Source organism: Nelumbo lutea, chromosome 3 (assembly GCF_056320005.1).
Source record: "Nelumbo lutea isolate HS-2025 chromosome 3, American lotus-T2T, whole genome shotgun sequence".
In the NCBI taxonomy this organism is placed as follows: Eukaryota; Viridiplantae; Streptophyta; class Magnoliopsida; order Proteales; family Nelumbonaceae; genus Nelumbo; species Nelumbo lutea.
In genome coordinates this window covers 24,978,485-25,050,037 of record NC_142686.1, presented here as the reverse complement: position 1 = coordinate 25,050,037, position 71,553 = coordinate 24,978,485, and the positions used below count along the sequence as shown (strand labels likewise).

Genomic DNA, 71,553 nt, shown 5'->3' with positions numbered 1-71,553 from the left:
TTTGTTTTCTATGATTTCACCCTATAATTAATATATATGGATTTAGAGAGAGAGAGAGAGAGAGAGAGAGAGAGAGAACTATTTGGCAATTTTCTCCATAGAAGTTGCATCTCTTTCTGTCTACTGAAGCCCCTCCCCATTTCGCGCTTCAGTTCTAAATTCCGAATAAAACAAACAAACAAACAAGAAAGAAAGGTTCTACTTTTATGTTCTTAAGACCGTAGAACTCTATTCCAAGCATAGTTTCTTTTTAGTCGTGAAACGATACTTGTTTTTTTACTCGTTTAAAGCAACAAATCCTACATGAAAAGAAAGAAAAATTAAGAATGACTTGCCAAATATCCGAGGGCCGCCCTGGACTTCACGATTCCTGAGCAGCAATAAGACAAGAATTTACAGAACGAACGACGCTTTGAAATCCAAGCAAAACCTAAGATATATATAACCAACTCGGAGTAGAAGAATTTGACGAAACTATAGCTTCTAAGAAAGAGGAACGTTACGAAAGAGAGAGCTTCAATTTCTAGGGTTTTTTATCAAAGCAAAGCTGTTAGGAACAAAATAAGGAAGAGAAAGATGGTGACCGCATCCCATCGTTTTGAATTAATTCGTCAGGTCCCAACGGCTACTTAATTCATTTTACAGTTTACATTTCAAATGTCTCGGTAAAATGAAGTCGTCAATTGAACGGCCCAGGGAGCGTGGGCCCTGCGGGACCCGTGATAGTAATAATGTAGGAGATGAACTCGTGGACAGGACTGTAATTTGGGCGGGCCAAACCCAAACTTGACCAGAATCAACCTCAGCTTTTGAACAAATTGGCTATTGGGTATAAATTCTCGGGCGTGAGAAGTTCAGATCTCGGAAATGAGGGGTGCAAAGGAAATCGTACTTGGAAGTGAAGGTAATGCCCGTGAATGCATGCATATCTTTAAGAGCAAGTCACGGTTTATCACCCACGCAGGAATTCTAACCCTATAGTCCCCCGGAATGTAGTAAATCCTAATCAATGTGCTAACTTGCACCTTGCCTAGAGTATTGTTTAAGTCAGAATAAGGTAATGCCCCCAACATCATGCCTTAGCACTCAACCTCGGTCGTGGGTTCTTCGACTTCTTCTACATCCACCACATCAAGGGGGCCCAATAACATTCCCTGGGGCGTCGGCCTTCGGTCACGTGGAACAGTTCTCTCATTAGTAAAGCCCACACTTTGTTGATTGCGCTAAGTCTCACAAGACGTGACTCTCTCCCTTAGCACTTGGGTGTTAAATGTCTGAGAGGAGCTCTTGGAATCACTACTATCACTCTCATCACTAATAGGAGTGTTGCTAGGAGTACTCCAGTCAAGAAGGTTATATTCCTCACAACCCGAATCTGAGGCCGACATGTTGAGGACATGAATCCTTTACCTAAAGATGTCTGTTAAAGAAAGTTTAAGGGAATTGGTTGTTGATAATTTAGTTGTCCTCAGTAGCTCCCAGGCAGAAAGTTTCAAGCAAATGGTTGGGAGTCGCTCAACCAACCTCCCTATTTAAAGAAAAATGTACAGCTCAGATCCAATTGATCCAACGATCGCGGACTTGCTAACCTGACAGGTCAAACCGATGGGCTCCACGTGACATCGATCTCGGGAGACGAAACAACACCAAGGGACAGGGCTGGTTCGCCCATCGACCCCAACTCATGGATACGTCAAACCACCCCCCCTCTACACTGTTTCGTTCACAGCCTCATTCAGTCGACCTCGATGTCCATCCTATGTACGGACACACAATGCCTGTCCTGCATATGGACATGCGATGCTCGTCCTGCGTACAGACACACGATGCTCGTCCTGCGTACAGACGTGCGATGCCCATCCTACGTACGGACATATGACGGGAGACATCAGCACTCGTGCAAGGCACAAATAGTGAACATGAATAGCCTATGCCCACATGGGCCACAATCTCGACCCCTCGGCCCAAGATGGTCCTTTACTGACACCTCCACGCAAGTACATTATACTCTTTTTGGTCGAAGTCAAGGCCTCAACTCAACGCACCAAACAACCTCGATCGCTACAACCTCGAAGGTGGGGGGCAAGTGATATAGGGGTATTTGGCTAACCCGCAGATCTTGACATATGGTGTTGGCTAGACGCTTCCCAACCACCCCATGGACCCTGACACATGGCATTGGCTAAACATATCCTAACCACCCATCACCGACCACTACCAATTGTTGCCACCTACTCCCAATTACTCCTCTCAGGCAACTCCGATTATAAAAATGGACTCTCACATTGAGGTAAATATACACTAGAACTTAATCTCTAAGTAAGACTGCAACTTGGGCCGAGTTGGCCCGAACCCAACCCGAAAAGTTTGGGTTGGGTTGGGTTGGGTAAGGTTGATGTTCGGGTTCGGGTTAGGGTTGAAATTCATGAACCTGACTTTACTTCGGGTTGGGTTAGGATTGATCCCTTAGCCAATACGAACCTAACTCTATAGTACATGTCATATATAAATATATGTTATATGTAATATATAACATACATTGATTTGCTTAGATGCATAATATTTGTATAGCCCCCACCACATAGTATCATGTATTTCTTTTAAGATAATCACTTCACTTAATCCTAATCAGAAAGACTAAAACCTTAATAACAGTATTTTATGTTTTTTGAAAATTTTATTCTTCATCTCCTCTATGTTGTTTGCCGCCCAAGAAAGATATATTGTAAGTCATAACTCATAATAAACTATAGTAATTTCTAACACTTGTTTTTCTGAATTTTGTACTAAAAGAACAAACAAAAAATTAACATCAACGAACAAATAATAATGAAACATAGGATTAATAGATGTAGTGAAAGTTGAGTTAAGATCTAAAATTGAGAATTTCTATGAGGTTTTAAAGGATGGGAAGAAGGTTGGGTTGGGCCCAATCCAAAATTGACTTCGGATTGGATTGGGTTGAAGGAATTTAGATAGGCTTAGGGTTAGGGTTGGATTTTAGAACTTAGGGTTGGACTAGGGTTTGCCTCAGCCCGACCTAACCCGGCCCGACTTGCAGCCCTATCTCTAAGTCTCTTCTCTTGCTTGATCCAACCCCTCACATCTCTTAACCAATTTGATTGTGGGAGTATCTGCCCCTGAGATACTGCCTTTGACATATTTCTTCTCTCAACAACTTGGACTCATCAGCCTCAGACGTTGAAAATTATGCTATTGCCCATGACTCCATCTTTGACATTAAATAGGTTTTTGGTTTGTGAAACGCAGCTTGTGGGCTGTGCTCAAGCACCTCTTTATCTTTAACACTCGTTTAACAAGTTAAAAGTTATGATAATTCACACCAGTTGATTGGTTACAAGCTATTTGGATATCAGTCAAACCCTTTAATATAAAATTAAAAAAAAAAAAAAAAAGCTTGAGTGGTTCAAACCATGGCCGATTAGCGGCTTCAACAATTCACTCATTTAACAAGCATGGGTCTTTTTTTTTTATCAAATCAACAGATTGTTCAAACTACGGGTTTGGCATAAAATCAACCCTTTTTTATCTCCGGACGATGGTTAGAACCAATCCAACAGCATTTGAATAAACTTTCACTTGATTTAGCCATAATTAACTTATAAAAAAAGCCGAATTAATGGTAAAATACCATAGACGACGAGGAAGGGTTGGATCAACATTCACAATTCATGCCAACCATTCACAATCAAACAGATAGAGTGATAGACATGCAAAAAGGACACGCTTCAATCTACCACAGGAGGTACTGTACGCTACAAATAATAAATAATGCTGGCATTCTGAAGCCATGTAGATGTAGTACAGGGGAGGCCCGTTCGGACACCGTTGGAAAAGCCTTTACAGCCTTCCATCGGGAACATTTTCGTACTTTTGTAACATTTTGAAACAGGTTCTGCACTGCCTGAATCCGATTTCAGAACGCTTCAAAATCCATTGTGGCCCTAAATTTTCTAGCATGAGGGAGGGAGTTTAGTGGACCATCCATTGGATTAGAGCCCTACCACTACCAGTACCAGTAAAGCAACACACTTCCTGAAAACGCAGAAGACCGTAATGAATGAGACATTTCATTTTATCGTGCATTATTTATTAGAGGAAATTTTTTAAACTATACTTATAGCTAATTGATTAAATTTCTACCCTTACTATTTTCATATTATCTTAGATTATTCTCAAATTTTTTTACAATTGTCTAAAGCCTCTTTATTATTAACATTCATTAACGGAAAGACAAAAATGGTCATTTTACTTTTTATTTTCTTTTAAATTTTCAAAATAAAAGAAGAACAAGGGGGAGAGAGATGGCAGCAGCGCCTATATACCCCCAGTGTTGAAGCAGCTTTCAATTTACTCCTCTTTGAACAGATCCGGGCTAGCACTATGAACTCCATCGTCCCCAAGACCGAATGCGCTGCCTGATGTTTCCATTTATGCAGGATTACATGTGGAGATATTCCAAGCCCTGGAGGCTTTGTTTCGACCATTTCTTCAAGATCAATTGAAAGTGGCAAAACTCCCAAATCCCCATATCAATCTCTGGAAAATGGAACCAAACCAAGTAATCCAATTTGGCATCAATGGGCAATTCATACTCCAATGCTCCACCACCCATAACCGTATGCATAGAAAAGTAATTAAGCCGTTGGTTCGTTCCAAGCACTTTTTCCTCGTTTGAATAACATTAACTGAATTCAAGTTTCCTGTGCAGAATTCTGCATCAAATTGCAAAGCACGCCCGAACAAATTTGTGTCATTGGTAAACCCCGCACCCAACAGATCAGAACCACAAGTTAACTGCCCATAGTTGATCAGAATAAAATTATTGCTGGTGGTCGAAGAATCGTAGGACAAGGGATCAATCTAAACAACCTCAAGCGATCCAATCACTGGAGGATTAGTGGCAATGCTGTAAAAACAGATATCCACTTCGCCGTCCTTGACGAAGGTGAACAGATCAGAGTAAGCCCTGGTCTTGCTCATATCGTCCCCCAACAGCGACCGCTACCTGAACATGGCAGTCGGGTGTGGAATGGCAGGGAATACGAGTTAAAGGGAAATGGAGAAGAGAGGAGAGAAGAGGGAGAGAAAGGAAGAATAAGGACATGGCAGTTGGGTGTGGAAGAGCGGGTGTTTCTTCGGATTTCAGACATGTGAAGAAGAGCAGGAGCAAATAAACATGACGGGAAGCAATGGACTAAAAAATATATAAAAAATAAAACAAAAATAAGTCATTCTTAGGCAGATACCTTGAAGGTGAGGGAGATGGAGTGGATTTATATGAAAAGATATTTTAAAAATTTTTGAAAAATATATCAATCACATGATGTTACCTGTGACAGAACGGGACGAAAAATACAATTGTTAGAAAAGTTAAAAAAGTACTCTACGATAATATGTAATCAGTAAGAATAGAGTCAATCATAGGAATAGTTTAAGAATTTTGAGTTCAAACCACCCACTCGCACGGACACGATAAATGATCAGAGCAAATGGACCCACAGATTGGATATTCTAGGTTAAGCCAATGGCATATTCTGAAGATGTGGATTGAACCGCAGACCACGGTACCCCACGCAATGGCAAGCTCAGATGGATGGATCATTTCATGGATGAAACGAAGGTGACTGTTCAACAACCGGGAAACCGAAATGAACACGAGAGAATAAAATCACAACATATGTAAAAGTATAACAATAACAACATAGGCACGGTTCTAAACATCAATGTTCATTGATATAACTACGCCTCTTAACATCACTTCATCTACATTTTTTTTTTCATTTTTGCACAGAACCGTCAAAAGTCAAAACATGTCAGTCAGTCTTCAAAACATACTGACATCAGAAGGGCAACTCAAATTTAGCCCTCTTATACATCATTAATATCAAAACCAAAATTAGATCTGGACAACACAAGAAATACTACTTATGAGGGGAAAAAAACCTAAGAATGCCTGTGTTTCTATTAATTTAAATATATAGATATAAATATGTAATAATATAAATATTTAAGCCTTCAAGCAGAAGAAACTTACCCACATCACCAAGACAGAGCTAAATTATCTATTTCCCCAGCTTAGCTTAGCTTAGCTTAGCTCAGCTCCTACAACATCATCTTTGTTCTTTTTTTCTTTTTCTTTTCCCCTTAATTTTGTTGGGCCTTATTCTGCTTCTCCTTCCATTCCGTGAAATTTTTCAGTCTTTTCATTTTTGTTTTTGAATTTTAGCCTTTTTTCTAGTTTCATTTTTCTCTCTTCTTGACACAAGGAAACAAACCGATTGCTCCTATCTTTTATACGAGTTGCCATCTTTATTTCCACAACGCACTGCCACTGTAGTTGGCATGCTGCCATTCAACCAGGAAATAAGTTGCACCCTAGTTGCAGAATGGAAGATAAAATAAGCTGATGATCTGGTTCCCCCCCTTAATTTCACCTGCGGCATGCACCATGTGAAGCAAAGAACTGGAAATCTGGGTGATTGACCTGAAGCAATCTTAACCAGTTATCTGCGGCTTGCAAGAGAGAGCTTGCCAATTGACGTTCAGATCCCCCATTTGGAGTCCACATGGATCCTTTGAACTTATATGAAGCTAAACCAAAAACTGGTAGAGAAATCTTTGGTACATCATCCACTCCATTGGGATAGGTCACTATTGGATCCTGTGCACCTCCACCACCTTCAAAGGGGGAAAGAAAAAGAAGAAAAATCCCAGAATAAGAATAAGTAGGCATACCAAGTGAGCACATAAAACCATAAATCAAGAAAAAACATTTTCAGATTTCTCTTTTTCCCCACACGCTGGGAAGGGAAGAAATCTATGAAAAAAGCAATTAAAACCATGGAATTATTGACTTATTACCTCGCATGGGTGTAGAAAGAGAGTGAAATGTCAAAAAGCAAGCATCCAAATCTCTTAGTGTCGGTCCTGTTGGTATCCTGTATATTGGGTACCTATAACAATTCCATAAGAACTGATGAGCCACATGGACAAACATGTGAAGAAACATATGTATCAATAAGAAGATCTTACCATGCCACAGAAACCCAACTGATTGGTAGCAAATCACAACTTCTCAATGTCTTCAGCTCAGGAAAGCGGCTAGCAAGATCTGATATCTGAGACACATAGAGCAACATCAGAAGAAAAAAAGACCAACGGCAGCACAAGTTCTCTATAATACCAAAATAAGAGAGGGGGTGGGGGAACAAAAGACTTTACCTTGTCAGCTAAAGGTTCACGGCTGTAAGGAGGATCCTGTTCAAGAAATTCAAAGAGAAGGCAACCACGTGGATTCCCTGCCTCACCATCATCACTAGAGAAGCCTTCTTGGTGAGAAATCTGTTTCTCTCTCAAAGACAATCTATCCATCCTCAGAGAAGCCTCACTTGTTATATGGTAGCGATTCAACTGTTCTCTTGAGTATTTCAAGCCCCTTTCCAGTTCACAATCACTGCTCCCATCACTACTAGAATCTCTGTAGTAATCACCATCACTGTCCTCACCAGGTCGCCTATCAAATAAGATAATGGTCATACTCATAGAAGAAAATAAATCTGCAATAATTCAACTCTAAAATAAGAATGTCTTCAGAATTCAAAACATAAATAAGCAATAAACAACCAAAGCAGGGAATGTACAGAAATCAATGGCTTTTTCAGAAGAGACTAAGATGAACGATTCACTCATTCATGGGAAGAAGAGAATTAACACCTGAACTTCTCTTGCCCAATTCAACCTGGACAAGCCAGTTGGACCAACACAAGCAAAATTGCACTGCTCAACCAAGTCAAATCATTTACCAGGCACTGTGATTGTAATTCTCCAACAGAAACAAAAAAGAACAAGATCAACAATATAGCATGCTATAGGTTGTGCCAAGGCCCCAAATTCCCATGGTTTGCTGAGGTATCAACTATCAAAACAGGACCACTGCCTGAAGCAAGATAAAGGAGCAGCAACATGCCCATGGTGTACATACCTAATAAGCATTCTGAAATACACCTCAGTGTCCGCCATCCTTAGAATGTATCAAGCAGTATACATTTAACAAAGTGCTCATATGACAACCATAGCACATTAAGGTGCCAATTGGTTGGGCTTTTAAAAAAGACTTTTCAAAGCTCAAAAACATAAAAGATATTTCAGGCTTCAAAATATGAAAATAAAGCTTGGAAATCCTGTTTGGTAACACTCCTCCTCAAACCCTCACTTTTGGTTACAGCAAGAATTTAAAGCTCTCTTAGGTTCAGCAAGAATTTAAAGCTTGCTTAGGTTCAGCATTAATCATTGACCAAGCCAAAAACTTGCCTCTAAAGCTTCCTAAAGAATAGGGAAAGCACAGACTAAGAAATTTTTAGGGATTTCTAAAAAATTGCAATATATAAGATTGTAAGACCAAGGAACCTCTTCCACCCAAAAGAAAAGGGACATATTTAGGGACGACTGGTCAACACAGTTCCTCTTGAATTCCAAGGAAGAAATTATATGAAATGAAGTTCACACTATGCTCCATCATGAATTCAACTACAACATCAAACTTATTCAAACAAAATAAATCCCCTCAAGACTAGTCTCAACCTCCTGATTGATTGTAGCTTATTCAACAGGTTAATTTCCTGGGACTTAGATTGACACCACTGCATCAACTTTTTTCCTCTCAGGCAACGTAACTTTTAGTTACAAGGTAGGTCTCAATCAAAACCATTCTTGCAACTAAAACAAACAGTTCATTCCATAAATATCGTTTTTTTTTTTTTCATTTTAAGTCTTTTTCTTGCTACTTCTCTGATACCCATCCACTTTCTATTTCCACTCCTTATGTTGCTTTTACTCTACTTATCTCCTGCTTTACGTAGATCTTTACACATTCTCCATCCCAGTATCCCTAGAAAGCCGAACATATCATTCAAATTTCTAGAATATCTTAAATTTAAAAACCAACCCAAGAAAGGATCATATCACATCCTACAAACTTGAACAAAACCACAGATTCACAGTCAAAATGAGATAAATGGATGAGGTTACAAATAAGGAGGTGATAATCGTAAGACAATTCAAAACAACTAATGTTCTTAAACGCTGCATAAACAGAAAGTGTTTCAAGATCAAGGAACCCTAATCATTACTTAGCTACAGACAGATAAAAGCACTAACAGTGAAGCAACCAACATTATGTCAATACTTAAGTTAGTTCAATCCAATGCATAATCTGTTCGGCAAATCTAGAATCAAATCAATAGTTTTGCACAGATTAGGTCAGTAGCAACACACTGCCTGGAAAAAATAGACACTGAGGAGATACTCTAAGAGCATCATCCAATTGCATTAAGAAGTTTCTACCTCGACTTAGAGGAGGACCTCGCGGATTCACCATATATTTGGATACCCGACAAATAAGGGACATAATACTGAACAACACAGTCACTGTCATTCAGTATTAAAGGCACTCCTGCACCATATGCACTCCACTCCTTGAAGGATTCCCATAGATCGCCAAGATTGAAGTAAGGCTGAAATTCCACATCACAAGTCCTCCAACCCCTCATCCTAGTCTGCAACATTATTAAATTTAGAAAGAAAAACAAAAGAAAAGAATATAGAAATTAAAAATTAAACAAAGGAAATTTATAGCACAATACTATGAAATGAACCTTAGATAGATACTGCGCAGGAACAGAAGGTGTTGTTGATTCCAAGAATCGATCGAGGTTGCTCGGAGGAGCTATCGATGGTTCAGAAGCCGGCACAGCTACGGGCTTCGACGTTTCCTCAGATCCCACTCGGTTCTCCGGTTCCCTATTGTCTGAAACTACGGCCTTTCCCTTGGTCGTCGGGGAGGGGCTTAGAGCTCCATTATTCCTAGTTCTTTGAAGCTGTTGTTGATGTTGCTGCTGCTGTGGTTGCTGTTGCTGATTATGATGATTCCTCCTCGCTTTAACCGGATTATAAAATCGATCCTCTCCATGGCTCCGCCCGAACTGCAATCCCGCACCCAACATCTCCACAACAAAGATAAGTCGAGGAAATAAAGCTAACTTCCCCTCTTAAAATCACCAGTCGAAATCACAGAAGCTCTAAGTAGGATGCGAGAACTAGAAACCACTTGTGAAAAACAGAAATTCGGTCTAAAGGGAAGAGAGACGAATCACGAATCCACACCAGACCAAAAGGGCTGGGCGATCGGAATAGATTAATCGTCTCGACGATTTACTTATCTCGAATCTTCAAGAAAACCCTAACAAAGAGCAATCGGATCAAACCCTTTAATAAGGGTTGGAAAAGAAAAGCAGGCGATTAGTTGAACGCAATTGATCCGAAAACCACCAAGAAGGACTCCGTTAGATCTGACGGAAATGGAGAATTAAAGGAAACGGAAAAGACATGCTCGATCTGAGACACACAGGAGATTGAAGAAAATGCGAAGCGGAAGAGAAGAGAAGAGAAGAGAGACGTCAAGAAGCAGGGTCGAATAAATGCAAGAGCCACCCGAGGAAGAAGACAATTATTTTCCTTAAAATTAATTTTTTTTTTTAATTCTATAACATATTTTCGGTAATCTTATCACCAATTAATTGGGTTGAAAGTTATAATTTTTATTTTTTAATTTTTCAAATTTCTAAAAACATTGGTGTTCTACTAAAGGCATACTGTGATTGGTGGAATTTGGAGTATTCGGATCACCAGAGGATTGCCGGGGACATTTGTTGACACGTGGGGTGAAAAGGCTAGTGGCACACGTGTACGGATGAGATTAAATGTACGGACATAAGAGGATAGATATTTATCAACTTGTGTGTATTGGGATTTGAAGATGATTGCCTCGGGAAAGGGAATGCATTCGTTGGCCGGTTTGGCCGGCTCAGTACTGTGTTGCTCGTGGGAATAAGCGCAAAAAGAAAAAGGTGGAAGGCAGCACGTGGGAAGATGATGGACCGGAAAATTTTAGGAGCCATACAAGGACCAATTTGCTATAATCTTTTAGTCAAGGTAAAGAGAGGTGGTTTTGCATGAGTTGATAGTGGAAAGGGTGGTGAGGTAGCCGGGAGAGATTAGGTTAAACACGAGTTTTGACCAATTTGCTTTCCGGTAAGGCGTGCATTTATCAATATTGAACCCTCCTTGCCTTGCCTTGCCTTTTAGACCAGTTCAAAGAGAAGAACATTTTTGTATTGTATCTGAAGCTTGGTATGTCCCTTGTTTTACTTCCAACTCAATTCTTATAAATGTAACTTGGTCCATGCAGGCGAAGAAAAGATCAAATAAAATAATGATTAGAGTAATGAAAATGGGGAGTCAGGATCAAGGAGAAGGAATAAATTGCTAAAGACTCTTCTTAATCCCAATATTATTCTTGACTTTTGAAAAGGTTTTATGAAGATTCATTGTGTAGAGCATGGGGCCATTAGTGTTGGTAGCAGAGAAATGGCGACACAAAACAAAATAACCCCTCAATCAATCAATTAATGTAAACTATTATTTTCATCTCTCAACAAGATCCTTAGCCTTCTTTGAATAAAGCTCCCTTTTTACTCTTCCTCAGTCGATCCCAACTCATCTATTTTGACATGAAATAGGAAACATTTTGTTCTTCCCTCCGATTAATTCAATAATTTGCCTCACACCTCTTTTCAACCCATATCTGTACATGGAAAAATGTCCTTCCAAAAACTGTTACTTTTAATTAATGAATAAAGTAAATTAACTAGGGGCTATTATGGAACTGACCTCAATGAACCTGATTCATTGATACAAACAAGGGTTATAATGCTAGTTTTAATTTACTAAGGGGTTATTTGGTATTGTAACTCAATAAAATATACATGGTATTGGGCCCTACCGTGGAGTGTTTGAAACTTGAAACTTTACCATACTCTCTAAAACTGACATTCTACATAGCTGTGTGATAATATAAATGCTTTAGTCAAACAAACTCTTTTTTATTGTAAAACCCTATATAAACAATTACATCTATCATGACGTAGACTATTCCAGGAGATTTAAACATGAATAACAAATTACCAAATGATCCAATTCAATCCATGTTATAATGTGGACCGATTTTTCACCATGCAGTGGATAAAAATGAACTAAGCCTCAGTATTTTCAAATAATTCACACTACCGAACAATCAGTTGCACACATCCTCATCCAAACTCCAAACCTTTGCCTTCCCCTTGTTGGTCCATTTTATTTTCTTTCAAAATTTAAAATGCTAAAATTAAAAAAAAGAAAGCAATTGAGAAAATTAACGCCATCAAGGGAAGAGCAGTTGTTGTTGGATGTAGAAGGTGAACCGTCCATCTAGGGTATACGTAATGGAGTTAGTGGGCCACCTATACATGACAAGGACAGCAGTTTCCATCATGTAAGTAAAAGGAAATGGAATTTGGTCTAACTTGCTATTTGTTTAGACACGTATATTTGCTCAGTTATGGTGTTAGATGTTGGGCATGAAAGAAGAAGAATATGTGGGACCCAGACATGGGATCTTGTGTTTGACCTGTTGATAAATTGTTTTGGGTGTAACAGCCACACCACAAGCCATCAACCACGTCGTATTAGGAACCTAGGGTTTGGGCGGTAGATCCTCTTGTGACTTCTTAACCTCATATGATTTTTAGGTGCATGATAAAGTAGTTTGCACAAGCCAAATAATTTTCTTTTTTATGACAATTGGCAAGTTCATAGCTAAAGTCAGGTACTTGGAGTGCTGACCGGTAAAGGGTTTCAGAATTTTTTTGTAGTATCCCTTCTTGTTCTTTGGTCAAATTACGACACAGTATATCATGGCAAGTGACAAAATAAAAGGCTTTTTTTTAATATATAATTGAAAGTTTGAAACAAAGATGAAACTGGAATACATATCTTATCTACGATAAAATACTAGATGCAAGTAAAAAGGGGTCGATGTCCGTAGGGCTCTCAATTGGACGGTTTTGAGTTGGATCCAAACCGATCCAAATCTTATCAAGTCGGTTTAATAATTTGAATCGGCCCAAAACCAAAACTCAATGATTCAATACCAAAAATCCTACTTATTTGAATCAAAATTGTTGCTGCTCAGATTAGTTGAGGGCAATGGGGTAAATTTATTCTCAAGTTCCGAAAGCTTTTAGGATTCTAAAGAGGGCAAGCCGAGGCCGAGGACTATAGGCCGAGGTGAGGTGCTCCCTTCTCAGTATGGTAGAAGCCGAGGACTACAGGTCGTCAACTCAGTAACAAGATTTCGGAAGATTCGAGGTATCGCAAAACAAGAGATGTCAGAGACCTCGGGTGAAGACCCGAAGCGGAGGCTTCGACGCTCAAGTTAGTACAAGGTGTAAGGTTGGGGGGGGGGGGGGGAGGGAGGTGCAGACAAAGTCTCGATGGTGGTCCTCATATGCACTAAGTCCCCATGAGGTAGGTGCAAGAATTTAAATCAAGGCACTAGAAGTAAATGGGGGAGATATACCAAAACTTCGGGAACTGGATCCCCTATAAAGGGAGAGTTACCTTATATTTATACTTGAGCGAGCTGGAAGTAGGTGGAAATGAACGCACCAGATGAGAGTCGTACGAAGACAAGTGACAAATCATTGCGAGTACACCTAACTGCTCCGCAATTGGCTCCGTATGAAGGCAACAGGGCTTCCCCCCTGCTGTCGCTATCAGGCATTTGGGCCTCCCTGGGCTGGGCTGGGCCTGGTTAGCCCACATCACTTGCCCCCCACTCACGAGGCTGAGACAAGGTCTTGACTTCGGCTAGTAATGGAAATGATAGTTGAGGTAAGGCCTCAGCTTCGATCGTCTGGAGTAGCGATCGTTATAACTTCGGATTCGTCAGCCGAGGGCTATTCTACAGTGGTGTCGCTTTCACTTCGTATGCGTCTTCCATCCTCATCAGTTCGGAGATGCGTGTGGCGTGGATGCCTCTAATTAGCAGACTGGTCCGTATCACATACGGTCAGGTCGCATCAGGGGTCCACCGTGAGGACGGTCACCCTGATAGGCGCACGTTTGTTGGGGTGAGCGGCTCACCCGGTGGGTCGCATTTGCTGGGCATCGTTTCGCCTTTCGAGGACGAGTGTTGGGTGGTGCATTATGGTTGGATGGTGGAAGCAGAGGTGCCTCAGCCATCGGATCCCACGAGATTTGGGCCGTCCATTTTCCTTTAAATAGGGGCCCTTGTGGTGACTTTCCCCTTTCCTTCTAAATTTAGGAAGGCATTGTTGGACGAGCAATCAGTTCGGGAACGCCTCGAGATACAACTGAAGGAGGTGCGACAAGGTCTTTCCAAGGAACAAGGCAGTCGAGGCTGAAGGAAGGGCTGCCGAGGCAGAGAAGAAAACTGCCAAGGCCATGGCATTAGTGGAGCAATCTAAGAAGGCAGCAACCGAAGTGGTGGAGGCATACAAGAAGTCCTCCGATTACCTGGATATGCTCGTGAAGTATGTGTCAGCATCCTACCTCGACAAGATTGAAGACACGAAGAAGGCATTCCTGTTAGTGATGTTGGATTTTGATGTTGAGGGGCTGTAGATAATCCCATACGCTCCCAAAGAAGCCCAGCCTATTGATGACTCCGCTCCTCCTCTTGCCGGTGGTGAGACCTAGGCATGGATCCCCCCCCCCCCTTTTCTTTTTGTTCAACTATTGTTCTTTCTTCTCCCCCTTTTTTTTGTGAATGTACATATGTTTGGCCTATGAGGCCTTCAAAAAACTTTTTGTAAAGGCAATGCAAGAATATAATGATGAACGAAGCCATTTTTTGCATATGTTGTGCCTTTTGTATGTTGTGTTTTCCTCCTTCTTCTTTCTTTTCTTCATTTTTCTTCTTCTTCGAGAGGTGCTTGCCCCTCCAAATGAGACCACAACACACAAAAACATGCACAATTTGTTCATAGCAGGCACAGTTTGCTTGCACACTCGCTTTAAGTAGTTAAGGCATTGGGACCCGAGGCGGGGCCACACGTCCGAAGTGAGGCTCACCTGGCTCTAGAATTCCTTTAAGTGTCAACTTAGGCAAGGCCAAGGTGACCTAGCACCATAGCCGAGGTCATTAGTCGAGGTATATCACCGAGGTACTTGGGAGGATGGAGAGTTGAGGTGAAGCAACACTATCAGGGTGCAGTTCACCTGGCTTGTTTCCCACCAAGTGTTTCCTCACGGGAGACCGAGGCGTCCCACTGGCAAAGCCAGGGGCTTGAGCCGAAGCGAACCGCCGAGGTAATTGGGGTTGGATTTTTATTGCACTAAGTATAGGTAGCTGAGGGGTTCACCGTCATCTGCGGAGGTGATGAGTCATGTGGGGCCTCGTTTGCCCTGGCATGCATGATTTTGGTAAGGTGCTCGTCCTAGGGTCATCATAGTCTTCTGCATCGGTCCGTACCAAGAACTCATCCCTCGAAGGAGGGTTTCGCGTGTTGGTAGGTCTCGAAGTCAAGGGTTTTTGAGGACTTAGGACACATTCATTTGATATTTGAGGCGAAGAGGAACTTTTGCTTCATTTGCTTCATTCATTCATCACTTAGCCATAGGCAATTACATTTATTTGAAGTACATTCGGAGATTCTCCGAATTCCATGTCTGAGGGACAGGTCTTCCATCCAAGTGTTCAAAGTGAAAGGTTTTGGGGCTGAAGACGTACTTGACTCTGTAAGGGCCTTCCCAGTTGGGGCCCAACTTTCCTACTCCGGGTTTGGGGACTATGACCTTTCTGAGGACGCGGTCTCCTTCTCGGAAGTGTCTTTCTTTTATTTTTGAGTTGTAGTAGCGGGCCACGCGTTGTTGGAAGGCAGCCACCTTCATCTGCGCTTTCTCCCAGGCTTCTTTCAATAGATCCAGGTTGGCTCTAAGGGCTGAAGGGATTACCGCCTCCCTACCGTAGGTTAGGCTGAAGGGAGTTTCTCTCGTGGCTGTCCATGGTGTGGTTCGGTATGAACAGAGTACACTGTTCAGCTCGTCGGCCCATAAGCCTTTAGCTCGGTCCAATCTCGTCTTTAATCTATCTAGGATGGTTTTGTTGGTGACCTCGGCTAGGCCATTTGTCTGGGGGTAGCCCACCGAGGTGTACTGCTGTTTAGTGCCAAGGGAGGTACACCACTCATGAATTTTGGCGTAATCAAACTACTTCCCATTGTCGTTGACTACAAGGCACTTCCTGCCCCCCATTGCTTGTAGGAAAGGGCCGAGGAGGTCCGTTCCCCATTTGCGAAGGGCTAGGGGTTGCTGAGGACTGAGAGGGTTGTCGCAGGTTGATGACATATGTTGGTGTGTCTTTGGCACTGATCACATCTTCACACGAGTTCGACTGCATCTTTATGAAGTGTTGGCCAGAAATATCCCTATCTCAATGTCTTATGGGCAAGGGCCCTGCTGCCAAAGTGATTTCTACAGATACCTTCATGTATTTCTCTAAGCACGTACTCCCCTTCCTCGGGGTGGAGGCATCGAAGGTAAGATAGGGTGAAAAATCTTTTATATAATTTTCCTTCAAGCAAGGTGTAGTGGGCCACCTGATGTCGAAGTCATCTGGCCTAATTCCTGTCGTCGGACAACTGTTCTGTCAAGAGGAAATTGGTTATGGGGTCCATCCATGATGGCTTGGCCCCTACTAGTAGCACTTGAGCCTCTTCAATGGACTGATGAGGTAGCTTCTCCACACAAACTGTGCAGCCGAGGACCGTGCCCAAGGTGCTTGCCAACTTGGATAGGGCATCAGCCCTTGCGCTGTCAGCTCGCGGGACTTGTTGCAAGGTAAATCATCGGAAATGGCGGGCTAGCTCTTGGACTTTGGCGAGATACTTGGACATGCTTTGCTCTCTGTTTTCATACTCGTTGTTTACCTGGTTCACCATCAACTGAGAATCGATGAAGGCTTCGATATGTGAGGAGTCGAGGTCATTGGCTAGTTGCAATCCACTAAGGAGGGCTTCGTACTTGGCTTCATTGTTGGATGCTGGAAAGTCGAACCTCAACGCATATTTGATGGTTGAGTTGTCTGGGATGAGGAGGATAAGGCTAGTGTCGCTTCCTTTGGCATTGGATGACCCATCCATAAAAAGCTTCCAAGTAGGGGAAGCATCTCCAACTAGGTGCCCTTCTCATCTTCTAGGGCCCGTAGGAGAGCTCGTCTGAAATACACTCCATCATGAAGTCTATGGGGGCTTGTATTTTGATGGCGGGCCTCAGCTGGTATCGTATGTCGAATTCAAAAAAATGGATAGCCCATTTGATCAAACACCCCAAGGTCTCGGCCTTGGCGAGGACTGCTCTGAGGGGCTGGTTTGTCAACACTATGATGATATGAGTTTGGAAGTATGGCCTAAGCTTCCTGGGTGAAACTACGAGAGCAAAGGCTAGATTCTCCACTTCGGTGTATCTAGTTTCGGCATTGCACAGTACCTTGCTGACGTAGTATACCATGATTGGTAAGACTGACCTGACTGCTTCATCCCCAACTGATAGGTACAAGTATAAAGTTTCTCCTAGGGCTGAGAGGGCCAGGAGGGGAGGTGTGGCGAGGTACTCCTTGAGTTTTTCAAAAGCTCGTTGACATTCCTTTATCCACTATAAGTCTTTCAGTTTCTTGATGGTTTGGAAGAAGGGAAGACATCGATCAGCTGACTTTGACATGAAGCAGTTAAGTGCCACCACTCGGCCATTTGGGTTTCCTTCACCGACCGAGAAGGTGCCATGTCCAGTATGACCTGTATCTTCTCAGGGTTGGTCTCAATACCTTGTTGAGTAACAATGAAGCTTCGAAACTTGCACGAAGTGACGTCGAATACACACTTGTTAGGGTTTAACTTCATATTAAACTTCCGCAAAGTGTCGAAGGTCTCGGCCAGGTCCGAGGTGTGTGCTTCAGCTTTTAGGCTCTTCACCACCATATCATCTACATAGACTTCAACGTTCCTCCCCATCTGATCCTTGAACACTTTATTAACAAGACGCAGGTAGGTAGCTCCTACATTTTTAAGCTCAAAGGGCATCACCTTGTAGTAGTGTGTACCATGTTTGATGATGAATGAGGTATTCTCTTTGTCTTCGGGGTGCATCTTTATCTGATTGTATCCAGAGAAGGCATCCATGAAGCTAAGCATTTCATATCCTGTAGTGGCATCGACAAAGTGGTCTATTCTTGGCAAAGAAAAACTGCCCTTGGGGTAGGCTCGGTTAAGGTTTGTGAAATCAATACAGATTCTCATTTCCCATTAGCTTTCTTAACCAAAACCACATTTGATAGCCAATTAGTATAGTATACCTCTTGGATGAATCCAACGTTGGGTAGCTTGTCAACTTCCTCTCCTATGGCCTTTCCATCATTTTAGTGCAAAGTTCCTCTTCTTTTGCCGAATTGGCCTAGAGCTTGGGTCCACGTTCGGCCTGTGAGTAATGACCGAAGGGTCAATTCCGGGCAAGTCAATGGCGGACCAAGTGAAGACGTCGGAGTTAGTTTTTAGGAAACTTACTAGTTCGGATAGGCTCTCTAGGGGAAGGTTGGACCCAACGCAAACTATCTTCTCAGGCTCGTCCTCTTCCAGGGGAACCAAGATGAGGTCCTTGACAAGTTGGCCTTAGCTCGCTGGCTCCTCCTTGAAGTCAAGGTCCTCAAGTGGCAATGCTTCTTTACTTTTGCCCTTCAGCACTACCACATAGCACTGGCGGGCGACATGCTGATCCCCCCGAACAACTCTGACGCCATGCTCGGTTGGGAATTTGAGGGTAAGGTGGTAAGAGGACATGGTGGCTTGCAGTGCGTGAAGGGTTGGCCTCCCCATGATTGCGTTGTAAGGGGAGCCAATCTTTACAACAAGGAACTCCGTTATCCTTGTCATCTGCCGAGGATTGCTTCCTACCATGATTGGTAGGGTGATATTTCCTTCTAGCCTAATGACATTGTCAGAGAAGCCAACCAGTGGGACGTCGATGGGCTAGAGGTGCTCCGGCGCTATCTTCACCGTTTCAAAATCTTCATAGAAGAGTATGTCTACCAATGAGCCACTGTTGACGAGAATCCTCTTAACTAGGAAGTTTGCTACTACGACCAAAACTACCAACGCATCGTCATGGGAGACTATGATCCCATTGAGGTCTTTGTTCGTAAAGGAGAGGTCTTCATGCTGCTTTGGCCTCTTGGGGGCTGGCCCCTAGACGTTCAATTTCCCGACGTAGGCCTTGCAGGCTGAGGCTCCACCTGAGGCCGAGCCCCCGACGATAACACCAATGACTTCGGCAACCTGCTGGTGCTGTTGCTGCTTCTAGGAGGATGAAGTGCCAGCTTCGTCCTTAACGAATTGCTTCAAATGCCCGCAGTGGATAAGGGACTTTATTTTGTTCTTCAACTCATAGCAGTCCTTGATGTCATGGTCAACGCCGTGGTGAAACTTGTAGTACTTTTTGGGTTCCCTCTCTTGGGGTTCCTCTTCATCTTCTTTGGCCACTTCATGAACTTATCCTCGCCTATTTGCATTAGGATTTGGGTCCAGGAGGAGTTGAGTGGCGTATATTGGCTGTAAGCTGTGGTTGGGGCCAATGGCTACTTGTTGTCTTTGCCGCTATCACTTCGGTGGTCTTCATTCTTTCTTTTCTTTCTCGAGGGCCTACCGTTGCGTTCGGTCTCTTGGCGACCGAGCACTTGAGGGCGGAGCCAGCTTGGAGTCCATTGATGGCGGCGTGCATTGAGACCATGGGGCTGAGATCCCTCACCTCGAGCTCTTCTTTTTTGAAGCGGTCAATGTAAGATTGCAAGCTTTCGCCTGATTTCTGCTTAATGGACATGAGCGAGATGACGCTCTTTTGGCACTATCTGCTGTTGATGAAGTGGGCGAGGAACATGTTGGTGAACTGATCAACCTTGGTGAGAGGCTGGAGAACCAGTGGCATGCTGCTCCCTTGAAGGTGGCCTAGAAAGTTCGGCACGCCAAGGCGTCGGAATACCCATAAGGTATCATAAGCACTCTGAAACTTTTTAGGTGGTCGTCAGGGTTTGAGGAGCCGTTGTACATCTCCAAAGCAGGAGCCTTTAAGTGTGTGGGGAGAGGCTCCAAAATGATTTTCGGGGTGAATGCGCTCATACGTTCGACGGAATTGCCTTGACTAGTGGAGGCACCGGCTCAACTCTCCTTGACTTGGCAGAGCTTGTCTTTGATGGCCCCGAGCTCGGCTCGCAACTCGATAAGCCCCGGATCGGTGGGGGCGTGAGCCTTGCTTCTACCTTCGCGGACTCGGTTGGGTATCAACTCGGATTCCTTAGTACTCTGAGGCTAGGTCGTGCGCCCCTCTGTAGGTGCGACAATCGTTCAAAACGTCCCAGAGATCCGAGAGAGGAGGGGGAGTGGCGCGACATCGGCTCTCTCCCCGGGAGCGAACTCCGGGGTGGCCGAGGTGTCTGCCATCGTCCCTGGGGTTCTCCCTTCGGCGGTGGTGGTGCTGCTTCGAAGGCTGGTGACTATCTTCAGATCGTGTGGGCACTTCTTCTCTTCGGTTGAGAGGTCGGATATTCCTCAGAGGTGAATTGGGGGGTCGGCTATTGCCCGACTCTGATTGCTCGACCAATAGATTGTTGCCCTGGTTGAGGGCTGGGGTTGCAATGTTCTCACATCATCCCTGATCCTCTAACACCCCAACGAGGCAGTCACCTTGAGAGGGACCTCCTGCTTGGGGGTAGACTTCTTTTACACGTTGAGTGAGGTGGTCCAAACGATCAAGGTCTGCCTGAAATTACTCATAGGGGACTAGGTTCTGGTTATTCCTGGTTCTTTGCACCATGACTTTTGAACTTAGGAGGACTTAGAGATTTTTCTTCTTGTGAGTTTTAAGGAATTGTCTTAGCACCCACAGACGGCGCCAATTGTTGCTGCTCGGATTAGCCTAGGGCAACGGGGTAAATTCACTCCCAAGTTCTGAAGGTAGGCCAAAGGCTTTGAGGATTCTGAAGAGGGCAAGACAAGGCCGAGGACTGTAGGCCAAGGTGAGGTGCTCCCTTCTTAGTACGATAGAAGCCGAGGACTACGGGTTGTCAACTTAGTAATGAGATTCCTAGAGATCCGAGGTACTGCAAAACAAGAGATGTTAGAGGCCTCGAGTGAAGACCCAAGGTGGAGGCTCTGATGCTTAGTTAGTATGAGGTGTAAGGTGGGGGGGTGCAGACGAGGTCTCGATGGTGGTCCTTGGATGCACTGGGTCCCTAGGAGTAAATGCTAGTGAAGCGAGGTAGGTGCAAGAATTTAATTTAAGGCACTGGAAGTAAATGAGGGAGCTATATTAGAACTCTGGGACTTAGATCCCCTGTAAAAGAGAGAATTAATTCATATTTATACTTGAGCGAACTAGAAATAGGTGGAGATGAATGCACCATATGAAAGCCGTACGGAGACAAGCGACAGGTCCTTGAGAGTATGCCTAATTGCTCCACGGTTGACTCCAGGGCTTCCCCTGTGGCTGGCGCATTAGTGGGCTGGGCCTGGCTAGCAACTAAAATCGTCTCTCGACTCTGAAGCAACTAAAATCGAAACCAGACACTCAAGAAACCTTCGGCAGTCGTCTCTCGTCTGAACTCGGAAGCAATTAAAATCGAAACCAGACACTGAGACAAGAAACCTTCGGCGGTCGTCTGAACTCTGCAGCAACTCTTCTCCGGCGTTCTGAGAAACTTGTTCGAACGTCCGAAGAAACTCCGTGGCTCTATAAAACTCTCTGGTTCTTCTCTCTGTGGAAAGCATTCTCTCCGGCGGCTCTTCTCTTCGGCAGTTCGAAGAAACTCTGGAAATCAGGATTTTCTCGTCTTCTCTCTCAGGCGGAAATAGGTAATAATTTGATTTTCCTTCAAAAAAATGAAATCCTCAATTTTTTGTGTTTGTTACTATTGCCGTTTGTGTTTGTTACCATATATGCATGCCGTTCAGCTTCTCTTATTATGTCCTTGTTGAAGACCCACTATAAGTGTTTGCCGTTCAGCTTCTCTTATTATGGTAGCTTTTAGCAGCTCTTTGAAAATTCAGCATATATGAACCATCCAGTCATCCGCATAAAAACATGTTGATAAAGTACAGTCAGGAGTTGATGATTTGTTAATCCTTTGCTTTTCAAGTTGATATCTTTCATCATGAAGTAGTTTGTTATTGCTTGTCCAACACTAGAGGATTTGGGTTTTTATTCTTATGGAGTTTCTTACTTTGTGCTTCCCATATCAATTTGATGGCAGTGGCAGCCTTAGCCATCAATTCCTACTGATGAGACATTGCAGTGATGAAAGTGTATGTTGTTGCCATTATCTCCATTAACTAGTGAATCATTGTATCCTTCTCCCATGTTGTGGCTATTCATAGTTGCAGCTCCAACTATAAGGGCATGTGAAGAACAAATGATTTATACTTTCAGTCACTGAATTGCATAGATTACACATTTTGTTTTCATCAAACAAAAAATAGAGCCTATCTTTTGTTAATAAACCACCCCATTATACTTTCCATAAGAAAAGTTTGATGTTGATATGGAATTTCAAAATCTGACTCCTCTTCTAGAAGACAGATGGTAACAGGTAATAGTGGAATGGTCACCCCCACTTATTGGCTGGATGAAGGTGGACTTTGATGGGAGTTGTGTGGGAAATCCTGGCCCATCTAGAATTTGAGGGTTAATCAGGGATGAGGAAGGAAATATACGTCCCTTTTTCTCAGGTCCAAATGAGCAAGGTGATGTTGCCATAGCGGAATTCTTGGCAGCAGTTTTTGGAGTTACGAAAGCCAAAGAATTGGGTTTCAAAAGGTTAATTATTGGACTGTTCAATTGGATTTCTAAGGACATGTCCATTCAAGTTAATTGGGTTAGAAGGTCTGCTAACAGCTTGGCAGATGGTCTAGCTTAGCAAGGGGTTCACAGACAATCTATGTTTTGGGCTCAATTGTAATTCTGTGGGGGATTTTGACTCTGTCAAGTTTATTTGTTTATTCGACAACTTCTTGTTCTGTTTTCTCATAATTTTAATAAATTTCTTTGAGTACTGATAAAAAAACATTTCAAGAGGGGAAGTTCCATTGGTACATTTACATGAAGTGCAGATCCTTGACCCAAAGGGTGGACACCTTGTTCAGGTGGGTCTGATGATCTATAAATGATTTGGCAATATTCTCTGCTTATAGGTGAAATGGATGAACATTTGAGACAGACATCAGATCGGGGAAGCATGGCACTTGTCATTTGATTTGGGTACAGAATTTCAATGTATACCCAGATCTGCTAAGTGCTAGTTCACTTGCTGATTCCCTAAGCTGCAAAGGAGTTAGCAGACATGCCTTGATGTGGGGTAATCATCCTTTGAATACCTGGCCATTGTAAGATTGGGGATCTGAAAGGACCAGGGGGGGAGCAGTGCAATACTGGTTCCATGACACTGCCTATACATCATCCGAAGTGCATACACTTTGTATGTACATAATGTACATTTTCTGATAACATTAATAAAGCATCATCAGTTATTGATTAAGAAAACCTCCAAATTATTCAACAGATTAACCAGCAAGGGAAGGGGCAGGATGTAGTTGGTGCAAATTTTACATTGCAAAATTTGCATGCTGATGAATGCAAATGAGATTTACACTGCATATCATAGTTACTAAGCAAAAGGATGCAAATTTGCATCTGGTTCAGATTTGCACTACAAACAAATACATTATGGAACAAGGTAGCCGCCAACTGGATGGTATTGTGTAATTGTTTCACTAGAGGCAATGTGGTCCTCCATCTATATCTATATGCACATAATAACAAAATTGATTTGTTCCTGTAAATGTTATTAGGTTTGGTTAATTCTTACTGGGAGGAGCATAGGATTAGGAAGAGGAGGAGGGTGATTTCTCATCTGAATAAATGGAGTGGGAGCTGGGAGAGGGAGAGGGAGAGGTCCCCCATCAGTTGATATATAGTCATAGATATCAGGGAGAGGTCCCCCATCAGTTGATATATAGTCACATTAAAGAGGTCCCCATCTTTAATGGATTTGATGTGTAAACTTGTGATATTTATCTCGAGATTCGTTCATCTTCTTCTTTGGATGTCTGTGTCATGTTTACAGATATACTGTGACTGTAGAGCAGAATATTGATTAGGTCAAGCAGGGATAGCTAGCCAGAGGTGGGGAACTGGCTGGGGATGCCATGATCATCATCATGGATTTGGGGGCATTTTGATTGAGAGAGGTTAATTAGGAAGGGGAATCAGTTCAGGTAAAACAGAGGTGTTCAAATGGATTGAATTGTTTTGGGTATAGGTAAGATCCAAATTTGGTTCAATTATATCTGGAATGCAATAATTGAATAACATAAACAAAACTAAAACTGAAATGATCAAAATATTATATACCAATAACACACTGAATTAAAAATGATTTTGATATTGTACACCATGAACAAAATGAAATGAAAATAACTTGTGTGAAACTTTAACCTAAAGAGTTTTTAATAAAACTACAATTTTCAAACCAAATTTACTATAAAACCGAAAAGGGTGGGATTCCTATTTCATCCAATTATAAATGAATTTAATTAATTCAGATTATCTTTAACTTGATGACATTTGAATTCAGACAATCAGATATGATTTGAAGCCCTAGTAGCTAATTTGGTCATTCAAAATAGGTGGTGAAGGAATTTTAGTAATTGAAGAACTCCATTTAGTTAGTTTGAATCCTCTGAAGTCTGAACTATATATATGTAACATTGTTATGACCCCAAAACATGCTAGGTAAGAGCAGTGTTGTAATTGTAATTTGTTCATGGTAAGACAAACTAGCTTGGTTCCCACCTAACTTGACAGTTCAGATCTCCTATTCATAAGACCCCTACCCATGCTTCACTTCAGTTGTACATTGAGAACATTTCCGGTATTTGTGTGTTACCATTTATGCAGAGATGTTGCCAATGAACAACTATAGTGTCATGTGGGTAGAATTCTTGAATTCATGTGGACAGGAGATCTGAAATGCTAACTTGGTGTTCCAAAAATTAATGTGAGAAAATGTATTAAGTGCATTAAAATTACCATTTGATGATGTGCTTGCTGTTGATGGTTGGAATGACAGGTGCTGGAATGTGGGCCAGGATCTAGAGCTTGGGGTGCATAAGCATTGGAACATGCCGTTAGTATTCCTTTATATGGAAAATACTACATCAACTTCTTTTGGGTGGTTTGGAGAACGTTTTATGTGATTTCAGAATTTTTATTCTCTGGTTGCAGTTGTTCATCCATCCTCTTGATGGTACTTGATCAAATGGCTAAGCTGGTGAAGTGCACCAAGTGTTTCACCAGGAATGCGGTCCTCTTAATATGAACAATTTCTTTAGGAAATGATTTTTTTTTTTGGTGTTTGATTGCAGATGGAGATGGAAACCATTTTGTTTATTTTCTGAGGAATTAGGGAAATAATTAATTCCTTATTGAGTATGATTTTCTGAGGAAAATAATGATAGGGAATGTTGATCAAAAGAGGAGTGAGGAACATGGTCTTGTTGATCAGATACAGTAATTTCTTTGAAAGTAATGTTGATTAGATACAGTAATTTCTACCTGGAATATATGGTTGATACAGTAATTTTTTTGTTTTTTTATATTTTTGTGACAAAATTTAATATATTTCAGTAACTTTTTCACATTTTCTGGGTTTTCAAGTATTTTTTGAATTTTCATTTAGTTTGGACCGGGTTGGACCCAATCCAATCCATTTGCATTTCAAATGGACTGGATCCAATCCAGTTTGTATAGATTTGGATTGGGTTTGGTCCAGTCCATTTGTAAATGGACCAATGTTGGATCAGATTGGACTGAACCAAATTCAATCCGATTGACACCCCTAGATGTCGGGTACCCGAATACATGTCGGGCCCATTTAGATTTTGACAAATGCTTTACTCGAGTCTGCCTGAATTATCGTCCTAAAGTTATGCATAGGGGTGGATTCGAGCCGAGCCGAGCCAAACAGTATGATATTTTTTATTTGATATTTAAAAAAATTAAGAATTATAATATTTTTATTATGTATATTATTTTCTATAAATTTATTATATATATATTATTTGATATTTAAATTTATTATATATTATATATAATATATAATATATAATATATATTATTATATAAATTTATTATATATTATATATAAAAAATATTTTTTATTTGATATTTAAAAAAATTAAGAATTATAATATTTTTATTATGTATATTATTTTCTATATATATATATATATTCGAGCTCAGCTCGCGAGCCTCACGAGTCAAGCTCTGCTCGTTTATTAATCAAGCCTGTGAATTGGGTTCGAGCTCAACTTGAAACTCGGTTGGAACTGAGTTGAGCCGAGCTTTTCACGAGCCAATCTCAAGGTTCAAAATATCGATACGCCCGATATGCCGGTAGGGGTGTATCGGGCGTTTCGATACTCTTTTTTTTTTACATTTTTTTATTTTTTTTCAAAACTGGTTCAGGGGAGCCGGTCTAGGACCTCTCCATCCCCTGAACCGGTCATACCCCCGATACACCCATTGTAGAGGCATATCAGAAGGGTCCTGGAATGATACGTATCGACCGATACATAACAATACTTTGAACCTTGGCCAAGCTCAAGCAGTTTGTGAAAAGCTCGACTTGTTGCCACCCCTAGTTATGCAGACTAGGGTCATAAGCAGGCTTAGGCCAGGCCTGGTCGAGTTTTGGGCATAAGTCACTAATTAAATTTTATAACATATAATATAAATTTTTATATTATCTGACACTAATAATATAATGAGTTCAGTTATGATACTAGAAAAAAATTAGAACCAATCAACTGATATTCATGACAATTTACAGGGATGCTTTCATTGGTCAAAGTTCTTCCGGTATCATGTCTTTCCAATATTATAGATATATATTGTGGGTGGGGCGAAGGTTTTAGGTTGGGTTAAGAATGATTATAACTAATGCATAGGCTGATAGGCATCAAGTGTGTTCCTAAAGACTTGCATGGTATGATGAGAAATAAGAGATAAATACAAAGTATCGATGGCAACTTCTTTAACAACTTCTCTCAGCCTTTTTGTTTCTTTATTATCTTATATCAAACCAAACAAAACATAGTCTAGTAGAAAAGGTCATTGCTTCAAAAGATGAGAACAAAGATCACTATCCCTTCCAGTCCATAGTCCATAAGAATTCTCTCAACTAGTTAGGTGGTGTGATAATTTAAGCACATTCATACCCTTATCTTAATGGTAAGTTACTTTGGCTATTTTATGAGCCGTTATGATTGCTATTCTATTTATATAAAAGACCTTAGGCTGTGTTTGGAAACAATGCAAGTAAAGTGCGAATGCAAATATGTAGAGTGTAAAACAGTTCATATAAATTGTAAAATTGGGTTAGTTTTGCATTTACAAATTTATTTCTTATCAAACAGACTTTTAATGGTAATGGATGCAAACATGAATTCCAATAAAGCATATGCTTTTGTTTTTATCCAAAGTCCACTTGAATGCAAGTTTACTTCTTTTTTATTGATGTACTTTTACATCTTGAATGCAAAAGTGAATCAGAATGCAAATTTACCTTGAACCGAAATTTACACTCCATGTTCATTGTTTCCAAACGCAGCCTAACATGTAGCAAGTCTACTTATTTTATCATCTATTTCCTCCTTGATAGACCATTCAGCCCAACCCACAAACTGTATATGTTTGGTAAGCTTGTTCATTACCATCTGAGTATCAAGAAAGAATTGGACGTTATAGATATTTTGGGAAATAATTTGTGTCTATTGCTTGGAAAAGAAGCCACCAATTAATGAGCATGTTCAGTATTGACGGCACAGGTTAACCTCCCCACTGCTGTCAAAAACACAATTGACTGAAAGAGAATAGCACATCCTATAATAGTGTTTGCATTAAAGGAAGCATCAACAAAATTAAACATGATAAGAATTATGCAACTTCCAAATGGCCATGGTCATCCAACAGCTAGTTCACTAGCTTTTAAGTTCTGTACTTGTTGTTTTCTACCACCTTCTCTACTCATTTTCGGAACATTGCCTATAATATAATTGTCAGAACCCATGGGTCTTCAAAAACATACACCTCTTTACCTGTTGCTACTTGCCAACACAATTCTTGCCTTATTATCTATCTAATGTTCACTGCATTTCTCTGCCATTTAAATGCACCATTGCTTACCTAAGCACCAATGAGACTTTGATCAGAAAAATTACAAGCCTTGATAACCAAAGCGCATAATGCCTCTCTCTCCTTTAATAATCTCCAATTTTTTTAGTAAATAAAGCTTTCTTTATATCCTTTAATCTCCTAATATGAGGCCACCCTCATCCTTAGACCTTGAAATTTTGTCTCATGCAATGAGATAACACAGTTCCTTCTCTGCTCCCTCCCGCACCAAAACTTTCTTAGCCATTAAACCACATTGGCTATCACTTTATAAACCACATTGCACAAACTAATAGGGCAAAAGTAACTAGCTATTTTTGGACATGAGATTTTAAGGAAAAAAACATGATTTGTACAATTTATCTTATCCAAGTGTAAATTTTCATGAAAAATTCCTAACTAATTGGGTAAGACCACCCTTGATTACATGCTAATACCTTTGGAAGAAAAAGGCAAGAAGAACCATGAGAACATGGCCCCTTATATGGGTCCATTGGGAAAATTGCCCATTTATTTCATCTTTTGAGGGCAAGATCAGTAACTCTACAGCTTCATCCTCATCAATTAAAGGCAAGTACAAATCCTCTAAATTTGTAACAATGTCCAAGTCCTCCTCTCACCATTAGCATTGAGTACTTCTTGTTCAAATTCTTTTGCAATGTCTTCTTTGATCATGAGATTGTTGCTTCAATTTGACTTTTAGGTAGTTTAATAGTACTTCTTTACCTTTTGGTGAAAAAATTTAGTGTTTTTATCGCCAAATTTGAGCCATAATTCTCTCGATTTTAACCACCATAATAGTTCCTCTTGTGGTAGCTACATCTCATATTCCTCCTTTAGAGCTTCCTTTTCTTTTTTCTTTTTTTCAATAAAAGAACGGAACCACCAAAAAACAACATGGGTACATTTTAATCCCCCTTTTACAACTACCCAAAAAACATGCTTGTAAATACATAGGGGGTGGACCTGTTAACAAAAGTATTTTTAAGCCTAACCTGTTTAGCAAGTTCATGGGCTGGCTTAACCACTTGCCAATTTACATATAATAACTTTACATTAGCAAAAAGTGATAACAAATCAAATATATGGTCATGTAGTGCCTGAAGTTCCCAAGTGATGTTTTTATTAGTTCCTTTTAACTTCAAAAGTACTTTCTTGGCATCCGATAGCAAAAAAACGTTCTTTTTATCCCATACAAAAAAGCTTATGCAAACCTCTTATTATTGCACAGAGCTCAGCTTCTAATGATGATATTGTCATGCATGGTTGTCCTTCTGCAATGAGAAAAGGAGACCCATGTGAAAACATTAAGAGCCCAAAAGATGCATTGTGTGTGGTAGTGTTCCATGATCCATCCACTTAGATGATCGGGAGTACTGTGTGCAGAACCTCTTGTAGATCCCATTCTGTATTCAGTAGAGAAAATGATGAGTTTTGTGACTCAATGGTTTTAGTAAGTTAGTAATTACTAATTTTTCACAAGATCATTAGTGGTTCTGGGGTCCCATTATTAAAAATATAATCATTTCTTGCATCCCATATGCTTTTGAAAATTGCAAAGATTTTTGCAAGGTAAGTGTACTTTAGAGCTTTGTCCTTGATATGACTATTGTACTACCACCACCATTCCAACAAGTCTTCTTGGCCTGAGTTTAGAAAAGCCTCTGGCATGAACTCAACTTGGGCTTGCATCCAGACAACCTTGGCTAGAGGTCATTCCAGGAAAAGATGGTTTTGGGTTTCTAGGTACGACTTGCAAAAAGTGCACCAAGTATCTTCTCTCCTTTTGCAAACCCAAATAGTTGTCTTTGTTTGAATTACCTTATGTAGGAATTTCCACATAAAGATTTAACACCTATATGAGCATGGAGTAGCCCAAACTCTGAACCATCTTGCTATATTTGTTTGAGTCGGAGTTGTAGTTGTTATGAGAGAGTGATAAGATGAATTTACTGAAAATTCACCATTCTTGTAGTTTTTCCAAAGAAGACTATCAGATTGTTATGAAGACCTTAGAGGGATATTGAGAATAGCTTCCACACTTCTGTCATCAAACAATTGGTAGAGGCAATCTATATCCTAGGTAAGGTTTTCGGTGATTAAGTTACAGACCTTCAGTTGAGTTGGTTATGTGCTTCCGGTTCTTCCTTTTGGGGTATTATTTTCTAATTGGGAAACCCCAAGGTCTAGAAATGCTGAGATTGATTTCCCATCACCAAGTTTCCAGAAGAAGTGAGATTTCGGCTCATTCTTTAATTTGATAATGTTTTTCCACCACCTTGAATCTGAGGCTTTAGCTTTCAGGTCCAGAAAACATTTGCCTTTTACATACTTTGCTTCTAGTTGTTGAGTCCAAAGGCTGTCCCTATGATTTAGAAGTCTCCAGACTAACTTCAGAAGAAGAGCTTTGTTCATAAAGGAGAATTTCCTTATCCCTAGTCTTCCAAGGACTTTGGGTGAACAAATAGTGCTCCATTTTAAATTGCAGTTTATAGCATGCTTAATCTGCCAGACCACCAGAAGTTCTTTTGTAGTCTATCCATCTTCTTGCATAGACCAACAGGGAGATAGCATATCTGCATGGTGTATAGGGGGATGCTTTGGGTGACTGTTTTGATGAGGGTGGTACGACCATTTTGGGAGAGAGTTTTGGCTTGCCAGAGTTCTATCTTGTGAGAGATACTTTCAACAAGATGCTCTTGGGTGTTCATCTTCCCCCCTTCTCCCCCTGTTGTCCAAGTCCCTAAGTATCTAGTACTGTAACTTATGATTTTCATTCTTATGGTTTTTCTTAGCATCTTTTGTTGTATTCTGTGCATATTTCTACTAAACATGACTTTTGATTTTGCAAAATTTACATGCTACCCCAAAATTTGTTCAAATAGCCTGAGGGTGGCTTTAATGTGAAGGAAGGTTTCTGGATTACAGAAGATGAAGCAATTGTCTGCAAATACTAGATGTGTGATTGGAGTTTTGACAAATTCCAATAATGAGAGAGTTTGCATTCCAATAATGAAGAGGTAGGATGAGAGGGGATCACCTTACCTCATGCCTCTTTTAGTAGTAAATAAGTCAAAAGACGATCCATTGAGTTTTACTGAGAATGATAGAGTAGCAATACATTGCCAAATTAGTTCATACCAATTGACTAGAAATCCCATTTTTTTTCATGGTTTCTATGATAAACCTCCATCCCATTCTGTCAAAAGCTTTGGCCATATCAAATTTCAAAGCAATCCATTTCCCTTTCCCTCTTTAGGTTCTTAGCTTATGAATGATTTTCTGGGCTAAGATAATGTTGTCTGTGATACTTTTGCCTTTGAAAAGCAGCTTGATTATATTGGGTTAAAGTAGGGAGTAGAGGTTTCATTCTATTGGCCAGAACTTTGGCTATGATTTTGTAGAGGACATTGCTTAGACTAATGGGCCTAAAGTGCTCAACTTTTTTTGCACCCTCTTTTTTGGAACAAAGTTAAGATTGGTGTGGTTTAAATGTTTTAGAAGTCTCTTGGTTATGGATAAGCTTTGAATCATTGAAGTGATGTAATCACCCATTAGGTTCCAGTAGTGCTAAAAAAAGAAAGCAATGAAGCCATATGGACTCGGGGCTTTGTGAGGGTGCATTTGAAAGAGGACTTGCTAGACTTCTTTTTTCTTTTTTTTTTTTTGGGGGGGGGGGGATTAATAGACTTTGGCTTTTCTTCAAAATAAATTTTGTTGAAATGCATGCCATCAAGGAGAGAGGGATCAAAATATTCTTCTAGGTTTGAGCTATTTAGAAACTGATTTTTCAGAAGATTTTCTATAGCATGGGGTTCAATGACCCAGTTGTCTTGGTTGTCTTTCAGACACTCAATTGATGACCATCTCCTTCCGAATTTTGTTTGATGGTGAAAGAATTTGGTGTTCTTGTCACCCTATGAGAACCATAATTCTCTAGACTTAAGTCTCCAAAATTGCTCTTCTACAAGGAGTGATCTATTGCACTAGGCTTCCAGATCTGCTAGATTGTTATTTTTAGTTGGATCAATTTGGGCTAAAAGTATTTCTTTCTCCAACTCTACTAAATTGTTATTTATGTTGCCATAATTCTCTAGACTTAAGTCTCCAAAATTGCTCTTCTACAATGAGTGATCTATTGTTCTAGGCTTCCAGATCTGCTAGATTGTTATTTTTAGTTGGATAAGCTTGGGCTAAAAGTATTTCTAGACTTGTTCTTGTTCCCAACTTTGTGGTGGTTCTTTAGAGACTTCAATCTGCTTGCAATTGAGTGAGCTATAGAGCCCGTAACCGAGACAATCTAGTTGTTTGCTACCAATTTATCACAGTCCTTGTGATGAACCCACATGGGTAGAAAGTAAAACTGTTTTTTCTCCACAGCGGGATTAAGGTTAGTATTGGGCAGGATTGGAGAATGGTCAGAGTTAATAGCTGGCAAAATAAATAGTTTGGTTTCTAGAAACCAATTTAGCTACTCTAGACTAGCCAGTCCTCTATCTAGTCTTTCATACACCCCTCTTTTCCCTAGTTGTTTGTTTGACCAAGTGTAGAAGGGTCCTGAGAATCCCAAATCCAAGAGAGCAAAATGACCAATCAGATTTTTGAGATGTTGGGATAATCTAGCACGATTACTGGGTCCCACATAATCCTTAGTGTACACTAGATCATTTAGGTCACCCAAGAGGAGCCAAGGAGTCCCTCTAAGGTAAGACTTTGAGGCTTTTAAATTATCCCATAGAGCGGCTCTATCCCCATGACTAGGGCTACCATGGAGGAGGATGATGTTCCACATAACAGCCGAGGAGTTTACATTCACAGATAATTCTATCAACCTTTGTGTTGCATCAACTACTACTATGTCCAAGTTATCTTTTCATTCACACAAAAGCCCTCCACTTAGGCTCCTACAAATTTGTAGTTATAATACCCTAAGGATTTTGAATATTTTGTAGCATCTTCATCCAACATTTTTGTTTTGGAGAGGAAGATTATATCTAGGTTTTGTGATCTGCATCATCTTCTAAGAGTTCTGTGTAACTTGTTGCTTCTTCCCCCCCCCCCCCCCCCCCTTTACATTCCATGCCAGAATTTTCATGTCGATGATGACTAGTTTATGTAAACCAAATAATCCAAAACAAAGAAATGCAAATTTATTTGACTGAATATGGAAAATAACAGTGAATAAAGATAATTAAATACCTGAAGTACAAGGGTTGTTAAAGATGCAACCTGTTGCTGCTGCACCATCGAGAGAGCATCCCAAGCTTAGATTTATGAAGAGTTCTCAAGGTTAGAGAGCTCATCCACGTTTCTTAATAGATGATCCGATTCTTGATTGTGCATGTTCACTGGTTCTTGGTGGATCGGTAGACAGTTAGCAGAGCTGGAGTTGGTGATAGAGTTTGTTCCCAGGGTCATTGTCACAGGCGTCCTCATTTCATGGATCCACTTCCTTAGAGATTCAGTTGATTGGAGACGAGTTGGGCCAGCCTTGAAACTATTTAGAGAAATATGTGACAAAGAGTGGGAGTTTAAATGGCCCTTCAATGATGATTCATACCGAAAAGGTGTCCCTCTCCTTTTTGAGCCTGTAGTTGGATTAATTATACCAAATCCTCCTATTGCAGTCGAATAGATGTGCACATGTTGCAGATTATTCCAAAGGAGTTGTTATTCCAAACCTGAAGTCTCCGCCTTAACCCTTCAACTAAATATCCATGGAATTTGTATCCATTGTAGACCCTTGGCAATTGGATTGCTACATTTATCGAATAATATCACCATATTAATTCATTCTTATTAAGTCTACATGGGCATAAAATGAAACAGTGATTTTTTTTGAATCTTGATTCCACTCTCATTATATGTATCTAGTAGTATAGGCTGGTAGAGCTAGCCATAGCCATAGCCATAGCCATAGCCATTGAACGGTCACACCATTGGTGGGCCAGAGAAACCTAAGTCAGTACTCAAGCCATTTTGCTACATCACTTGAATTAGATGATGAGAAACTTTGCTCCTGTGGTCAACTCTTCTCAAAGCTTGGTTTAATTTAAAAGGTGGGCCATGGAAACCCCAACTCACTCCAAGCCATTTTGATGCATCACTTGAATTAGATGATGATAAACTCTGCTCTGCTCCTGCTCCTGCTCCTGCTGTTAACTGGCCGCTATATATAGTCTTTTAGATCAATGATATCATTGAAATCTCCCATGATTAACCATGGAAATCATCTCCATTTCTCCAGAAATACATACATGTTGGTGGTGGATCCCACTTATAAGTAGTAACGATCGGTTTTGTAGTGAAGCGGAGATAACAAGGACAAGACACTTGTCTTGAATTTATCACTTGATTCACATTTTTTTGCTTTTTCCATCATAGCATTTGGCTTGTAATTAATATTTACAATTCAAAGGCTAAAAACATAGATAGAGAAATCACAAGAAGATGAGACTTGAGCAATTGGCTATATGCAAATGGTCCCGTAGACCCTCTAAAACAAGTCATCTAAAGGGTGATATGTTTGTAGTGACACCATTTTTAGCGGCAATAAGCCTCTCTAAAGCAAAGAGGCTCTAATAAGTCATATAATTAATGTAATGTAACAGCAAGCCAATAATTAATGTAATGTACGTTGTGACTTGTGAGAGAGAGAGAGAGAGGCAAGAAAGATCCATGTGACGTTTATGGTGAGAGAGCCAATTCAATTCAGGTTGCAATGAATTTGGATCCGGTCCTCACAGCCCCTTGCAGGTGTATTGAAAGTTTTTCCCCACAAATAAAACCATACAAATAGGGAGGCGTTCCCAGTGCATAGCTGCAAAAAGCTATGAAGACGGTTTTATGAGCACTGAATCCAAATTTAGTTATAACCCAAGATGCCTCCTCAAGAGTTGTTAAGGGTCCATTCTAGTAGTGAACTATGATTAGGTCAACGCAGAATTTCTAGTTAATTTATTGTTAGATTCTGGCTGACGAGCAACTATCACCCAAGGTTAATATGTTCATATTACAAAAGAAAGAAAGAAAAACAATATCAACCCAAGGTTAAGACTCCAGATTCGACTCGAATAGGATAATAAGATTCAATTTGATAAAATGGCATTGCCTTGTTATTGACGCCATAAAGAAAGTAACATTTTAGGAAAACGCATTTAATAAGCTTAAAATGTATAGTAGGCTATTTAGTAGAATCGATATAGCGCTGTTTGATGAATCCATTTTTTTAAATTACCCCCTAGTGTTCATCTTTATCATTGACATGGAGTGTTACTATTGTTTACATACCCTCAAAACTGTGATATTGGCTTTGGTCAGCACAAGCCTTTGTTTTACACCCTGTAAATAGCTATTGCCATCTTACATAAAATAAAATATATAAATATAGAGATATTCCCAAAACAAATGTAAAAATTATTCCAAATGTGATTAAGATTTCCCAGAGGGAGGTGTCGTCTCTTACCGACAGAGGAAGAGGATCTCGTGAGGTGTAGTCATGGTTTTATTTTTTAATTGAAACAAAGAACATTTGAAAAGTAAATGGATTCGTGGGAGGTGGGAATGGGAGGTGTACAACTTTGAAACCAAGCGGAGCGATGCATAGCATAGGTCCCATCTCCCGAAGAAGCCACAAGCATTGAATTTCGACCAGTTTCTCCTGAGTTCGGCTTCAGTCAGGGCCCAGGGGATAGACATAGCCGTCGGCACTGACATCACGACTCACGAGGATTTTTAAAGGTCTGAGAAAAAGTTAAAACGTGTGCTAACCACGCGCTTTGTTTTATTTTTATTTTTATATATATGGATAGTGGTCAGCCGTGGCGTCTTGTTTTGGCTTTGGACTTTGGGTCATTGGGTGGATAGTGGATGCTGCATGCTAGACATCATAGCAGTCAAGTCCACTCCTCCTTTTTCTTGCTTCTTTATTTAATACGTGGAGCACAGCTGTCGATTTCTTTACATTCTGGACGACCCGTTTAGTGTTTCCTCCGTGCAAATCACCTACTTCAGTATATATAAATTAAAGTAAAAAAAAAAATTAATAATTTTTAGATTTCAATTAAGAAAGAAAAGAACACAAAATTGTCAATGGACCATATCCTCGGGCTCGGAGAACTCACTTTTAAATCTCTGTAATCAATCGGGAACTCATCTGCCACGGTACCAGCTCATAATTCAATTTAACTTTGTAAACATGATTTAAATGAAGAAAAGTATTAAGGAATTGGAAGAAGGCCATTTAATTAATAACCACATAGCGATAGGCTGCCGCTGCCGTAGAAGCTAATGAAGTGACAAAAAAAAAAACTAAAATATCTTTGATGTTTGTTCATTCATTTAATCAATAATTAAGAAACAGAATTTAATCTGAATCCCGTGCGCTGCGAGTTTAGCCTCAATCCCATGGTTAATTAAATGCAAAAGGTTTCCATGTAAGCTGGAGCTTTTCAAAGTTTAAAGTTAAACCAAATCCGTCATTAGACCAAAAAAAAGAATAGTGTCATCGTCAAAGTGAAAATGAGTTAGGCCACCCACTTTTCCACAAGTAATAGTTGATTTATTTTTGTTTTACTTAAAAAACTAATTTAACGTGTAATTGGATGGGATGTAGGATGGCAATTTTCCTTGTAAAATCGGAGTTTTGCCCTGCCTTGAAGGGGTGGGTTTTCCCCGACCTTAAACAAGAATGGGGCAAGGATGGAGAAAATAATTTTTCCCTGGATCGAGGATGGGGTGGAAACGGGCTTTGTATATAATTCCTCAAACTCATCCCAAACTTAAAGATAAATTAATAAAACATCTCTTGGTTTAATATTGATATTTTAAATATCTCAAAAAATTTCTTAAATTTTAAGATTCTATAATTTTATTTTTGAATTATCTTTAAAATATTATAATTCAATTCTAAAATACCTCTAAATTTTTATATCCTATGTATAAATTATTCATAAAATAAATAATTATCTTAAAGGAAAGAAAATTAAAAAATTCCTATCTTTAATGAGAAATGAATGTCCTACACCGAATCTGCTGAGACGAATATGGGGCAAGATATCGTGACTTTGGGGCGGGAACGGGGAGTGGGTGCCCCGCCCCGTTGCCATTCCTAATGGGATGAGCTCATGAACATGAACTCCACATCCATGTGGGCCAGCCATATGGGCCCAAACTACAGCCGACTAATCCTGGACCTGGAGCCGGAGGTCAAATGCACAGTGACTCCAATCTATTACAGCAGTGTATAGATTTGACCAAGAGACGAGAGCGGAAGGAAAAAAAAATGGGACCGCTCGCTTTGTTCTATTTCTCTATTTAAAAGCCCCGTCCAGCTCTGCCCCCAATCGAAGATTCCGGATGTTCTTCTTCTGGAGTCTAGTCTAAAATTTCTATTCTCCTTTTCTTTCCCCGAGTCCCAGCGAAAATGCCTCCACGGCAAACTCTCCATCTTCACCTCTTTCTCCTAGCCTTGCTGTCCCTCAGCCTCCTCTTCTCCCGAACCAGATCAGCGATTATCGAAACTAAATCACCTTCAGATATCTGTCCTTCATACGTCTGCGGTGGCGTTCTCATTAGATACCCTTTCTGGTATAACGGCAGTTCGACTCCAAATCCACACTGTGGCTACCCGAGCTTCAGTCTCTCCTGCTCAGATGACAACAAAACCACACTCAAGATGCCCACTGATACCTACAACGTCACCGGCATCAATTATGAAACAAAGACCCTCTCCGTGATCGACGCCGACGTACTTACAGGCAATGCAATATGTCCAAGGGCAAAGCATAATATCACCCTCACCAGCGCACCTCAATTACGCTCCAGTGACTCCACTAAAAACCTGACGTTTTTCTTTGATTGCTCCACCCACTTTTTTCTTTATCTCAGTTCTGACTACCCTTCATTTCTACTCTCAACTAAATACACGAATTTATCCTGCCTTGCATCCGGCGGGAACCAGACCTTGGTTTTCGAGTCAGACAAGATTCCGGAGGGGCTTGATTGGCATAGGGACTGCGAGGCAAAAGTGGTTACCACGGTTATGGAGGAAGCGATTACGAATGTTTTCAGTAGGACGGATGGGTTTGCGGGGGCCTTAAGGAACGGGTTTGAGTTAGATTGGGGGGGCATTGGAGATTGCTTTGCGTGTGAGGAATCTGGTGGCTATTGTGCTTACTCTTCCAATTCTACAACGGACTTGTTCTGCTTTTGTGAGGATGGAAAGCGCAGCAGGAATCGTTGCTCCGGTATGTTCTCTCTCTCTAGTTTCTTCTAACTTTTCCGAGAGAATTTTTCTACTATTACAACTACTATATCGTTCAAATGGTAAGTAGTCCGCATAAAATTCAGAGTAGGAAAGTTTATACAAGTTGATCCCGGTGTTAGGTTTCATTCCAAATTCCAATCTTATCCAGCCCCTCCAACAAAGAAAAGTTCCCACTTCCTGTGATCCCACTCCAGCATATGACCTTTGCTATTCTTCGGCCCTACCCGGCCAGGCCTCCCCGTTTTGCCGCCATTATGGACTGGCGCACGTATAGGCCCATGGTTTTCTTTTTTAATCTTTTAAAGCCCATAGCTATTTATCAATATTTATATAACGATAATTATGATTTTGCCTCGTTGCTTGGGATGCGCATATATCTGCAATTTTGCATTGTAGGTGGATTTAAATAATTAATTTATTCATCTTTATTCTTTCCTATCTTTAAAACATCGATCTGTATGCACGATTGAATTATTTAAATTTATACTATTTAATTAAAAAAAAAAACAAAGAAGAAGGTTTTCTTTATTTGCTTGTACGGACTTGCCATTCAGGTATGGTATTATGATTCCGTGTTTGTGTTTTGTAAGTTTTTTTTTGATAAGTAATTGTGTTTTAGGTAGCTAAGTTAATATTATTCGGTGGTGATTCCCGAATCTCGTCATCGTCACCGTACCCTGTAATAAGAAACCGATCAGACTCCGTTATGTCGGGGCCGTGGGGCGTTTTCCTGAATTTACAAAAGGCAAGCATTGAAAAGGTTGTATAGTGTATGGTTGGTGATATATTTAAATTAGTTAGTTGGAAGGAGAATTGTCGCGGCACGGTTGCCGAGATAAGCTAAGATATTATTCTGCATTTGGGTTAATGAAATTCCTGGATGATATGGGATTGGGAAACTAGCGGTTTTAAGCCCATAGAATAATAGGGGACGGGCAGGAATTTCGTAGAGTCAAATCCTGCTGCCACCAGGGGTTTTGGGGGGTTGGGTTAAGGGAAAGGGGATGGGCTACCCCTGTTGTAAAGCGAAAAAAAGAATTATAGTGGACGGGTTATAGCGGATTCTGGTTTTTTAGTTACCACTTACAAGGACGACCTGGTCATTCGACAGGGAGGCGGAGGAAATATGGTTTATTTCCATTTCCAGGAACCACCCACATCTGGATGCAACATTTATTTGTTTATGGAATATGTTTATTGTCTACATGCCTGTAACAGGGATAGCAATCTTTCTCATCCTCACGAGTATCCCACTTCTCGATCTCATTGTTTTGGCGGGGTAGAGATGGGGATAGGATTTATATATATCCCTGGTCGGGTCAGGGATGGGGTTTGAGGTCCCCGCCCCACCCGACTCAGTTAATATATATATATATATATATATATATATATATATATATATATTAAATGTTAGTTGTATTAAATATATATTATTATATTATTTATATTATATATAAAAATAATTAAAATATTATTTATTATTATAACTTTTTATTTATTTTAAATAAATTTGTTTTTCAAAAAATACTGTTATTTAAAAATTTTTCAAGGATTCAGGTCTGTAGGGAATCCATCCCTGTTGGGGAACAGAGATAGAGGACAAATTTTATCTCCAACTGGAATTGAGTACAGGAGGGGTTAATTTCAGAATCAGGAACAGGAACAGAAAATATGATCTCTACCCTAAACCCGTCCCGTTGCCATGCCGAGCTTGCATAGTTAGGCTGAGTTTTAGTTTCGCGGGTGAGCCCAAACCCAACCCAATTCTGAGGCAACTTTTCAGCAATCAGCATGCTTGGTGTGGGTACGAGGGAAAAAACAGATGGTGTAATGTTTTAAGATGTTGTCATACCAAACTTTGTTTCTGTATCCAAAACATTGTACTGAAGCCGCAACGTTATTTCTTTGCTGGGTAGACTAGGACAGTAGGACTACAAGGCTAGGTTTTGGGTTCTGCCCAACTTGCCCAGGAATGCCTTAATTACGATGAGCAATGTGCCCTTATTCCTTTTTATCAATCCCATTTTTTCATTTCTTTGTATTCTTAGGCCAAGGTAAGTTATTTATGTGGATAAATGCAATTATTTGGATAAGTTTTTTTTGGGAAATACTTATCAGAGTAAATACATTTATCCATGTTCTTTTATTTCTCAAGTAAACAAGGCAATAACCATTTTAGCCATAAAAATCCATTATCAAGATGGGCATTTTGTCCCATTAAAGTACTGGTAAATTTTCCCAGTCTCCACGTAAAATCCCATTGACCAACTTTCCCCCCTCTCAAAATCCCAAAAAAGAACATCCCCTTACTACCATTTGGAGGCCTTATCGATGTTTCACTGTGGGCTGCCTCGCAGGCCCAACAGGCTATGGAGTTTGTTATACTATATATTGAGCCTAGGCTTATGAGCATTTAATTTACCATGATCAAGCATCCATGTGTTGTGGATGTATTTTTGGAATTTTGATACTCAAGAGACAATGGATTCTGTGCTTTTTACTCTAGATAAAGGTTAGGGACCTTCAACCTTGTTTCTATTGTGAAGAGAAAGGATAGAAAAGAAAACAAGACACAAAAAAAAAAAAAGAGAGCAAGTACAGTTTTATGTGGTTCGGCATATTGAGACCACATCTATAGAGGATTCTTTATTGAATCATTATAGTTCTAGCAAAAATCTTGTATCTATATTGTTAAATCAGGGTTTACAATCGTTGATACATTGATTCATGTATAATTAACCAAAATATCCTCGTATGGACAATAAAGGAGAGATTGAGGTAGATATTGCCCATAGAATTAAAGCAGGATGCACAAAATGAATGAGTGCATTTGGAATCTCAAGTGATAGATGAATATCATTTCAGTTAAAAGGAAAAATTTATAAAATTGAGTGTGGTAAGGGTGCAGTATGGAAAGCTTCAAAGAAAAGAGCAAAAGTCAAAATAAACATGAAAACAATTCTTCATTGAATACTTAAAAGAAAATCAACATAAAATGCCTAGATTTGCCCTAGCTAGTCTTTATATAGGCTTACACCCTTATGCCTCCTACAAAGAAGTTTCTTAATCTAATAAAACACTCATTATTATAATCCTATTAAATCTCTTCAAAAAAGAAAGTCCTAATTGAATGCAAATTTCGTTGTAACGCTAACTTGGTAAATACGAATTAAGATAGAAATCCCACGATGGTGCTAACTTGGTAAAAATGAACTCAAATTTGAGATATGTTTCCCATAGCTTCTATTCACCACATGCAACTATAGTCAGTTTGGTTGTTTGCCAAGTAGAGAAACCTCCATGAAACTTTGGAATTTCAATATTGAAACCCGTTTCCCAACTATTTATAGTCACCACTCGCAACTAAAGCCAACTTGGATGCTTGCCCTGATGATAAAAAAGGAATGAGTGGAAACACTTGCATCGGAGTCGCTATCCCCTCGCAACGATTTCAACTCTTGAGTAAGTGCATTGACTTGTCTTCTCCACTTTGCCACTTCTTGTGTTTTGTTGTTGAGTTCCTATTCCATGATGTGAGCCACTTGTTTCTCCTTAGGACCCATAATTCAAAGAATGATCAAACATGAGCTTTGATATCAAATGGCTCAGTAAAAAACAATCCATGTTCAAAGAAGCTTCAAAGAAAAGAGCAAAAGTTGAAATAAACATGAAGTACAACTTTTCACTGAATACTTAAGAGAAAATCAACATAAAACTCCTACCTTTGCTTTAGCTACTCTTTATATAGATTTACACCCTAATGCTGCTTACAAAGAAGTTTCCTAATCTAATAAAACACTCTTTATTATAATCATACTAAATCTCTTCAAAAAAGAAGTTTCCTAGCTTTGCCCTAGCTATTCGCTGTAACACTAACTTGGTAAATACGAAATAAGATAGAAATCTTGCGATGCCGCTAACTTGGTAAAAACGAATTAGGATAGAAATTCCACAATGATGCTAACTTGGTAATTATTTACCAAGTTGGGTCGATGCTGTCATCTGTGCTTCTTACATGTCTTGTAGTAGTCCCAACTTGCATAGAACTTATGATAAATCTCTTAAACAACCCCTACTGTTTACGAAATTGACACGTGGTAGCCTTATTGTTTAGCTATTGTCTTGCAGTACCCTCAAGTTTTCTTACAATTGTCATTGCCGTTAAGTGCTGACGGAAGGAAACGAAATGTCAAAATTTCCCTCCACTATTCCTCAAATTTCATCCCCTCTTCTTATTCTCTTTATCCTTCTTCCTCTACTTATCCTTCATCCATCTTCATCTCTGTTCATTGTCTTCTGGACGGTGAATAGAGAACTATCATTGGCGTTATCAAAGTCTAAATGATGGCGACCATTGCTGTTTTGCCTAGAGACTCCGGTGTTTCAGGAGAACTGGTTTAATGGAGGCCTCAGAACTGGTTCTGAGAGGATGAACTTTGGTCGCAACTCGTTGAGAGGAACTTGAGATCTAGAGGGTTTTCTACCTGAGTAGCACGGATCATCGTTGTCTGAATCGTCATCATCCTTCGAATCGCTGCCATCATCGAAATAGGATTCATCCCTTTGCCTTCTCGATGGTGGAGGACACGGGTGTCTCTTCCTTCCTGATAGATCATCGTATGATGAAATAGCATTGTCAGCTGAGAGAGGATATCATTCTCTGTGTGCTTGTCTGGAAGACAGAGGCAAATGGGATAATCAGCGAGAAGGTCACCTCACCCGTGAATGTTTCCAACACCTTGAGACTCATCTAAGAATTTCTTGAGGGAGCACAATGTCCAAAGAGACGGAGCTGGTGCAAGGGAGCAGAGTCTGCATCTCTGTCACCTCTGAAATCGGCCATCAATGGCATCACATAACTCGAAACCACCGACAAGGATTAAGAATCAATGGTAAAGAGTTTTATGGCGGGCTCCCCTTTCTCAACTGGAGTACTGATTGCATAACTGCAGATTGCCCATCTGGTCAATCTGGCTGAGGATCCCTCCATGTGCAGATAGAGCCATGGCTGAGGATCCCTCCATCTACTCAATCCATCCATAAAAAATATTTCAGAGATAATGCAAATGATACATACCGCTGAGTCAGTTTGGCAACGATAATCGCCTCCAACGTACACAGACTTTGGCTCCTCAGGAGGAGGCACGCTAGGAAGATCAGACAGCAGGGGTTCTGCAATAGATACCAAATCTTCGTGTTCAACCCCAGAAGCGGCAAGAACCATCCGCGGAGCAGTATAGTGCTCCTGAATTTCACAAAGCAGACAGTAGTCTCAGACCACAAAGAACTCAAAAAGTATAAAGGAGTTCAGTGATTTAAAAAGAATCACAAGAGAAAGAAAATAAAAGAAAAAAGAAATATGCTAATAGGATGGAGATGAAAAATCTTACAGTAACAAACTCTTCTAGAATTGTACCATTCAATCTGTTTAGTGCAGATTCAGGTGCCAGAAGAGGATTGGCCAGTGCACCAGAATATCCAGCAGAATGAATTGCCTTCAGAAGCAAGCCTTGTGGATTGTTGGAAATTTCTGCAATCTCAGCTTTCACCTTCTGCAGCTGTAGAAGCAGAAAAATGCAATTTAATGGAGTCAGAATTGGCACATGACATGATCTAACAAATCTCTTAAGGTCAAGATGGCACAAGCATGGTAAAGTAACAGGAAAGACTTGTTCATTGACCTCCCAATCCAGGAATACAGGGTTCCTCACACAATCAATAAGCAACTCTACCATTTCAGGGACGTATGTTTTCAGAGCATCATACGAGTAACCCATTTGCTCTCGCGAAGCTGATGCTGTCACATTGCCTCCAATTGCTTCAACTTCCCGCACAATACGTAAGTGGCTTCTGTTAGCTGTGCTCTTGAATGCCATCCGCTCCAGTAGATGTGTAGCCCCAAACGAGTAACACAGAACCACAATCAACATATAAACCCATGGAGGCAGTAGGGTTCTCTTCAACCAACCCAAGCAGCAGTAATTAATTAGTGCTTAATAGCAAAGATAATTTTACTCATCCAAGCTCACTGATTTTCAAAGGTAAATATCGCCGTCAACTGGGTTTTCAGAAGTCATAGTTTCTTCTCAATTTCTTATGGCGGTGCTCGTCCGCTAGCGTCTGTGACATACCAGGTATGGTTTCCATTAGCTGCCAGGGAACCAGTCGGCGGTGCTCGTCCGTTGCGTCAAAGCTCCCTTGGCGGTGCTCGTCCCAGATCTGCCAGGGAACCAGATCTGGGACGCGAGTCTCTCTCTCCCTCTCCCTCTCCCTCTCCCCCGTTCCTTCGTACCTGTTCCGGAGCTTTCAGTCTCTTTGCAAACAATTGCCAATCCTCTACCTCTTCTGGAAAGGACTTGGTGCCAGAAAAACCTGATGACGCCGGTGAAAGTGATCGGATACAGACGACGACAGAGGTGGTAATGGCGGCAGGGAGACAGCGAGTGGAATGGTTGTAGAGTGGTTCGCTGTAGCTGCCGCCAGGGAGAGGGATGGTAAAGAAAAGGGCAAAATTGGGTTTTTAAAAAAATTTATACATCAGGTGGTCTTTTTAAGTGTATGAATTTTAATGGAACATTAGTGGATATTAACGATAGGATAGAGTTAGTCAATTTCATGAACAGTAGAAATAGTTTAAGAGATTTATCTTAGAACTTATTAATTTACTTCTGTAATGCAATTATCCTTTTCTATATAAACAAAGTTGGGTCTTCAAAAATCAATTATATAAATGTTTATTCAGTTGGTGCGAATCCAGTACCGATAAAATTATTGACACTTAAATGAATGAATAGTAAAATTAGAAGGGATAGGACTAGAAATGAAATCATACATCAGAACCTAGGAATGACTCCACTAAGGTGGTGTTTGATACCATGCTATTGGTTGAGGCAATGTTTTCAGGTAAATTATTCGATTCCAGTGCAGAATTGTTTATTCATGTTTAAGATAAATAGGTGCCAGAGGGTATTAGGGTGGGCATGGGTCGGATCTAGAAATTAAAGAATTCTCTTTTATCCTGTGTTTCGTTCAATTGACATTTTATGAGAAAATGGCACCACGCCAGTGTCACATCAATCTGTTGTTTGGTTAGCATGTTTTCTCAAAAAAAAAAAATGCATGCATCGATTCTCAAAAATCGGCTCTATTGTGGGAAACATCATTCTGATGTTTTCTGTTTTATGCAAGCGTTGTAGGCAATCGTCACTGATGTAGTCCTGACATGGCACTGTTTTCTTAGTATGTATTTGGCATCAATGCTGCATTATAATATTGTTTTTTTTTTTTAGAAACGTTGCTGCTAGTAGGATATTTCCTCTGGCAATAACAGTACCTTTTGTTTGATATCAATGCTCTATATCTGTTTTCATATCCATTATAGGAAGTCAATATCACTGTTACATTATATTCTTGTTGGCAGTAACGATCTCCGAATTGAAAAAACGTTGAATTTGACATTTTTTCATACCATACCTCAATTTTCAAGATGTGATTTAGATTATCATTTTTTTATGAAAAAACGGTTCTAAATATGTTACTGTTTTTTGAAACACCGATTTTTCTAACATGATGCTGATGTATCACCATTTTCTGAAGCAACCGACACCAATTCCAAACACCACCTTAGAAAACACCTGGCCATTGCATTAACAATGAAACCAAAGGCCACCAAATTCACAAATCTTCTATAAAATATCTAAGTATATGGCTTGTACTTACCAAGCCAGAAATATAAATCTCAGTCAAAACAATAATGTGACAGATTGCTATTTAAATATGTAAGGGAAGAGCAGGGTGGGGAAGTCGACTGTGTAAGGTGTACGTGGCTGAAGCCGCTGACCTAACATTGTGGGTTCACGGAAACACAGGCGATCTTCTACCAAGAAAATCAAATGAATCTCGGATGATCACTCTAAGCGTTCTTCGTCAATCGGGACGAAGCTCCTGTTGCAAAATATTGGATGGGAAATTGTTTAAAACTCATCATCATATTGGAAGGGAAATTGTCTAAAACTCACTATCCAGTAACTTTTTATTTTTCAAAACTCACTTTATGTTAGCGCACTGTTAATGCTTCTTAACAAATGTGTCATGTTTGCATAAATAATAATTTTCATGACCAAATTACCCTTGAATGGGAATTAGAGGAAAAATGGTCTTTTTCAGTTTTTAAATTTCTTTTTTTTTTGCATTTCTAGTATTTTGTTATAATTCCCAATGTTTTTTATAATATCTGTTTTTTTTTTTTTACATTTTCCTTTTTCTATAATCTATAAATTTTCCTGTATTTTTTGTTATTTATTTGTAATTTTTGTGGTTTTCTACAATTTTTATTATCTAATTTTGCTTTTCAATTTCTATAGTTTCTATAATATGAAAATAATTTTTTATTTTGTTTGCAATTTCTATGTTTTTTATGTATTTTAAATTTAAAAATATATTTTGAACTTTTTCCTTTTTTTCATGTCTAAATATTAAAGTGGTAATATATTAATACCCGTTAATTTATTTAGTATATATTTTATATTTTTCTATGAAGGTTAAAATGATAATATATTAACACCTGGTAGTTTGTTTAACGTCAAGTTAGTGACATGGTGAATTTTAGACATTTTAAAAAGTTATGGTGAATTTAAGAGAAATGCTTAAAATTCATAATGAATATTGCATCACCACACCAATAACCTTTCCCCAAAATTAGTGGTTACAGCCTAGAGGAATCAAATCCGCGTCTCTGATGGAATAAATCAGCTAATGTATTAGTTGAGCTATTCCCTCGATTCACTTGTATACATGTTTAAACAATGAAAAAAAGTAGAATTATTGATTACTATATATTTCTATATAATAAACAAAAAGGTGAGCCAAGTAGCGTGGTGCTCCAAAATGTTTATTACATTGGGAACAGCTTCCCATGAATGAAAACGCACAAATATAGAGATGTTAAAACTCGCGGAGCATTGACCCCTATTAAAAGTCTTGTATTTCATCTCTCTCTCTCATCCCATCAGTAAATTCCCTCTTCTATTAATTATTATTTTAACAAATGTAATGTATCATAAACTAATTGTTATATTAAGTAGACCCAATTTGCTAAGCATTATTCGATTAAGTAATTAGTAACTTATAAAAATTAAGTTAAATAAATATAACACAAATTAATTTAGTTAACTAGGATATTCGTTGGGTATTTGGTATCTTCGACTCAATTGAGAATAGGGATGGGGATGACGAGTGAAGTCCTTACCCCAATAAGGAACCCATCAAGACAAAATGAACAAATTTTGAAAATAGTTTTATATAATTAGCCGCTACTTATATTGGATAGATTTCAATTTCAATGTTGGTGATTAGCGATGATATTAATGCCGCTACCAACATCTTGGTGATTATTGAATTTTTCTTTCTTTGAAGTAAAATTTTTCCCCAAGGCTTAGTTGGGAAAGAGTACAAATAATACAAAATAATACAAAATGCAAGGCTTTACACTTTGCATGTTTGTATTTGTACTCTTTCTAAATTAAGCGTAGAGTAAGCTTTTATTTAAAATAAAAAAGAATTCGGGGGTTTAGGTCCCTGATGGTAGCTGCTCAAAATAAAATGTTACTAAGATAAATTAAGAATATTAAATAGTATTAAGACAAATTAACAAGTATTGTTAGTTGGTATGAGTAATGGTATTTAAACAAATAACAAGTATTAATAGGTATGTGTAATATTTCTTAGTCTGTCTTGGGCGATACCTCCCTCCCCTGTGATATTTTGGGAGGTTGACTCGAGCCATGGGCAACATAGCCCCGCAGAACTAAAACCTCAAATCCGACACAGCCCAGTGACTCCCCTGGTCCTCACTCCAACGAAAAGATTTTGTGGACCATACTCTTTTTTTTTTTTTTTTTTCACTTTTTTACAGCCACAGGCTTTTTATTGAATGATTGGCCTCAGATGGGAGCTTTATGTTGGTATCTGAATTTCAATATGACCGACTGTGTTCAACTTCAAAAACTTCAAATAGATCTTTCATTTAAGAAAATTGTATTGGATCAAATTTCTTCAGGAAAATTACAAGTATAAACTTTGAACCAAATCCAACGATTAATCAGTCAAAAAAATAATAAGGTCAACAATATTAGCAGCTGAAATGGGTTGGACCACCAATTCTTCCTCTATTAAATATTCAATTACTCATAAACATTTTATCAAAAAAAAAAAAAATTCAAAAACCGTTTGATCAGTCACTACTTATACGAATTAAAGTATTTTTGGACGGCGCGAGTTCACTGTCCATGTGGATGCACCTGGGTCCAAATCAGAGACGATTACATCCTAGTGGTCAGTCAAAAAAGCTAGCGGTAAACCCCCAAACTTTACAGAAAATGTAGATTTGACCACGATAATTTAATAATAAGATAAGAAAAAAACAAAGAATGAACACCGCTCTGCCTCCATATCCGAAAGCCGGTGTAGAATAAGAGTCCGGTTCCGTGGTCGTCCAACATTTCTGATTCTCCGTCCCCTCAGGCCTCGGCCAGAAATGTCTCGACAGGAACCTCTCCAACTCCAACTCCACCTCCTCCTCTTCCTTTCCCTCATCCTCCCCTCCTTCCGAACCAATGGCGTCACTCCTGTGAATTCGACCTCGTCGGACTTATGCCCTTCGTACGACTGTGGCGACGGCGTTGTTATCAGCTATCCTTTCTGGAACAACAACACAAGCACAAGTCCTTATTGTGGTTACCCGAGTTTCGGCCTCTCTTGCTCACCTGACAACGAAACAATCCTCCGTCTTTCTAGTGACACCTACTACGTCAAGCACATCAATTATAGCACAAAAGCCGTCACCCTCGTTGATGCAGATGTAATGGGCAATTCATGCCCAAGGGTACGCCACAACATCTCCCTCACCAGCCTAGTGCCTCAATTGCGCTATCCTGACTACACCACTTTAAACCTCACATTCTTCTTTGATTGCTCCGGATTCCCCCAAGCATATCTAAATAATTACGCTTCGCTATCCTGCCTTATATCCGGCCAGAATCAGTCCTATGTTTTCTCGTCGGATGCGATTCCAGAAACTATTGACTGGTATCGGTATTGCAAGGACAAAGTGGTGACGTCGGTTATGCGATCGGCGGTTATGGATGCTTTAGTTATTAATACTAGCGGGTTTAGTAAGGCCCTGCAAGGCGGGTTTGAGTTGGATTGGGGAAGCCTGGTCGACTGCCGTGCTTGCGAGAACTCTGGTGGTCGTTGTGCCTACAACACCAATTCAACAAAGCTACTCTGCTTTTGCAAGGATAAAACGGGAATCTGGAAGCGTTGTTCCGGTAAGTTTTCTCTTAATCCCCCCCCATCTCGCTTTGTCTGCGAAAAGTTATTTTAATCTCCGACCACAAAGATCAGGCCACCGAAGCCTTCATTCGAACTTAACATTGGGAAGGAAATCAGGGATGGGATGGAATCACGGGACGGAACCAACTCCCCAAAACATGTAGATTGACATGACTGGGTAACATGTAGCCATCCATTTTGCAGATTTCTACATTTTTCTTGAAAATTAAGGAACTAGTTTACCGGTAAAAGGACTGTGACATAACTGGGTAACATGTAGATTGACAAAACATTCATGAAGTCCCATTGTGGTTGGTTAAGCGGCTTGGCTGGAGTCTGGATTTGGGTAGCTTAACTGAGCGAATCGTCATTGCATTCATTTTTTTGACTGGATTATATGCCAACACTTGTCAGTGACTTTAGAGTTTAGAGTTACTATTGCCATATATATGTTAGTAGTAGTGAAAATGAATCGAACTTTTAATGAATGGGCTTAAGCCCATCCAAGTTTCAACATATATATAATGGGCCAATTTCTTAGTATTGGACACGTTTGCCTTGTCACAGGAGATGCCAAGATGGGCTTGACCAATATGGTGACTATGCAGCAAAGAAAGAATGTAGTAGTTTGTTCGACTGGGTAGGACTGGTAGGTATTTGGGTCCTTCCACTTAATTCCCTAGCACGATTGGATATAAAATCTCGTGAGATGAAACGCCAACCCCCCTCCCCTCCGAACCAACAGCAATAAGGGTAGCCCATCCAATTGAGCCAGATGAGAGACCTTGTTCTCGAGTCTTGACTTTCTGCTGTCTGACGAGTATCGTAATATCCAAGCCCACTGCCCACCAGTGGGCTAACGACTTAACTCTATAGTATTTGCTTAGGCTCACATAACTACATTTCTTTAGCTCTAATAGTAATAGTACACATAGCTCGTTTGGGCTACCTAGCGAGCCGGTTAAGAGTTCTTGCGTGTGCATTTTAACTTGTGTTATATCTACTATCCCTTTCTTCCGTATTTTTTCCCTTTGTTAATGCAAATTTTGTATAAATTTTGTTTGTCAACCAAATAGGTTTTTTTTTTCTTAGAAAAATAAAACAAATGGGTGTTTTTATATTTGTAAGTAGGTAATGGTTAACCCAAACAATTAAATGATTAATAATTAATTTAGGGTAACCATCACAGCCACCGTTTGTTGGGTTCTGTCTATGTGTTGGTATTTTATTTTCCAAGCGACGACTTTGTGGCTTGGTGATGGAGCATATAAATATATCTGTTGTGAACCACTTGCTAGCTATTGCAACCATACGATAAGGATATCAAATGAGCTGACAACTTTGTCATCTTATCCACCCCTCTTCAAATACTCTACCATGGTTATCGGCCATGCGACTCATACTCTAGAATTATACTGTGGTTGTGGCCACATGGTCTGCAATAAAAACTGTTCAACTTGTGGGTAGAAAGAATCTCTAAGTCAGCTCTTGCATTGACGAAGACTCCACGTTTTTCTTTATTGCTTTCTATCACTTTAGTATGTTGGGAAAAATCTTGGAAGCTGCTTGCTTAATTGCGCCAGTGCTGGGTTACTTGGTCAAACGGTTTTGTTGATGATTTGGGTTACTTATCAGAGACTCATTCCTAATCTGCAACTCCTCCAACCCTTTTTCCCTCTTTCTGATCAGTCGCAACTCGCAAATAGATTATTATCGAAATGGAATCTCCCTTCTCTCATTCATTTGTTACATTCTGGTGATCTCCACTCATTAATGAGTAATGACGCCTCACCTCTTCCTCTTCTTCTTCATCTTTGTCATCCTCCTCCTCTCGCTTGATCTGCCACTTTCTAGGTGCGAGTATGTTGTTGATTATTCGAGATACTCAAACTGCAGTCAATTGTCGTTTAACTGTGGAGACATCCAAAATATAAGATACCCCTTTTGGGGAGATGAGCGACCGGATTATTGTGGCCTTCCGGGATTCAAGCTCCACTGCGATGCGGATCATCGCCTTACTACTACCATAGAGATAAACTCGGCAACATACAAGGTTTCGAGCATGGATTACAAGAATCAAAATCTCAAGGTCGACCTGGCAGATTTGTTGGATAGTATTTGCCAGAAAAAACAAAAATCTATCAACGCCACCAGCCTCGTTTTTCCTGGATTTGGTCCAACTAGTGAGCATTACATGGCTCTGTTCTACGGTTGTTCCCCAAGCTTAGGGGTTATGGATGGTGCAACCAAGGTCAGTGTTAGTTGCCCCGGCATTGGTGATCCTGCTGAGGTTTACTATGTCCTCGATGATTCATTTCCAGACGAAAATCTAACTGGTAAATGTCAAGAAGGTAGTAGTGTAATAGTCCCAATTCCCTCAAATGCTAAGGCTGAGATAGAGAAGAACTCATCGAGATTCGGCGAAGTTATCAGCCAAGATGTGGATTTGAGGTGGAGTAGTAGTATTGACACGTGGGGATGCAGCGGATGCTTACCATCCCAAGGGCAGTGCGGCTGGAATTTGGAATCGAAGACATCCACCTGCTTTTGCGAGTTTGGGATTTATGAATTAAGGGGATGTACTGCTGCTCCTGCTCCCCCCACACCCATCATCCCCCCGCACGCTGCACCGGATTCCCATTTAGATCCATTTCCGACTGCGAGTCCGGGTACGTACCATTTTTCTGGTGCCTGATCTACTCTGCTCTCCTTATGTCGTACTTGTTACTTTTTGGAGCTTAAAACTGTTGAATTTAGAAGCTTAGAATTGATCGGAGTACAGTAGGCATCACCACTTATCTTGCATCACCTCACCTGTAGTGTATTTATTTTGATAAGTTCATCTATAGGGCTTAGAATATCGTCTGCAGGGAGCTAAATTCGTCTTCTTTTAAATCATTTTTCTTTGAAATATACAGCTTGTCATTCTTATTATAACAATTAATGAAGATAAAATAGCAGCAGCACATGCAGTACCGTTGTCCTAAAGAGGACTCCTCCACGAACACGATTCATGATAGTGGGGTAGGCAGCTGGATGTATCGATGGTTGATTAATAGTTTTAGTCTTCTAGAGGCCATAGTTAGGTGCTGTACTTCCACCAAATGCAAGCTAACCCACCTTACCCCGTCATTTCCTATACTTTCATCAAAATTCACCGGGGGTTTTGATTAGTCAATCCTCTTCAGGTATCATACCTTGCCGGCTTCATAGATTATTTCAGTGTCCATGTACCCCTGCTTCCCTAACACCACTCGTCTGCTATGTAGGCAGCTTATAGCACGGGCCTATGCATTTATATTTGAAGCAGCCGCCTGATCTAAATCATGTTGATTCGCTACGTTGAATTTGTGCTTTCCTTATTGCATTTATGCTACCGTGTTAATGAACATATTTTCCATCCATGTCGGAGATAGAGCCCTTTGTTCACGCCCACATTGATGATTTTTTTTCTTTTTTTTTTTTGGGTAACTACTATTCTTGGGTTAGTACCATATAAATACAGTGCTCCCAGCATGTGAAAGGTAATTCTGGATTTCCACTCTTCAAGTTTGCGTTACATCGTCTTCTAGATAACATTACATTGGCTCATTTAGTTTCTTCATCTGCAGTTCTTCACCCCCAATAAGTTTGTTAACCGTCTCCTATTTCTTCTGCGAGTATTCTTACTCAGTAGCATAGAAGACTTGGCATAATTAAGTGGATGACCAGACCAGCCACAAAAGAGAGATAAACCATTTGAACAAGGGTAAATTAGAAAAGTCTCCCCTCAAGTTTTATTTTAACAAAAACCTCCTTAAACTTTTAAAAAACTCTACATATACCTCCCTTTCGTCATTGAACCAAATGAGAAACATTCAACTGATGCATTAATTTTTCCAAAATAGCCATCCTACCATTTTAAAAGGATTCTCGAGCCCTGTTATCATTCTAATAGGACATGAAAACGTCATTCCTGCTAATTGAATGATTCTTGAGCTCTATTAGTGTGCTGCATGCTCTATAGGTTGAGCACCCTTCAAGTTCGGAGAGAGGACTTAGGGAAAAGGGAACCAAGGATAAAGGGACGAGGGGTTAGCAGCAGGAGGTGGTGGTCGGCACAAGGGAGAGGATCGAGGGTGAGGAGACCATAAGTGGTGGAGGTGAGAAAAACGATATGGTGACCGAGTCCAGAGCTCACGAGATGGGAGAAGTCATCGTCGTGATCAAGCAAAGTGGAAGAGACGCAACCCATATGGGAAGGAAGACGGAAAAACAGAGCAATAAGCACCAAAGCAGTAGTAGACAGAAACGAGTGAACTCGACCAAACCCTTGAAATTTAAAAATTTAAAATTTAAAATAAGGTGGTTAATTCCATCTGCTAGTCTGCTTCACAGGTCCACTACTAGAGAAATCTGTAGTGGTTGAATGCTACCTCTCTTTTTGACTGAATTTTAGGGGTAGGAGATTGAAAAAGAAAAATGATGGTAAATGGGTTATTTCAAGTTAAAATCAGGATTATTGTAATAAAATTATACGTGAAAAAAAAAATCTATAGCACATTAAAAGGGTAAGATGGTCATTTTGGAAAAGTTAATGCATCAGTTGAACGTTTTTGGTCTAGTTCAGTGACTGAAGGGAGGTATGTGTAGAGTTTTCTTAAAGTCCAAGGGAGGTTTTTGTTAAAATAAAACTTGAGGGAAAGTTAATATGATTGTCAGAAACTTCCTTTTCGTATTTTACCCTTTGAACAAATGGATTGATGGTAAATACACATGGAACAATTGGGCTCGTGACCATCATCCCAATAGTCTGTACAGCAAATATTTACAGCATCTGGAATTTGATTAAACATACTGAGGGTTGGGCTGGGATCCATTTAATTGGTTATTGGCTGGGTAACACTTGTATATGTCCTAGCTAAATGGGTGTTCATCGGCGGGCTGGGTTGTTGGGTCCATTCCCTATTAAATGAGGTCCTCATCCTCTAGTCTACACTCTTCATTCGTCATTTGGTGATGTAATCACCTCCTGACTTTTTGTTTGGTGACGACCATTTGAAATTTCCAAGTCCCAAGTGTTGTTTGCTTTTTAATTAATAACCATTTTAATTTATAAATGAAATTAACCTGTATTTGGTAATTAACACAGACAGAAGATTTTCAAAAAACTCATCGAAGGAAAACCGAAAGATTTTCAAAATGAATCTTTACTTTTACTTGGGTGCTGATCAGAAATTCACGCAAGTATTTTTCATGATTTAGTTGATAGGGATAAGGGGAAAATAGTACTAGGAAGCATCTAGTTTTGGATTGACGGGGACCAAATGTTTCTTCTTTCTTTCCCTTTCATCACTTTCTTCTGGAAATAACATAGAATCCGCCTGCCAGACTTTGTCAAAGGTTTTGATGTACGTATTCCTGTTTACCGCGGTTATTAGGTGGTTACTACTTATTAGCGTACTCCAAACATCTACAATTTCCCCTATTTATCTTTCCACCTTAATTAACCTCCTCTTCTGCAATGGTTTAACTTCTCTGATCATCGCATGCATTAGGGGAAAAACAAAATGATTCCAACACACCACTTTACCTTCCTATTCACCCTCATCCTTGTCTTAGTCGTCGACGTTCTACGATGTCTGTCTAATGACGATCCACCATACTTAAGCTGCCGTCCCTTTAACAGTGGAGATATCACCGGAGTCCAATACCCTTTCCGGGAGAAGGGAAACCTGAACGACTGCGGGCATCCCGGGTACGATCTGGAATGTGGGGAAGATAACGCCACAATAGTGATCAACGCAGAAAGATATCGCGTTTTGAACATCGATCATGGGCACCGAGTTCTGAAGGTGGCCCGAGAGGATTTATGGGATATTAATATTTGTCCTCAGAAGTTGGTTAACGCCACCCTGGATCTCAACTTCTTTGGTTATGCTCCTGGTACCATCAACCTTACCTTGTTCTATGGTTGCTCCCTACTCTCTTCATCGGCCTATATTAATACAATTATTTTCCTGTCCCAAGATAGTTGCCGAGCCAGCACTAATAATGGTCTCTCTGGTCCCATTTTCTATGGCCTTCTACCAAATCCTTTCACAACACCATGGATATGTGGAGCAAGCATGGTGGTTCCTGTAATTGGAAGTTCGGAGGTGAAGTACTACTATGATTTGGGAGGAGTTTTTAAGCAAGGTTTTGAGGTGCAGTGGATTGTAAACGATTCATTCTGTGGGGAATGCTTGGACTCGGGTGGAGGATGCGGATATAACTCCACCTTGGAAGAACCCACTTGCTTTATCCGATTCGTTTAAGTTTGCAGTTGGATTGTTCATTCAATCATAATCGGATGAAATTCCAACACATACACAAAATACTAGTTTTTAGTATCAATCAAAACTTTTAGAATTAAGTAGGTTCATTCTTATATATATGCTGACTTTTATACAGATCCACTAACATTACAATTCAATTGGATTGGAGGAGTCAGATATAAAATCGAAATTGAATTTATATTTTGGATATCTATTAGCTAACGAATTTCTTGGATTCTAATCAGATCGAATTCAAATATATCTTTGGTGAATTTGATCTGATCATTTTGCAAAACCCTACTTAATCTGTCTGGTAGTGCTGGTGCACTCCAGCCAGCAAATGTAAAACACTAGTTGTGTTAGGGTCCTCAATGCCCCGGACTGACTGAGTGCAAACTATGCAGTGTTACACGACGCAGCCCGGGGGAAAAAAGTTTTCAGTGTACACACATCATCCTATTAGTCAAAATTGAAACGTGGACCCGTTCATTTCAGAGTTGTTGAATGTTGGTTTCAAGCCCATCTTAATCATACTCGCGTCATCTTTAATTTGATTTTTTTTTTTTTTTGGTCGTCTAGAAAAGAAAAGGAATTGAAATCAAGTGGAGGGTTAAGGTGATATCCATTTGATTTTTCAATTAGAATTGGTATTCCTTTTCAAGTGTGCCATGTGTACATACTTAAAGTCGATCGGCTTGATGCCAATCACCTCAGACTTGGAAAGTTGAGGTTAAGGTCTGAATATGCAGCAAGCTCCAAGGAGAGGATAGAATAACTTGTACGTGGAAGCGAACGTTTTGCTGGAGTATTACTTAAGATAATGTAGACATGGGTTAGGAGCACAATTCTTAGTGAAATATGTAGTAACATGGATCACATATGAAAATCACATCAAGTAAAACAATACGTGTGTGTGGTTGATCATTGACGTCTATATACAGTTGAAATATTTAGGAGGGGGTGGTGTTGAAAAACATGGCTGGCAAAAAACAAAACCAACTTATGGCAGTTATTTTTATTTTCAAAAACAAAACCAACCATGCCATGGATCTTAAATATGATGTTCATATTTAAATATAGAAACAATAATTTGTAGTGATAGAAAAAAGAATCAACTTTCTCACAAATTAAATTTGTATTCATCATCCAAAAACTTTGGCATAGAAACAACAATTAATGGTATCCAAACAACATTTTGATCAATTTAGAATTTTATAAAACCATTGGAATAGGAAAGGAGGAGCATGTAGATTAGATACTGTTAATACTTGGATTTATTTTTTGTTTTATGGGATGCGACTACACAAACCTGTAACCTCCAACCAAATATTAATTGAGCCACCACCAGTTGGTATTATTGACCTCTGGGCAAGGCAACTGCCAACTGTGTTTCTTTTCTCTAAATTTTTGGGTTCTCCGTCTCCATTTGTATAAATAATGACGGAGTTTTGATTTATCTGCTGTTCTGTTCTCCGTTAGAACGTTCCCAGATGGCGCCTAACCAAGTCCCATGACATGGTTCGGAGAAATCTAGTATTCCAGTAATCCGTATGACCTTTAAAATTTGGTGAGTGATCTCAGAGTATCACCATTATTCATTGGGCCGGGTCATATTCAACGGCCAATCAGGATGCGTTTTTCAGTTGTCGTCAGGTTTGGAATCCCTCCACAATCCACATTAATATTATTCCGTGATCATGTTTTGTATGCACCGGTTTAATCAATCAATATGAAAAGTCAAGGTTTTTTTTTGTTTTTTTTTTAACTTTTGGTCATTCGCCGCCGCCTTGCCTTACTCGGTTCGGTCGAATGGAATTCCACCCCTTTCCCTCACATATTCTAAATTTATAATCTTATTTGTATGTACCAGTTCAATATCCCTCACATATTCTAATCTTATTCTCTGAGATATCGTCGCAGATGCATCCCCACCTCTTTCCTTCTTCTTACCTCGTCTTCGTCCTCCTCTTCATCTGTATAATCCACCTTCCCCAATCTTTGTGTGACGATGATTGGAGGTACTCCAACTGTAGTCAGAAGACACTTAAATGTGGAAAATTCAAAGACATCGGCTATCCTTTCTGGGGAGATGATCGACCCGACTATTGTAGTGGCCATCCCGACCTTCGGCTCTACTGCCGAGATGGTTTCGCAGAGATGGATCTGCCCGTTGGTTCTGCAGGCGATTCAACGACATTCCGTGTTCTAGAGATCAATGAATCTCCCCCTGTTCTCACGATGGCAAGACTAGACTTCCTGGATAAAACCTGCCCGGACCAACTCTTTAAAACCACCACTCTCCATTTCGGTGTCTTCTTCAACTATACCGACGCCGATGTGAACCTCACCTTGTACTATAATTGCTCCTCAGATTGGTTAAATTCAATTCCACTGGGCCCTACCTTCAAATATAGTTGTTCCACCAACGGTCTGAATAGCGAATTTTATAGGTTGGTAACACCCATATCCATCCTGATTGATGCGAGCCAACCTGCTGAGGAATGCAAAGCAAATGTCACGGTTCCGGTTCTTGAGAGCGAAGCTAAGGGAATCGTGGCCACTCTGTCGAATCTGCCGACGATTTTGGAAAAGGGTTTTGAGGTAAGCTACAGTGGGTACAATGATCTGTGTTGGAAATGTGAGGATTCCGGTGGGCAATGCGGATACAACTCGACTTTGTCGATTCCCATGTGTTTTTGCCCTAACCAGCCTTATTCAAATATGAGGTGCGGAGGTACGTATGAGTATGATCTTCTTTGCCTTTGTTACTGTTGCTTGCTTCGATTATAGTTTATTCGTAGTTGATGATTTACAGTACAGATAATAGTTACTTATGGTCCAGTCTACATAAACATCAATACGTACTCAATGCAAGAAAGGGTTAAACTGAATGGAGAACCTACCGTTCTGTTTTGTGTGGCTTTGAGTTGCAGAGTCCAGTCAATCGTGGGTCGTGGCTCTGCATCATTCATGCATGTAAAAGCCTTTTGACTGGTTGCTGAACCGAACCGCGTGGATTACGTATTGATAAATTCTTGTCTTGCCCAATATCCCGCCTAATCCCCACCAAGATGCCGTTGTCTGACCGCTCCCTATATTCAATGCCAGCCTTAACGCAAGATGTTGCCCAAGACATCCAACATCCAGCTCAACACAACTTTCCTATAATATATAATCCCATTAATCTCATCATCATCATCCCATCCCACCATCATCTAAAGGCTCTTATTGAATCCTAGATTTCTGTTTCTGAATTCCGATAACGCCAACCTCTGCAACAAGAGCTGAGCGTGGGTCATGTCTTTTGCCCGGTTATTTTGTCTAGTTCTTGAGACAATCTCTACAGTCGTGCATCACAAGTGATTGCCATCTATCCATCCATTCAAACAAAGTGGCTTCTGTGGCTTAAACTTGTCTTGTTTGATTGATTTTCTTCTTAAGGAATTAGAAAAAACGGGTTACGTTCTTTCCGTTTTGGGTTGCTAAGCAATAGAAATCAAGTAGCGTTTGCTCCTATTCCGATCTACATCTCTCCCTCCCTCCCTTTCTCTCCCTCTGTGCTCTGGTCTCCAAGTGCTTTGTACGAACCATTGTTTGAATTAATAAAAGAAAACGATAACAAAACAAAAAAGCATTACTCATAAACATCTTCATTATCTTAGTGATAGCGTCATGCGTCCGTGGAGACGGGGTTTCCCCTCTTCAAACTTTCCGTCTCACAAACCACCAAAATAATATCGTGTTCCACATTTCTCTTCCAAATATGCCCCAAATGCCCCCATAACGTACAAATGATGATGTCATTAGTACGTAATCCACACAAAAGTTGTATAGTCCCTTAAATCTGTCTGGAGCTTACACGTGACCGGGTGTTCAGTCATTCTACCTGGATTTATGGTTTAGTTTGTTGAGATTTTAAGTTTCATCTTCTTTTTGAGATGGATGTAAGTTGGACATAGACAGAACAAAACTGAAGCTTAAGCTTCTTCAGTTCTCGCTTGCACAATTGCTTGCACAATCAATCTTGTGCTTTACTGTGCTCTATTTTTTAATGTTGCCCAACCTCATTTACCGCCAAGTGGAAATAACCCAATTCTCAAGCCCAAGTCAAACTCCAACCAACCACGAAAGAAAACCGCCCTGAATTCTCCCTCTCATTATCATCTTCTTCTTTTTTATCTCCTCTGCTCTCCACTCTCTCCTGTTTTCTCCCATCTTTTCCTCCTAAATGGATCAAAACAACTCGTCCTCGGTCAAAACAGTTCTCTCTGTATTGATCAATATCATCTTTATGATGCTCAGCACCTTGGCACAAGAAACTCGATCAGCAGACCCACAGTTCGAAGCTTGTGCGCCTAGAAATTGTGGCAAGGGCCCATATATAAGCTACCCGTTTTGGATTCCTTCTCTCCAGCAATCCTACTGCGGCCTTCCAGGATCTGAGGTCACCTGCCAGAACAGTGAGCCCGTCCTTAAGATGCGAGATGGTGATTACCTCATCCAAGACATCTTCTACTCAAACAATTCATTCTGGGTGGTGAACATCAGGGCATTGAACAACGAATCCTGCCTGGCCCCCCTCCACAATTTTACCCTCCACGGCACTCCCTTTGAATTTGGCGATAATCACTTCAATCTCTTCTTCTACTACAGCTGCTCCAATTCCCCTCCTGCAAATCACTTGGTATACCCAGTGACTTGTGCTAGCAATAACACCATCCATCACTCCTTCGCAATGTTTCTGTATGATGGGCAGTTTGGCTTGAATCTTTCTTTAGCGACATGCCAGTCAGTTGTTAGAGCACCCATAGACACAACACGTATTCAATTTAAAGAGCAAAAGAACTATAGGGAGTTTTTGAAGGAGGGAATTCTTTTGCAATGGAAGCCGAGTAATTGCATCAAATGTGAGGGCAGTGGCGGCCGTTGTGGACTCTATAATAAAAAATTCGTATGCTTTTGCCATGATGGACGACATCGCTTAAGCTGCGGTGATGGTAAGCCAAATTGACATCCACGTGCTCTTCAGATTTCTTCCCTCGTTCTTTTCAATAATTATTTACCAATTTAGGCTCGGAAGAAGAACAGAGAACAGCATGGTCTCTGTGTTCTCTCTGTCTCTTCTTTACTTTTTCAATTTACTTTCTTTCTATCTTGTAGCTAGGAAAATTGATTGTATTGTGTTGTGACTTGTGGGAATCATCAATTTAGAGTGGTTAGAACTTAGAACTGACCGCGCTACAGGGCCCTCTTTTATGTAGTTCGCACTTGCCACTGATATTGAAGCTTTCTCAGAGTTTGGTTAATGAGTCCCCCTAGCGTATACCTCCTCCTTTTGTCCCCAGATATCTGTTCCATCGGATGAAACTGATGTCTCCCTTATGGAATCATTATGACTTCTTGCTCTTGTGTCATCTGAGAAGCCAGGAATGAAATTGACCCAAATCCAACTGTTTGATGTACAGATATTTTTCTCGTAGGATCATATCCCACAAAACATTCTTAGATGTGATTCCTTTTCTTTCCCGATTGAGGCTTGAGGCTTGCGTTGAACTTTTGGAACTAGAGGTAAGCTACAAAAGAAGACAAAAGAAAATTGCAAGCCTAACAATAACAGACAATTTCAAGAGTTGAGAAAAGAACTGAAGGGAGATAGAGATACATTATCCATCTGAACCCCAAAACCTGATTGTGCATCTAGAGTACTTGGTGATGGGTTATACTGCTGGCACCCAGGATCTGCATTTGCTTCAAACGTGTTCGAGTCCTTCCTTATTCTTTCCTTGATCGCTTATTGTGGAAACAACATCTTTGGCTTTTAGGTACGAATACCTTTGTTTCATTAAGAAAAATTACGTAGGAACTCCATGAATTAGTGATGTCTGATTAGGAATGGCAAGAGTGCGAGTTCAGGGAAGGTTTTTTAAATTCAAAACTCTACCCGTTTAACTAAACCTCCTAATTCATACCCTCTCTAAAACCCCTAGATTGGATTCTGATAATAAATTCAAACTCTCCCCCACACATGAAAATGCAAAACCCTCTCCAACCGTACCCTCCCCTCTTGCATTTAAGAGTAGGACAGGTTGGATTTAGAATTCACATCTAATTTCTTATTATATATTTCTTGTTATATATAAGCAATAAATAAGTAAAATAAACATGAAAGCAAAATTTCTAATTCTTTGATTAAGATATAAATTTCAAATATCCTTTACATAAAATTCAAAATATTATTAAGTTCAACGCATAAAGTCAGGAAAGGTTAGGTTTAGCCTAATATTATACCCTGTTTGTACAAGAACTGTAAAATCTCAAAATCTATCCCTGCCCCAAAACCCGTCATTCAAGCAAAAAAAAATCTGGCACCGTTGAGGCCTGTAGAAATTGTCATCCCTATGTCTGAAAATCAACAAGGGACTTCTCATGTTTGCTTTCATTCATCCGTATTTCGATCTGCTTCTTCTTCTACTCCATCTAAGAACACGCTCCAATTATCTCACACTTTTATAAATCTTTATGTTATTTTGTTTGTAGTGCCCGTTGTTACTTTTGGGTAAATTACTGTACCCTTCCTCGCTTCTTGTATTTCTTTTCCTTGGCTTCATCACTTCTGCAGAGGACTATGACCGAAAGTCTGGTCTCTGCCCAATCCATATCCTCGCGATTTTCCTATAGACTTTCTTCTACGCTACCTTGTCTTTTTCTTCGTGTTAATTAGAGGATGCTACTGTTTCTGGTCATTGTGTTCATACATACCACTCTAGTTTTCGTTTTCTGGGATCAATGTAGAAACAGGAGGGGTTGCTTCCATGATAAACGAGTGCTGCGTATTTTTCATCGTTTGGTCATCATATTGACGTGCATTTCAAATAAGCGGAAAGTCAAGACTTGGCTTCTCGACTTTATTTCAGTTGGGATGATTACGGAAGGTCAGTCTTTGCTAGTCATACAAGTGGGAACAGATATATAATATATTCTTGTCGAAGTCAACTGACGTGTCAACGGGGCCCGTATTAACTCATCTTTCTTGTTTTCTCTTTTTTCTGTCTGCTTCCAGAGTAGAAATATAAAAGAGAGAAGATTCCGGTTGGAGTTAGGGTGAGTGTTGATTAGTTAATAATAAGGTCAGATCAGATGGGTTCCCATGCCTCTGTTGTTATTGTCGTTGCAATCACCTTCCTTCTTCTGTTGCACCGCCTTTCTTTGCAGTTGGAGTCAGCTGAAGATGACTTGTTCTTCGCAGCACGATGCCATCCGTTTGAGTGTGGGAATCTCAACAACATCAGCCACCCATTTTCCAATTCACAACATCCCGAATGCGGGTTAAGCGTTATCCATTGCGATGAATATAACAGACCTATTATTTATTTTGGTTTTGGTGGTGAAAGAAAACGCTACGAAGTAGAAGCAATCCATCACAATAATAACACTATTGTGATCCGTCACTTCCCAGATGGTGATCAAGACGGAGGAGTGGAGGAGGCAGCCTGTCACTGGCACAATTTCACGGCACCCACTTTCTCCAGTTTGGCCACTACTCTCCTGTTTCAAGTAATTAGCCCTAATCTTACCTTGGTCACGTGTTCTTACAACCCCAAGTATTCCCCACCAAAAGAAATCGTGAATCAATTTTTCGAGCACACCTATTATTGTCCGGGGCGGGGGGCCTTGCATGTCTTCTACCAGAACAGCGATCCAAAGCAGGGTCGATCACTCTCCTATGTTTCAAAGGAATTTTGTTCAGTCTTCCAAATTCCCGTGCACAATCTGTTGCCGCCTCTATCTGATTCTGTCAACAAAGCGGATGATCACCTCTCGCCTCTGTTGCACGCCGGCTTCTCTCTTAAATGGAGCTTTCCCCCGGAATGCCACGAGTGCGATGTCAAAGGAGTCCCTTGTCGACGGGATCCACTGACTTCAACTGTCGAGTGTGCAAATATAAACAACGGTATGAAAATACAGGCCCCAAGCCCTAAGAGACGGTATACAATTGAATACAACTTAATTTATCCTTTAATTTTTTTTTATTGTTAAATAAATGCGTTCATCATTGTTTCGGTCCTTGTTTATGTGTGTGGCAATTGCAAATTTGTTACTTCCAATTCACAATCCAGGTTCTTCCTTTCCGGGTGGCTTCTGTCTCCAGTCTGCCCCAGTTTGCTTATTTGTAGAACTGATCTAACCGGCAGGAATTTTCTTTTATTTTCCCTTCTTTTTTCTTTTATTGTGTCTTGGCATATTTGCATCCTTGCTTAAAATGTGGATTCCCAGTTTGAAGCAAATTTACCTTTACATTTTTTCAATTAAGCCTGTTGTATGTATGATTAATTTTCAGGCGGAAACCATTGGAAGGTACCGGTAATAGTAACTAGCGCAGCTTTTTTCCTTGGAGCAAGCTTATTAATTCTCTTCCTCATCTACCGTGGGCACAAAAAACGCAAATTTGCTGCAATCAGAAGCAAAGACATCTCCGTTTCTTCAACCCCCTTCTCCAGGAACTTCTCTTCTGATCCTTCCTTGACGACGACGGACCTCGAGAAAGCTAGCACTTACTTTGGAGTCCCCATTTTCAGTTATGATGAACTTGAAGAAGCCACTAGCAATTTTGATTCCACCAAAGAACTCGGCGACGGTGGATTTGGCACTGTATATCATGGTAACCAACTATTCTTTGATTCTTCAACATCTCTGCTCCTGTGCCATTCTTTCAACCCCAAGTAGAAAATAACTGAAATTAATGGATCCTGTTGTTCCCATTTTCTCAACCAGGAAAACTCCGTGATGGGCGTGTTGTTGCAGTCAAGCGCCTATACGAGAACAATTACAAACGTGTTGAGCAATTCATGAATGAAGTGGAAATCCTCACCCGCTTGCGCCACCAGAACCTTGTCACCCTTTACGGCTGTACCTCACGTCGCAGCCGCGAACTCATCCTTGTTTACGAATACATCCCGAATGGCACCGTCGCCGATCACCTTCACGGCGATAGAGCGAAGGCCGGTGGTCTCCCATGGTCTATTCGGATGAGCATTGCCATAGAGACCGCCAGTGCTCTATCGTACCTCCACGCTTCCGACATCATACACCGTGACGTGAAAACAAACAATATTCTCCTCGACAACAACTTTGGAGTTAAAGTTGCAGATTTTGGACTGTCTCGCCTCTTCCCAACAGATGTAACCCACGTCTCCACTGCACCACAAGGGACTCCCGGTTATGTTGACCCTGAATATCACCAATGTTACCAGCTCACAGATAAGAGCGATGTCTATAGCTTCGGTGTAGTCTTGATCGAGCTTATATCATCGAAGCCAGCAGTAGATATCACAAGGCATCGACACGAGATTAATTTGGCGAACATGGCAATCAACAAGATCCAGAACAGGACATTGCATGAGCTGATTGACCCCTGTCTGAATTTCGAATCAGATCACAGAGTAAGAAGGATGGCAACGGCAGTGGCAGAGTTGGCATTCCGTTGCCTGCAATTTGAAAGAGAAATGAGGCCTACAATGGATGAAGTATTGGAGGTTTTGAATGGAATTCAGAGCGAGGAGGATGGCATGGTGGCGAAGACAGAGGAGGCGGACATTCCCTCAGATGATGTGGGTCTGTTGAAAAAGGGACTCTCCCCGCCATCACCAGATAGTGTTGTGAACTATGTTTGGGAGAGCCAGAAGACTACACCTAATACCAGTAGTTAAACTTTTCTCTTGTCAATTCTATTCCTTTTTCCAAGTAGATGGTAATTAGATTTTGTTCAGCGTTACCTGGTAGTCTGATGGCTATTAGTGATGTTAAAACTTCATTTATTTTCTGTTGTGTTTATTTCATAAAAAGAAATTGGGATTATATGAAAGGAAGGGAGAGATTATAACTATTAGATATTAACTTACATGGTTGGAGGAGGGAGATGTACATAGTGATATGAAAAGGAGTATTTATTATATTTTGTTCCCTTTGGGTTCATCACTGCTCCAATGCTTTTTGCCCTCATCTTTAAGCTTCTACTTGATTATATTTTTTTTTTCTTTTTGAATAATCAATTATCATTGTTTCAATTTTAAAGGGTGAATGCCCAGATGAAGATTACTTTTGGTGCTAAGACAATTGTCCGAGAGAGAAGTAATTGTGTTGTTCTAACCAAATAAAGGGATGGTTGGGATTGGGCAATCCAGCAGGTTGCCCATCAACGTGTTACACTTTGGAATGGTCTCAAGGCCAATTGTTTCATGTTAGCCATGTTGGGTAGCTAATAATTAAAATTTTCCACTTATTATATAATATATATATATAATACCGTTATAACAAAGTTAATATCCAAACTTCAATCAACATAGGGAGTTAGTTTTTGCCACGTAGTGTCATATGTGGCAAAAGCACTGAACTCGATTGATCGGTTTGAGCCAGTAAGTGTGATGTCGGCATCATTACCTACTTACCTACAAGTAAACCACGGAAATTGCAGGAGGCCAATGAATCATCCAGATTTTAGGGGTTGTTCGCCAAATATGTCATCATTGTTGACAACCGAAATCATTTAAAACACGCAAAAGACATTAATTCTTCTCCCATTTTAGACCATTAGAATAGAAGAATGTTAGAATGGAATATTTCTTACTTTGAAAAGTCACAATATTAGGCTTTCCAAAAGAATAAACGCGTTTTCCCGTCCCATTTTAGACGGCATTTGGAAATCTGCAGCATTCTTATTTTTAAGTCACAAAGGGACAAGAAAAAAAAGAAAAAACAGAAAATCTGCAACTTTTCCACTTTTTTTTTTTTTTAAATGTAACTTCTCCACTTATATGTATTTCAGAAACTTTAACTTGTTAAAATGTTATCCCTTATTACCCCCGTTGCGTTGCACTTGCACCACCTCCGAAACACCTCCTTATGAAACTTTTCCATTTATGCATGTCCCAAGACTTAGTTTATTTTCCATGCAAACTTTATTTGCACTGGTTTAAACGCATGCGAATTCTGGTTTACTATTGCTTTAAATTTGGCTTTCTCTTATTTGTTTGTGAGCAGGGCTGGAATATTTTTCCAGTCGGTCATTCAATAGCTAATATAAAATATATTTTCATATATTAATTATTTGACTAAAAAAGTAATAAAAATAATTTAAAATCTTTAAAATACAAATATAAGAAAAACGAAGTTGATACATTTAATCACACTACTTCAAAAAATAATAAATGTCACTTTACAATTCTCTTGAACGACTGTATTTCTTAAATCAAAAAGTCTAGATATAAGTACAAAATAAACCTGTAAAACTATAATTCTATTAGGGAAAAATTGAAAGCATATAAAATTATGAAGTGAGCACAAAATTATAAGTAAGAAAATTAGAGAATTATACTTTATCTTTTTCAATTTTCCACTTGTAATACTTGTAATTAAATTACTGTGGTAACCAAGTTATTGATTTTAACTTCATAAGAAGATTTTAATAAAAATAAGAAAATTTTATTAGAAATTCATGTGCATAATATATGAGAGGGCTATTCAATTGGAATGGTAGCCTTCTTTTGAAGCTTTGTCTTTTATTTTGTTTTTATTTTTTTTACATAAGGTTAAAACTCGAATAATTTTTGTCTTTTGTGTTTTTTATACAACAGTAATAGCCCATGTTTCTTCTCTATTAATAGGCTAACCCACTGTTAATAAACCAACTCAAAAAAGTAGGATTGGGTTGAAATTTGAGCTAGGCTCAATGTTGAAAAGTATGAATCTAATTTAAATTCTATTTACATACTATACTAGTATGCATGTGCTTTGCATGTGACAATTCTAGATGATGATGATGATGATAATAATAATAATAATAATAATAATAATAATAATAATAATAATAATAATAATAATATATTCAAAATTTTCATAAACTTTGTGTATTTTTTTTTATTTTTTATTTTTTATTATTAATCATATACAAATTGCAAAATCCAAATCTGATTGTATACACACCTCATCCAAATATGTGATAGACAAATCAAATTGTGAAATTTCAAGTATCTTTGATAGGTTTACCTGCTTGGCTAGACTCCTCTTTTTGTAGTGCTTTATCTTTTTGGTGTATCTTTTTTCTTTTGTTCATTTATAAAAATAATTAAGATTTAAATAGATGGAATTGAATGAGATGAAAAGTAGTAGTTTAATTTACAATTTAAACCTCATAATTAAATAGAGAATAATTTTAAAAATGAGTATTTTAATCATTGTATTAAAAACCAGACTAGAACGAGCGATCGAACCATTTGGCCTGGTTAGGTCATTAGTTCCATTTTGGCCCTAGACCGCTATTTTACAAAAAAATTGTTGAAATGGTTAGAGAATCGTTGACTCGACCGATTTAACTATTAAAATGTTTTACTCGACTAATGGTTCTCAGGTTGCTTCCAAACTAATTCCAAATTTGTAATTTATTTTAAAATAGAAATTAAAAAAGAAACTTTTATATCCATAATCTTGTTCGATTATTCCCAATGGTCAAAATTAGTTAGGGTTTTTAGTTTTTCCATTTTGATTTTGAGTTTTTCATTTCTTTAATTCTTTGTAAGTTATAACAATAAAAAAATTGCAACTCCAATGAAGAAATTAAAAAAATGATGCAAAAGATGAGAAATTAAACACCAATCTTATATTAAAATCAGAGATACGCCAATGATGTAAATGATTTGGGATTTGAGAGAGATTTAGAGAGATGAGAGATGTAAGAAGAGGGCAAACCGTGTTGTAGCAACGGTGATGATGAACATAGAGATAGTCGTTGGTTACGGTTCTTTCTTCTTCTTCTTCTTCTCAAGGCAAATGGTTTTGCAACAACAATCGGTGAACATGGTGACAACCACCTCTAACGGTGCTTCCTTTTCTTCTCTTCTTCTTCTTCTTCTTCTTCTTCTTCTTCTTCTTTTCTTTATTTTTTCTCAATTTTCAGCTTTAATTATCTGCCTCTTTCTCAAAGTCTCACACTCCCCTTTCATAATAATGTATATATATGGTGGACTTTGACCTATTCAAACTGAAAGGTTGAACTGTTGGTTTAGAAACCGAAAGCCAAAGTGGTTCCATTTTTTGGTCTGTTTTTAAAACCTTAATTTTTGTCAAAAGAAAGTTCAACAATCTTATTCAAATTTAATAGTAGTGTAAATATAGAATTATATGTGTTCAATTTTTTTTCTATAATTTTTTTTTTGTATTTTTGTGTGTAAAAATAATTCTGATATGTCACACTTACTTTTTGTTTAATATGATAAATGCATGATATTATACATGTGCTTGAATGCTTTTTTTTTTGCAAAATTTATGTATTATTTATTTATGACATTAAAGGTTAACATGTTTAACCCAAAAGTTGAACTATTTACTATTAGTTTTTATATTTCATTTTTGGTCAATTCTAAATTATGTATTTAATTTTCATTTTTAATAAAAATAATTCTTGTTTATTACATTTATTTTTTAATTTGATTAATAAAAATATCATAATTGTGTTTATTGTTTTTGTTTTTCTATATTTATTTGTTTATTACATTTATTTTTTAATTTTTAATAGTATTATTTTAATTACAATTTTTGCCATTTCAATGAAGATGAACCAAATTTAATAGGAGGGTTAATTCAGTGAAAAGAATTCCAAAAGCCCACTACCTCATTTGCACTTTTATAAGTAGTATAGATATGGATGTATGTATATGCATTATATATTTATCTATGTATTTATGTGGATATAAGGATGCATATGTATATAGAGGCTTTTCTTATTCTTTTTATGTTTTAAAACTTTTTAATGATATATATTAGTATCCCTCCCATATATCTTTAAATAGAATAAATTTCAATACCAACTCCCATCAATAATTCAAATGTGATAAGTTAATCAAACCTAAGGCATCGAGTATTTCGATATAAATGGCACCTCAGCCTTACACATGGTTTTCAAAATTGGATTGAAAAAACTGGGAATTGGTTAGGTAACTGATTTCGTTACCCCAGAATCGTTATTTTGCCAAAAACCATTGATTTGGTCAGCAAATCATTGACCTGGGCGATCAAATCGTTCAAACCGTTTGAACTGTCCAATGGTTTTATCCATTTTTTATTTTTTTAATTTTTTATCAAAATGGGCCATCCATTCAATTTGAAAAGGTCGGACCGTTCAACCTGGGAACCGGATCCTTGACCAGTTCGTTGTCCAATTTGGGTATAAAAACCTTGGTCTTACATGCTCATATAAGACTGATGTGATCTGTGGCATTCAATTGAAAAAAAAAAAAAAAATCAGCACTAGATAAGAATACTAGACAAAAATTTTGATTATGATAGAAAAACAAATATTTTCAATCTACAGGGCCCGAATTCTTGAAAACCACCCCATGAAAAACTACCGTATTTTCAGACACCATATTTCTTAAAACTTCGTTACCCAAATATTGGTCTCACCTATCGGGGTATCTTCATGGACTTGGTAGGAATGGACTGTGTATGGACCTAAGCTCCAAATTTATTGCAAAATGATTGTTTTTCAAAATTAAAAGAAAAACAGAATGCTTTGTCCTTTACCTAATATATATGGATTTTTGCCATGATAATCCTTGAATTCTGCAAAATGCAAATAGTCTAATTTCGATCTGAAAAGATGAGGCTATTTTCGATCCTAGACTTTATAAGAAAAAACAGACAGAGTTTGAAATGGCGTTGATATATGCGTTAGACAACATTATGTGGTTTATTTCAAGGTCTAATTATAATTAAGTTAATTTGGTGCTCGTTCTACATATTTCTTAATCAGTTCGGAAATGAGAAAAACAGGTGACGTATTTGTAGGCGATTTTCATTTTCCATCGACTTGTGAAAGCAATAAATCTTTAATTAACATGAATTTGGTGAAAAACAATGGGCTTATTGGTCCATTTCATTGAAGGCTAAGTTGAAACATATGTGTATTTCAACAAAACTTATATTATTATATATACATACCAACAGAAACTGACTGCAGAATAAATGAGTGAAGGATTTTGTCTTGCCGCATCAGTCAGGGAAGGTTAGAGAGAGAGAGAGAGAGATCACTATTTCTAAATTTGTTCATTATTGCGACATTTTAATCTCAAAAAATGATATAATTTGAAAAGTTGTGTATTTTCTTTTTTTTATTTAATTTATTCCACTGCTAAGTGCTAACTATCAAAGTATAGCAGTTCTCGACAAAAAAAAAAAAAAAAAGCACAGCAGTGAAAGTAACTTGAGAGAGAATTCAGCCTAAATGTCTAAATGTCTGAATTGTGTCCTGATTGTAGCCAACTGCCCATCAAATTATATATAATTAACTATGCAACATTTGCCCAATTTGGAAAGAACGGAAGTACAAGTTTAGAATGTACAAATATGGGGTTTTGCACTGAACATATTTTTATTTTCACTCTTCACAAGCCATAAATACATACTTATATATGCCTT

The 71,553-nt window shown here is 39.4% G+C and overlaps 3 protein-coding genes and 1 pseudogene across 26 annotated transcripts in view; 1 reads left to right on the top strand and 3 right to left on the bottom strand.

Annotated features, from left to right (window-relative positions):
* LOC148863707 (kinesin-like protein NACK1) overlaps window positions 1-475 on the bottom strand; it is a 6,457-nt pseudogene extending 5,982 nt beyond the window's left edge. Inside the window, exon 1 of the transcript XR_016109178.1 lies at window positions 336-475. The product of XR_016109178.1 is annotated as a kinesin-like protein NACK1 (transcript). The remainder of the gene's footprint in view (window positions 1-335) is intronic.
* A 5,253-nt stretch (window positions 476-5,728) lies between these two features.
* On the bottom strand, window positions 5,729-10,577 carry LOC148863706 (uncharacterized). The gene is made up of 6 exons (XM_088978765.1): window positions 9,678-10,577; window positions 9,367-9,578; window positions 7,246-7,537; window positions 7,057-7,142; window positions 6,886-6,977; window positions 5,729-6,702 (listed from the first exon to the last, which is right to left on the bottom strand). The coding sequence occupies exons 1-6, from the start codon at window positions 10,023-10,025 to the stop codon at window positions 6,455-6,457; spliced, it is 1,278 nt and encodes a 425-aa protein (XP_088834891.1). The 5' UTR covers window positions 10,026-10,577; the 3' UTR covers window positions 5,729-6,454.
* A 26,949-nt stretch (window positions 10,578-37,526) lies between these two features.
* On the top strand, window positions 37,527-66,057 carry LOC148863704 (LEAF RUST 10 DISEASE-RESISTANCE LOCUS RECEPTOR-LIKE PROTEIN KINASE-like 1.2). 7 transcript variants are annotated; one of them, XM_088978239.1, is made up of 4 exons: window positions 57,548-57,738; window positions 58,006-58,819; window positions 64,424-64,744; window positions 64,858-66,057. In XM_088978239.1, exons 2-4 carry the CDS (start codon window positions 58,006-58,008, stop codon window positions 65,790-65,792), a joined length of 2,070 nt encoding a protein of 689 aa, XP_088834365.1. In that variant the 5' UTR covers window positions 57,548-57,738; the 3' UTR covers window positions 65,793-66,057. The 7 variants fall into 7 exon arrangements, with proteins under 7 accessions (XP_088834360.1, XP_088834363.1, XP_088834359.1 ...); XM_088978234.1 differs by lacking the exons at window positions 57,548-57,738; window positions 58,006-58,819 and adding an exon at window positions 37,527-38,438; XM_088978237.1 differs by lacking the exons at window positions 57,548-57,738; window positions 58,006-58,819 and adding an exon at window positions 48,905-49,785.
* Window positions 41,405-45,018, bottom strand: LOC148863705 (mitochondrial-processing peptidase subunit alpha-like). Of its 17 annotated transcripts, none has more exons than XR_016109944.1 (6): window positions 44,140-45,018; window positions 43,849-44,016; window positions 43,536-43,703; window positions 43,178-43,287; window positions 42,943-43,062; window positions 41,405-42,009 (listed from the first exon to the last, which is right to left on the bottom strand). XR_016109944.1 is itself a non-coding variant. In XM_088978246.1 (4 exons), exons 1-4 carry the CDS (start codon window positions 44,386-44,388, stop codon window positions 41,980-41,982), a joined length of 615 nt encoding a protein of 204 aa, XP_088834372.1. In that variant the 5' UTR covers window positions 44,389-44,992; the 3' UTR covers window positions 41,405-41,979. The 17 variants fall into 17 exon arrangements, 10 of the variants coding, with proteins under 10 accessions (XP_088834372.1, XP_088834371.1, XP_088834367.1 ...); XR_016109942.1 differs by having other exon boundaries at window positions 43,178-43,404; window positions 44,140-44,962; XR_016109945.1 differs by having other exon boundaries at window positions 42,943-43,287; window positions 44,191-44,961.
* Window positions 66,058-71,553: the final 5,496 nt, after the last annotated feature.

Excerpts from the sequence above, each read along its gene's own strand:
- LOC148863705 (XM_088978240.1), bottom strand. The coding sequence starts at position 44,388 with ATGTTGATTGTGGTTCTGTGTTACTCGTTTGGGGCTACACATCTACTG. Across the intron at positions 44,017-44,139 it reads CTGTATTCCTGGATTGGGAG|CTGCAGAAGGTGAAAGCTGA; the intron begins GTCAATGAACAA and ends CTGCTTCTACAG. Across the intron at positions 43,704-43,848 it reads TTCTAGAAGAGTTTGTTACT|GAGCACTATACTGCTCCGCG; the intron begins GTAAGATTTTTC and ends TGTGAAATTCAG.
- LOC148863706 (XM_088978765.1), bottom strand. The coding sequence starts at position 10,025 with ATGTTGGGTGCGGGATTGCAGTTCGGGCGGAGCCATGGAGAGGATCGA. Across the intron at positions 7,143-7,245 it reads GTGAACCTTTAGCTGACAAG|ATATCAGATCTTGCTAGCCG; the intron begins GTAAAGTCTTTT and ends TATGTGTCTCAG. Across the intron at positions 6,978-7,056 it reads AGTTGGGTTTCTGTGGCATG|GTACCCAATATACAGGATAC; the intron begins GTAAGATCTTCT and ends GAATTGTTATAG.
- LOC148863704 (XM_088978233.1), top strand. The coding sequence starts at position 51,570 with ATGACGCCTCACCTCTTCCTCTTCTTCTTCATCTTTGTCATCCTCCTC. Across the intron at positions 52,459-64,423 it reads ATTTCCGACTGCGAGTCCGG|GCGGAAACCATTGGAAGGTA; the intron begins GTACGTACCATT and ends ATTAATTTTCAG. Across the intron at positions 64,745-64,857 it reads ATTTGGCACTGTATATCATG|GAAAACTCCGTGATGGGCGT; the intron begins GTAACCAACTAT and ends TTTCTCAACCAG.